This window comes from Cyprinus carpio, chromosome A13 (genome assembly GCF_018340385.1).
Source record: "Cyprinus carpio isolate SPL01 chromosome A13, ASM1834038v1, whole genome shotgun sequence".
Lineage (NCBI taxonomy): Eukaryota > Metazoa > Chordata > Actinopteri > Cypriniformes > Cyprinidae > Cyprinus > Cyprinus carpio.
Window position 1 is genome coordinate 20,339,368 of NC_056584.1, and position 62,911 is coordinate 20,402,278.

Genomic DNA, 62,911 nt, shown 5'->3' on the forward strand with positions numbered 1-62,911 from the left:
GTACTGTTCTGGGAAGATACCGCTGAAACTTTTATCAATTCTGTACTTTATGTCCTCAAATTTGATTGGTCCAGAGGCGCGCAAGAGCGCTGGTAACAGCACTGGGACCAGCGCCGATAAGAGAGTATCATTCGGCTTGTTTGGTTTCATGGCGTGTCGTGAGTGGCGCTGAGTGGAAATGGAGTGGGGAGCGGATTTGCTGTTGCGCTATTAGTGTTTTCTCTTGTAGTAGCAAGCAGTGTTATGTGATTTTACCAGTATCTATTAACGGTTTTCTCAAAGGCATGGCGTTGCTATTTTTTCTCGCTCCCTGGTCGCTCGATTGGGGTTTCTTTTACAGGCAGTGTGAAATAGAAAACCCGGAGTGGATCAGTACCCGCGCTGTTACAGAACACTTGGACCGGGGGCGGGGAATCCCTGTGGCTCCGCTCCACTCGTACATGGTGTTCCAGAACACCTTTTAGTCTGTGAGTTTCGTGGTTACAAATTAAATGTTTTTTTTTTTTTTTATCTTCATCTTTTCGAGCTGTTTTTGGTTACAAACTAAATGTTTGTCGTCTTTTCAAACAGTTTCGCTGGCGAAAAGAACAATTTCATAAGATCAATTTCACAGACCAAGTCATGTTTACAATCAAAATATTGGACAAGTGAACAATATAACCATACTCTGTAAACAATTCCAAGCCGCTAAAAGTTTTATTTCACTGTGTGAAACGAAATGCTACATGTGGTTGGTTGCTGAATCTCCGAAAATTCATAAATATTGTAAATATTGTTCAATAGATGTAAACAAACATGTATCTGTAACATAATGTAGACTGTATTTGACAGTAAGTGGCTGTATCCTCAAGACTCTAAAGCATCTCTTGCATCTTGCGCGAGCATGTTTCTCTCCACATCTCTCAGTGTTCCTCCTCCCAGTAACTCTGGCTCAGAATTTGGACTCGAAGACGTCACAGCAGGGAGGACAGGAGGTTTCACTGCATTGGTAGGCTACCGGCATGACATTATAGGATGGGAACCATATAATTCAGCCCCCTCAGCAGGTTAAGTTTTATATCTGAACTTGACTGACATGGTTCGGACTGAACTGTATAAATGCATCAGTCCAGTAGTTCTCAGGCCACTGAACTAAAACCGGGAGCCGGGTGGATGTTATAGGCACTGTGGATTTTAGTCCTTGCGTATCGCATAATTGTCTAGAAGACCTTTTTCTCAACATTTGTGTCGTAGAGGAGGACATATAGCCTAGACTTTGTGTTGTAACAGCTGGATTGCACATTACAGCAGGTGAGTCTTGTTTATGTGGGAGCATTTTTATACGTTTTGGCACCCTTGACTTGACTTAGACTTTATATATTTATTATATATATTTACTTTCTTTGCGTTTAAAACTATGCCTGAAAGACTTTAACAGTTGTCTCAGATGTCTTCATTTTGTAAGACTGCTGCAGTTGAACGCTTTTAAAGAACTGTTATGCACTCACTAAAAGTGTTTGGCATGTCAATCTAATAATAATGTGTCATGAATTTTAGCTTTAACATTTTTTGAATGCCAAATTGCACATAAATGTCAGTTCGAAGCATTGTGTATGAGTTAATTGATATTAACTTATTTCATGGTGTACATCTACTTTGGCTAATTTAGAAATGTGAATTGTAAATGAATGTTCTGACTGTTTTGATTTTATCTGAACTTTTACATGGCTGGCTTAAATAGTCACACAACCACAGCTGTTGAATTAGCCTACACTTTGCTTCTTTTAAAGATTATGCCAAATCTCCTTAAAATGTTATAATTGAGATACATAAAGCGTCTGTTATTAATCTCTTACTAAGATTGGTCTGTCATGTAATACCAGTGAATGTGGAAACTGGAAAACCCAAAACCCCCATTTGTTGAAGTATTGTTACATTAAATAATATATTTGTATTATTATCCCCTTTTCCACACAATTGCCTGATAATAAACTGTCATTTTATTTTAATATATTTATTCATTATTATTTTTATTTATTTATTATTATTATTATTATTTAATTCTGTCTTATTGCCCAACTGAGCATTTTTTTCACTCTACTGTATATAAAAAAAAATTTTATTGGACTGTCTAAAGAATATTTCAGAATAAATGGGTTCCTAAGATTTATTTTTTTTTAAATAATTGTATGTGTATTTTAAAGGAGTTATGATACTCAGGAGAAATTTCTACTTGCTGCCTTTGCTGTTACAGTGCATCAGAGCACTACCTCAAGGTAAATCCATGATCCACCTGTTACTAATTAGAAATAATTAGGATTTCACTTAATTCTTCTATTGCCATTGATGTTTACATGTACATATCTAATTCTGAATTTGAGATGTCTGTATTACGAAATTTGCCCATTATTCTCTGTGCCTCCAAACACATCTGTGTTTGATTCATTAACAGAGTCTCTATGTGGAATTCAATGCAAAACAGCTTTCAAATAGTTTTGATCTGAGATTATGTAATATTTCCTGAAAGTTTTTAATGGGCTTACCTAATCATCTCATAACATCTATCTTGTATTCTCACATAATCATCTGTACTGTGCTGAAATGCTTATGTTGACTCATTCAAAGATGGCCATGTGGAAGATGAATCCATCTTCGACCTTTTCAAAATCAGCAGCATCAGCAGAAAGACGATTGGTGCCAAGCTCTTCAAGGGCCACGACTGGGACTCACCTGCATACCGCTTTATCCGCTTTGATCACATCCCTGCTGTGAGCCCCCCGGCCCTCCATCAGATCCTAAAGCAGGTCCAGAACAATGAGGGGTTTGTGTTTGTGGCCACCATACGACAAGACAAGGGCTCCAGGGGAACCCTGTTTGGTCTGGAGGGTCCCAGTGGGAGCCGTCAGTTTGAGATTGTGTCCAACGGGCGGGCCAACACACTGGATCTGGTCTACATGGTTGAGGGATCTCAGAATGTGGTGTCCTTTGAGGATGTGGACTTGTCTGATTCACAGTGGAAGAACATTACGCTGTACGTTCATGGAGAGAACGCTAACCTTTATGTAGGATGTAGCCTCATTGACAGTGTGATCCTGGATGAGCCTTTCTATGAGCATCTGCAGCCAGAGGGCAGTCAGATGTTTGTGGCCAAGGGATCTATCCGGGAAAACCACTTCAGGGTAAGACCAGTTCTTCTCCATGAACATCATCTGTACTTCATTCAATGCTTGTTATGGAATTCCTGCATAATGATTTTCTGTGCTGTGAAATAGGAAAAAAAAAAACATTTTTCAAGTATCTGAAAGAGAAATTCTATACCGTTTTACAAACAGAATGGGAAAATTATATATCTATCTAAAATATAATATATATATTATATGTATTATTTTATTTTATTTCTTAGGAATCATGTCCTTGATTAATATGGACTATTGCTTAGATATGCTACATGTGGTAATTTAAATCTGATTGAAGAAAATGATCATAAATTTCCTAAATTTGACATTGTAATTGACTCGATATAATCTCTGTCATTTTACAGGGCTTACTACAGAATGTACAGTTCCTTTTTGACACACCTATAGAGAACATCCTGAGAAACAAAGGTTGTGAGATCGCCAAACCTGGTAAGAATTCATTCAGAACTAGAATTATTTTCTGTGTTAGACTGGTGCTCCAGGGGTCAGATTATGGACTTCTGAATGTTCTAGGTTTCAGGAGCTCTATTGGATTCATTCTGTGCAGTTCATGATCAAATTTGTTTTAAGAGGGTTGGAATGTTTTCTGTTGGATTCAGTTTTCATTTTAAGCTTTTCTGGCGTTGACTTAAGTGGGTCAGAAAATCTGCAGATCAGAGCTGTGGAAATTTCTGAACGTATTACATCATGTTTATGGGAAACGCTCATGTTAGTGTGGTGGTATAAGGGTCGACCAGTTTGCACATGCCATAAAGAGGATAAAGATTGTCACATTAATATACATTGGCCGGGTGTTCATACTTTAAGAGAAGTTGGAAAAATGGAATAAGTACATACTCATAATTTTATACACACACTTGGTAAGATCATAGACTGGCTGGTTTGACTGACTGTTCCCTAAAGCTTTGGTTTCCAGGGCTCAAAATTAAGGATGGCCCACTGGTCCAAAGAGAGTTTAGGCCAGTTTATGAAATAGTCACTTGCCCTTTGTGAGTGAGTGCTGCATTGCCATTGACATTCTTACTTTTTTGTTCCTGTACATCTGTTTTTATACCTTGCAAACTGCTCCAGAAACATCCCCCCCCACCACCACCAAAAAAAAGTAAAGTAAAATTTAATGAACAATATAAATACATTTTTTCTACCAAATACAAAAACAAAATTTATTTTTAAATGTATATTATAATGAAAACTATTTATTAAATATAAAATTTGATATTTGATAAAAACCATTGCAGTTTAATGCAGAGAAGAGTGTTGAGTCTATTTGACGAGTAAATAAACTCATCACTAGAGCTGACTGACTTTGTGCTGAAATAAGTAGCTTTAGAATATGACAAAATGAAGCTTTGTGTGAGATGTGCAGGTGTGACCATTTCTCTAGCGCTGCTGCCTCAGTTCCTTTAATTATAATTGAATAAGTATGCATAGGATATGTTCCATTTCCATTGCCAGCACAGATACATGCCAGCTGCTGAACATTAGGATGCCAGTGCAGAGGTCTCTATAAACTCTCTAGTGCCCCAGTTTAGGAGTGCCACGTATTGCTAAATAAAAGCTAAAATGAACTGCCCAAAAGCCTACATAGAAAGTTGCTGAAACAGACACGCGTACACGCACTCATTTTCCCAGCACTGACTGAAACCACCAAGAGATTTGAACGAGTTCAACAGTCTCTAAAAAGCTGCTAACCCTGCATGAGTCTCAAAGGAACTTCTGGAGGTAACAACATGGCTCTTGATTTAGTGTCTCCTGTCCTCCATTAATCTGGAGAAAATTTACGCAAATGACCCCAAAATGGCTGCGGATATCTAATGGGAGTTTTGGCAAAATGGACAGCATTCCTCTGCTGTTGCGTATCCTCAACCCCACCACCATCCTCCATTTCCAAGACTTGCTTTCTTTAAATTTTTTTTCTTTCTTTAGATCTTTCTTTAAATGCTACTTCTGGGTAGCTTCAGCCCATTTATTATACTTATGTCAGTAATGTAGTGAGAGAATGATATATTCAAATGTGTGGGGTGTGGAATATCCTACAAATCTGTTAAGTGTTTTGTAATCCATGCACCACTATAAAATCTCAAACATAGCTGCTGTATTTTGACTATTCATTGTAAGTGCTCATGGGAACAACTTAATATTGTATTAATTCACATATACTATTTCAAATTAAAGTTAATTTACATCCTCTTTATCTTTAGGGTCATTTCTTAAATTTGAAGTTACTCTTAGTTACTCTTAAGTAATAATTACTATTTAATAAATTAAATTTTTTGACACCCATGTTCTGCATTCTCTTCTCTCTTAGAGAAGTTAACGTGGTTAATGAGAGTACAGAGACTGTGTCTGTCGGTACGGCCATCTCCACCAACTTCATTGAACAGAAGGAGAAAATAGCATCAGACGTGTGCGAACGTTCCTGTGAGGAACTCACCAACATGGTCCAGGAGCTCAAAGGTCTCCGTATTGTTGTGGGCAATCTCATCGATGGCTTGCAGAAAGTGGTAAATGTGTTTTACTTAATTAATGTGTTTCATTTGAAAGCAGTTGCAGTGAATAGGGGCTGAGGCTTTCAAGCAGTAAGAAAGTCACAACAGCACCTTAAAAGTCTCATAAAAGTAATCCATATGACTTGTATGCCATAAGTCTTCTGAAGTCATATGATAGCTTTGTGTGAAAAAAACACCTTGAAAGCCTCAATTCTCATTTATTGTATTTATATATTGTATTATTGTATTGTATTTATATAATTGCTTTGAAATTTGCATTGCATGTTTTCAACTGAAAACAGATAATGAAGCGATTCGAGCATACATTAGCATCTAAAAACACTATATAAATGCATCAGTCATTCATTCAAAGTAATATGGAAAAACATGCGGGTGAATAAAGATGTTTGATTTTTTTGATCTGAAATGTACATGTTATTTCATAAAGCCCCATTGTTCAGGTTGGAGTCCAACCTGTGATTTGGTGAATTTATTACAGATTAAATATCTGACTGTGCAAGCAAAAATTCTTTTAGTCTAAACAGAACCATTAAAGGAAAACAGGGCTAAAAGAGGCAGTGGAAAACGTGAAGATGTGGGCTGATATTTTATGGTTTGTTTTAGAGGGAGATAGGAAGTGTGAATTGGAACCGAGTCATGTCTGGCAGTGTTTAAACAGCCCCTTTATCCTCCACTGGGAGCTTCCCAGCGATGAGGGAGTCTGGGCATAATCTCTGGGAAATCCAGCCACTGGATGCTGCGGGTCCCAGAGGCTCTTCCAGATCATGTGGTGTTCTGTTGCACAGCCTAACACTCATGACTTCTACCTATGCATCTTGATCGCACTCACACATGCACAAATTAATTCATCAGCACACACTGAATGTGGTTGTATTTTGTGTGTGTGTGTTATTGTATGTTCTTAGTGTGCATCAGAAGTTAATAACCTTTTCCCCTCTTTTGCATTCCTCTTAGATTTTTTTCCCTTCCCTCAACCTCTTGTTCTGTCTCTTTCCTCTTTCTCAGCTCTTTACTTGTGGCCACAAATGCATGATAGTTTGTGCTAATGCATCTCAAGACTGCAAAGTTCTAGTTTGGGTGTTCTTGTTTTTCATTTCTTTTTTTAAAAAGAAAGAAAAACAATATAGAAACAACTGGCAAAGATGAACAAAGTAGCAAAAATCTGAAAAGAGAATTTTTGTATTCAAACATTACAAGGTGAAAAATAAGATGATTTGATGTTGCAATTGTCAACATTTCATGCACAGATCATAAGTAAATTACATGTAGATCAAAAGTTACCTGAAGACGCTTTATTTCTGCATGGTGGTCAACCAGCAATGGCAATTGGGTTGTATAGAAATAATCTAAATTTTAAAATATATTGAAATAGAAAACAGTTTTATAAATTGTAGTATAATATTTGACAGTGTTACTGTTTTTAGTCTATTTTTGACCAAATAAATGCAGACTTTCAAAAACTTGCTTTTAAAATCTTACTGAACCCAAACTTTTGAACGGTAGTGTACATGGAAATACTTAACAAGCGCAAAGTTCATCATCATTTCTCACAGGTTAACATTAGAGATCAACCAGAGCATGTCAATTTGACAGCAGAAAAAGTCATTTTCAAGTCAAAAGGTCACAATGAGAAAATCATCCCAGATTTCCTGGGGCAGAGCTTCCTGTAGGGTCAAGGATGTGTTCATTCCATTTCAGTTTTACTCACCTCTATTTATCTACATGTGGAAGACACTGACAGAAGTAGTTGACCGTTTGTCCATCTGTCTTTCTATGTGTCTGTCGGTTAGACTGAGGAGAACACTGTGATGAAGGAGGTGCTGGGGAACATGAAGAACATCAAAGACAAGCGCATGTGCTGGCAAGACGGCCGTCTCTTTGAGGATAAGGAGGACTGGGTTGTGGACAGCTGCACTAAATGTACCTGTCAGGTAGGAAGAACTGTGACATATGATGAATGGAAGAGAAAGAGCGAATGACAGTCTGCTTTTGTTCTTACTCTTTATGCTGTATGGCTTTATGTTGCAGGAATCAAAGATTGTATGCCATCAGATCACATGTCCTCCAGTATCCTGTGCCAGCCCAACTTTCCTGGATGGTGAATGCTGTCCATTGTGTCTGCGTGAGTAACGATTCTGACACATTGCTGATATTCACACTCTCATTTTCAATTCATGTCTACAGGTTACGTACATTCATTTCAGAGATGTTGTGCTGTTTGAAATAAAGTTATTTTCTTCACTAATATCATTTGTGTGAACTGTATTTAAATGTCTGAATTTTATATCAAAGTCAACTTGGGATGTTTCTCATGCTAACCTTGTGTGGAAATGTTTTTAATATAGCCCATTATAGTTTTATATGAATGGATTTCCCTAAAAATATTGTAGGATACAAAGTTTTTCATGTCATTGGGTGCATACACACATACACTTCTGTTCAAATGTGAGGTCAGAAATTGTTCATTTTAATCAGCAAGGATGCATAAAATTGAACAAACATGAAAGTAAAGACATTTATTAGGTTAAAAGTATGTCAGTTTCAAATAAATGCTGTTCTTTAAACTTTCTGTTCATCAAATGATCATGAAAAAACACTTCCAAATCTTTTGTAGAAAAAGCACAGCCATTGTTAACTAATAATAATTATAAATCATTCTTGAGCAGCTAATAAGCATATTAGAATGTTTTCTGAGAGATCATGTGATGCTGAAGACTGGTGCTTTGTTGTCACAGGAATAAATAACATTTTAAAATATAAAAAAAAAATAGAAAACCAATATTTTTAATTAAATTAATGCTTCATAATATTGCTGTTTTATTGTATTTTGATCAAATAAATGTAGCCTTGGTGAGCATAAAATGCTTCTTTCAAAAACATTTTAAAAAATCTTACTAACCAAACTTTTGAATGGAAGCTTATACAGGCCAGCTTTGCAGAGGAACTTTTCTCCAAATTTTCTTTTCTTTAATGGTACAGAACTGTTATTGTTTTAAAATTGCATATGTTTGCCAACCACACATTTTTATTATCCCTGAGTAAAAAGCATTACTGTATGTTCCCATGCTCTGAAGTGGGTTAAGAAAGATGATGTCATGTATAACTAAAGCTCCAAAACATCAGAGGCAAAGAACAATGCTGCCTTTGCTCTTCAAATATTCTAGCAACAAGGAGCACCATGATTTGTGTGTTGGGGTTAGAATAAGGTGAATTGTGCCTGACGTTACAAGTGCTAAATGTGCTTGTGCATTTATGTGTGTACAGCTAAAGATAGCGAGGATGGCTGGTCTCCTTGGTCTGAATGGACGGAGTGTACCGTCACATGTGGAACAGGCACCCAGCAAAGAGGCAGGTCATGTGATGCCACAAGTAACCCCTGCAGTGGCCCCTCCATCCAAACCCGCAGATGCAACTTGGGAAAATGCGACAGTCGTGGTGAGACAGCCAGTCTTTGTTTGCACACTTTCTTTGAACACCTGTACTTTGGTCATGTAAAGACATTTTGGACACAATTTTACTGTCTGTTTTGTCCATAAAGTCTAAAACCTTGGAGGAAAACCACATAACAGTGGTTTGAGTGGTATTGGATTAAATCCTGTTGCTTGTGGCTTTAAGAAATGTGGTAGGTCACCCTATAACTGCAAGTGCACAATTTGTTCTCTCACTAATTTGTTTCAGGAGGATCAGTGCATCAGATAATTGCAAGAGTAAAAGTATTGCACTCATCTGTAACGTCTCCACAGACCAGAGTGAAAGGGTTTGTGTTCTAAACCAAGTAAAAAGAGAGATCTGAAATGCAGCTGTCACAATATGTAAACAGCTGTTAAAAATAATGGAAATGGAAGAAAAAGAATCAGTTCATCAAGACTCCGGCTCTTGGTTTTGTTTCAGCCAATATCACTAAATCTTTATGGGAAAAAAAATACTTATTTTGGCTGTTGTTTTTGTTGTTTTGAATTGGTTATGAGCTTTTGAAGCAACAGTTCATCCAAAAATGAAAATTCGTTGATTTACTCATTTCATTCCATACTTGTATGACTTTTTCATGAAAAATAAATTGAGAATGTACTGGTTGCTCTTAATGCAATTACAGTGAGTGAGGTCTGATGCTTTTAAGCTTCAAAATGATGCAAAAGCACAATAAAAGTGTCACAAACAATCCTGAGTGGTGCAAAAAGCACATTTAATTTTATCCGAAACAGTTGAGTGTGAATCTGGAAATGTAATATGTTGGTTGTTGAACATATCATGGCAGTTTGGAATTGAAATGAAATTCTGGAAAGGAACCACATTAAGCTTTATACATCGATAATCCTCACCTGTAATCAAAATAATGTATAGGTACGTTTTTGGTGTTAGCAAAAATGTAGGTTGAGGCTCGTTTGTGTTATTTGACTTTTTATGAAACCATACAGTATCTTTGTATGAGGACTTCAAAGCACATTGATTATAGTGCATAAATCATATGGATCACTTTTATTATTCTTGTTTTATGGTGCTTTTGTGTCCTTTATGACGGTTGAAAGGTTCAATCTCTACTTATTGTAATGAAATGAAAAAGAGCAACTGGTACAATTTGTCAAATTTTCTCCTTACATGTTCTTCAAAAGACATAAACTAATGAGTTTGGAACAACATAAGAAAATACTGAGTGAAGTTTCAATTTTGGGTCAACCTTTAAAGTGGGTCATATCAACCAAAAATCATCAACTATAATAACTGCAGAAATCCCTGCCAACCATTTGCATTGGCAGTAGGCTGAATGACACTCAAGCGGTAAGCAGTAATCCTTCTATGGCTAGCACCCACTTACCTAGATTTCATAAAATCAGTTATTACTACTGATTCAATGTTACATCGCTCAATTGATGTTCATTAGCCAAACTGTGATTTCAAGCCATTCCATTCCCTTGCAGAATGTGACATGATACTGACCTAATTTTGTGGAATTTGGATAAATCTGTAACAACATCAGTGTTTTCTTTCATCATCTGCTGTAAATATTTATGAAGCTTGTGCTAATAGATAAAGATAAAGCGAGGGAACGAGTTGGTATTCATCACTTATGCTCAGTGAGGTTTTAATGAGCGGCATATGGCTCTTTGTGGTGTACCAGTGCTAACTCTGGCTTATGGCGGACTCAGATGTTTTTTTATAACTGACAAATGTTACCAGCTGGTATCTTGGACAGCGATGGGCAAACTGGCCTTTGTTACAATTACCGCTCAACAATATCTATAAGTATTCAGACAGAATCAGTCTCTCTCCTCCTCATGTTGTCGGTTAGTATATTCAGACCCATGTGGTTGTGGGAAAAGAATATAGCTGACAGTGTGTGAGGAGGCACACACACTTAATGCTCATTGAGTCACCACTGGCCTGAATACACTATCAAGTCTTTCCCATGCTGAATCCCAAAGAGAGGATGAGGTGATGGGTCCAGAATTGTGACCTACATGGTCATCGCTTCATCAAGTTTATTGGCCGTCCCGCCTTGTGTCATTCCTGGACTTCATACCTCTGGACTTACTAATATAAATGAAAGATGTCATTGTTTGTGTGGGATTGTTTGCTGCTTTAACTTTGTCTTCAAGTCATGTCAGAATGATCGCTTTTATGAAATGAGTGCACGTAATCACCTCCACAATTTTGTTTTAGCCCAAAATTTCCATTGGCAGTTGGTTTTCAATCATAGTGAAGTTTTATTTGCCGGAAAACACAAAAAATAAACTAATTTTAATATTATATATTCAAGCAAAACTTTATGCATATCTATTATTTGTTCTTTGCTTTCCATTTAGTTGAATTAGGGGTAAACAAATGCCTTAACTTTGCCATTAAAGTGTAAGAAAGAAGAGCTCATTATATACATTACCTTTAAAAAGTACATTGTACTGTAGTTACAACTTCCAAATACAAGAGCAGGATCTTCCACAAGGACTAAAAAGCCGGCATATGCAATTGTTTTTGATGACCATGCCAGGTCTCTGCCTTTCATTATAGTCCGTCAAGATGGTGGTTGGAGTTTGTGGTCCCCCTGGTCATCATGCTCTGTGACGTGTGGAGAGGGACAGATCACGCGAATACGCCACTGTAACTCCCCCGTCCCTCAGCTGGGAGGAAAGGACTGTGAGGGCAGCGGGAGAGAGACGAAAAAATGTGAAGCCAAACCCTGTCCAAGTGAGTGCTGGTAGCCTTGCACTTCTTATTTGTTTATTAAACTTAGTCTTGAGAAATGAAGACTATATTAGACTATATTAGACCGATTTGCATAGTGTGATCTTGGAATACAACAGTTTACATGGATAATTTGTCTCTGTAAACTCTGTTTTATCTTCAGATTTTTACTGTACTCTCTTCTTCTTATAGTTGATGGAGCCTGGGGCCCATGGTCTCCTTGGGCAATCTGCTCTGCTACCTGTGGGGGAGGAACAAGGACACGAACACATGTGTGTAACAGCCCTCATCCACAGTATGGCGGCAAGAAATGCCCAGGAGAGTCCAAGGACACTGCTTCCTGCAACAAACAGGACTGCCCTGTTGGTATGTTACCTTCCAATATTTGAATTTATTTCTCACTCCACACATATTCTCTCTCATTGACTGTGTTCGGCTATATATCTATGGGACCATATTGTAGATTGTCCCCATTGCTGAGCCATTACAATAAAGCAGAAAGGTGAATTAGCGTTTGATTGGGTGTTGCAGGGGAAATAAAAAGGCAAGGCGATACACTACAGTTCAAAAGTCTGGGATCAGTAAGTTTTTTAAAGAATCAAATATAAAGAAATACTTTTATTCAGCAAGGAAGTATTCAGTTAAGCAAATGTAATAAAAAAGACATAATGTTACAAAAGGTTTCTATTTCAAATCAGTTTAGATCTTTCTATTCATCAATTCAATTCAAGTTTATTTTTTTTAGCGCTTATTACGATACAAATCACTGCAAAGCAACTTTACAGAAAATTAAGTTTCTACAATATTTAGTAGTAGCTTATCAGTGGTGACTGTTAGTTTGTGTGCATATGGCAGAAATTTTCGGAAAAATCAATAAAAGACATAAACAAACAGATGATTAACACTATTAACAGCAATTATGCAATCAAACTTATAGCAAAATGTGGGAGTTCTGTATGTTGTCTCTGGGTTAGCATCATCTGAGGTCCTCTGAGGGGTTGGCATCATCTCTTCTCATCAAAAACAAAATTCTGAAAAAAACGGTATCACAAAAATATTAAGCAGCACAACAACACAGATAGTAATAATAAATGTTTCTTGAGCAACAAATCAGCATATTAGAATGATTTCTGAAAGATCATGTGACACTGAAGACTAGAGTAATGGCTATTTTGCCATCTCAGAAATAAATTAAATTTTAAAACATTAAAATAGAAAATATTTATTTTCAGGTGTAATAATATTTCACAATATTACAGTTTTTACTGCATTTTTGATCAAATAAATGCAGCCTTTGTTAGCATAAGAGACTTCTTTCAAAAACCTTTGAACAGCTGCATAAATGTGAAATTCATCTTATCAGTGGGTTCTATTATTTGAAGACCTCTTAAGACTGACACGTCATGCATAATGTCTCTAGTTTCATCTTGAGATTTATGAAATGCAAATCAATTTCATGAGTAAGCTTAAAGCCTCTCCCTTTTTTATTCCCTGCTTCTTTAGATGGTTGCCTATCTAACCCGTGCTTCGGGGGTGTTGACTGCACCAGTTCCCCTGATGGCTCGTGGGAGTGCGGGCCCTGCCCTGTCGGTTTCCGTGGCAATGGAACATTCTGTGAGGATGTGAATGAGGTACAAAGGGAAAAGAGCTGGAGCTGGGAAAAGTAAAATTGTAGTTAGGGCTGTGTGACAAGCAATTGTTTTACTGCATTACTCACAATTCAACACAGAAAGCATAGCCAAACAAAAATGTTCCTCCAGCCCTTGTTCTATAGATACACTGATTTGAACCCAACAAATCCCAATAAATGGGAACATTATTGAAAAAATGCTTTTTAAAACATGTTTCCTAACATTCCTGTTTGCTTCTTCTGTCCTATAGTGTGACATGGTGCCTGATCTTTGTTTTAAAAACGGTGGATCCCAGCGCTGTGTCAACACAGACCCAGGATTCCACTGCTTGCCTTGCCCTCCTCGATACAAAGGCAATCAGCCCTTTGGAATGGGAGTGGAGGCTGCCAAGCTTAATAAACAGGTTAGTTATGCAGTCTATGGACAGATTGGATCAATTATTGCACAAGTATCTGTGAACCCTGGACCACAAACCAGTCTTAAGTGTCAATTTTTCGAAATTGAGATTTATACATCATCTGAAAGCTGAATAAATAAGCTTTCCATTGATGTATGGTTTAGTAGGATCGGACAATATTTGGTCGAGATACAACTATTTGAAAATCTGGAATCTAAGGGTGCAAAAAAATCAAAATACTGAGAAAGTCGCCTTTAAATTTTTCCAAATGAATTCTTAGCAATGCATATTACTAATCAAAAATTCAGTTTTGATATATTTACAGTAGGATATCTTCATGGAACATGATCTTTACTTAATATCCTAATGATTTTTGGCATAAAAGAAAAATCGATAATTTTTACCTATACAAAGTTTTTTTGGCTATTGCTACAAATATACCCCACAACTTAAGACTGGTTTTGTGGTACAGGGTCACATATAAATGTGTCATTAGTCTGGATGAAACCTGGAAAGCGCAAGTTCAAACGTGAGTATTTTATGTTAAATAATCCATACTTTACTATTATTTTGGAATTTACTATTTTATGTACAACTGCCACTTCATTCCTAAATAAATTCTAAATAAAATTAACTGGTTGCTTGCTTAGCTTGTCAGTCAGGTGGTCTCTTCTGGTCTAATTGTACAATTCTTTCTCATGTTGTTTGTATGTATGCTAAAGATTAGATGTCAAACTTTTGCATAAGTTTCTCTAGAATGGTAGTCCGAGTAGAAAGTGTGTTCTGAGAAATTTTAGACAAAGCATGTCTTCTAAATGAAAAAAATCTTTCGGGCCCACAATGGCGGCCAAGCATATGGATCTTGCTCTAATTCTTCCATTCCTCACGGATGAATAAATTTAGCAGATTTCTTGGAAAGCTGACTCATTTGCTTTTTTTTGTCCAAAAGTTTCATAACGTCCACAACTAATAGGTTTGTCACCAACCTCCAGCTTGCACTGCTTTGATCCAACACCCAAGAGCAATAAATTGACAGAGGGCTGAAAGGAATTGTCTCAGATTTTATAGCTGCGATCAAATAGCTTTTTAAATAAGGTGCCCGGTTGTGCACAGCTGAAACCAACAAAACTGTAGGAAATTATCAATAGGAAGTATTTTAAGAGCCTCACAACATAATTCCCAGTTGTCTCTCTAGGCTATGAACCAGTTTTTTCGCCATAATTGGACTGCTATTGAGCGTTGCTGAAGTCAGTTTATTTTTCAGGAGTGTGAGCAAGAAAACCCCTGCAAAGACAAGACTCACAACTGCCACAGGTCCGCTGAGTGCATATTCTTTGACCACTTCAGTGACCCCATGTTTAAATGCGAGTGTAAGATCGGCTATGCTGGGGACGGCCTCATCTGCGGCGAGGACTCTGACCTTGATGGTTGGCCCAATCAGAACCTGGTGTGTGGAGCCAACCAGTCCTATCACTGTAAAAAGGTAATAGAGTTATTGTCTTTTTTTGTGGCTACAAGACGTAATTTGTTATAACTGTGACTTTTAATTGACTAAAAATCTAACAAATTAATCGCAACGGTTACTGAAAATAATTGCTCTTATGCCCACCAATGCTGCATTTATTTGATGAAAAATACAGTAAAAACAGTAATATGCTGGAAATATTATTACACTTTAGATTATTACACTTTAAATTTTAAATTATGTGTTAATTTTCCCAACTAAGGAGAATTATATTTTTTCCTATTCCTGTGCAGGACAATTGTCCCAACCTTCCAAACTCAGGCCAAGAGGACTTTGATAAAGATGGTCAAGGAGACGCCTGTGACAAAGACGACGATAATGATGGAATAATGGATGAGGCGGTAGGCAGACTTCTTAACAATATTGTTAAAAATCAGCCATGTTTTGTTTTGATTTAAACTAAGCTTGTTTTTTTTTCTTCTGTGCCCCAGGACAACTGTCCCCTACTGTACAATCCCAGGCAGTTTGACTACGATAAAGATCTTGTCGGTGATCGTTGTGATAACTGTCCATATGAACACAACCCCGCTCAGATCGACACAGACGGTAATGGCGAGGGAGATGCCTGCTCTGTGGACATTGATGGAGATGGTGAGAAACTACCACATGCATTCCCACAATTACTAAGTTAACAGAACTCACAATTTGTTTATACACTCAACAAGCTTGGGATTCTGTCATGGTTAGACCCAGGCTGGGTTTAAACCCAAGTGCTTTTTTAATGTAAACTAAAAGCATTTTTGTATTACTGAAACAGATAGTTTTACAGGTCCATTCAGCTGAGTGTAATGCTATTGCTTGCTTGTGTTGCAGAGGTTCTGAATGAGCATGATAACTGCCCTTACATTTACAATACTGACCAGAAGGACACAGACATGGATGGAGTGGGTGACCAGTGTGATAACTGTCCTCTGCTGCACAACCCTAACCAGGTACAACAGGCTCTAGCTCAACTCTTTCCACTAAACATACACTCAAAAACACAAATGTTCACTAGGAGGAATGTTTTGCAGCAGTTTAACAAAGTCATTTGTATGCTTTAACAGACTGACTCAGATAATGACCGAGTTGGTGACGAGTGCGACAACAATCAGGACATTGATGAGGACGGCCACCAGAACAGCCTGGATAATTGTCCCTACATTCCTAATGCCAACCAGGCCGACCATGACAAAGATGGGAAAGGAGATGCTTGCGATTTTGATGACGATAATGACGGAATCCCTGATGACAAGGACAACTGCAGACTGGTGCCCAACAAAGATCAACTGGACTCTGACGGTGAGTGAATCTATTGCTTAAAACAGCCAGTGTTTGTCTGTATTTCTACTGACTGTGAAAAGAAAAGTTAACACATGTATGCACATAGAATAACAGTTATAGAAATGCTGAGACTTCATTTCTGTGTAGAAATGCAACACTGGCAGTAATTTGTCATTTTTTGCTCAAAGAAGGCCAGCTTTACAACACTTTAAAGGAGCCAGAGTCAGTCATCTTTAATCTGTTCATTTTTATCCAAGTTATTTATTTATTTATTTTTTGGGCCACATTTTTCCCCTTTGCATCCGTTGAGATTTAGACATATTTACAACTGGAAAATTTCCTTTAGTGTAGCCAGGGTCAAGGAAAATGATGTCACACTCTCACAGCTTGCATGTGGTTTCTGAAGGGTGCGTGTGGTTTACCCCACTGTGCTGCATTTTGTTAAGGCTACCTTATTGTGTTGGTGGGAAAATGGAAACAGGTTACAGTCGGAGGTCGAAGTTGTCAGGTGCTAGCATATTTCTCACACCTCATTATATTTTGTTTATTTGATAGTGTCAACATGGTTCCAAAGCGAGAAAGTCAACTACTGTACTGTAAAAACAGACACATTAGCAAAGAGCTGGCAGCCTACTTGACTTCCCTCTTATTTGAGTGCTAAAGTCTGGATTTAATAGATTTCACATTTGAAGCCAGTCATATGTTAATGCATATGACATGAAAAGACAGCTGAGATTGCTTTGTGCTTAAAGAAGAGAGCTGGAATACCAGATGAAACTTTCTACTTCTTTTTGTTACAATATTTCTCCTTTTGTTGTAGTGCTGGCAATTATATTACCCACAATCCCCCAAAATATAGTACAATATAATACATTTAAGCTCATTTATTTAAAAAATAAATATTAAAATAATAAATGTAATAATAATAAATATTGTAAAAAATAATTATTAAAATAAAAAAAGCAATAATTATTAACAAAGAAATAAATAATAAATTATATTACATATAATATTATACTATAGTATAATATAAAATAATATAAAACATTTTAGTTCATTTATTTTATTATTATTAAAAAAAATAAATGAATAAATATTCTAATAAATTATTGAAAAAAACGGTAATAATTAATAACCAATAAATAAATATAATATATTATAATATAATATAATATAATATAATATAATATATATAATATAATATAATATATATAATATAATATAATATAATATAATATAATCACACTCTAAATTGTGGGCAGGGCTATAATAATAATAATAATAATAATAATAATACTATTTACATTTTTGATGACTTGCATCACATTTTTTTAGAATATTTATTATTAATTTAGTTTTTTATAAATCTAAATATTAATATAAATAAAGCATTATTATATCATATAAATGTTGATATTATTATTATATTGTATTATATTGTCTTTTACGTCATTTATATTATTTATTATTTAAAAAGTGAATTTATAATAATATTAATGATTATTAACTACTATTAATGACTAATAATATTTATGTGCATGTTTTTGGCTGTTAAAAATGGCAGATTTAACAATTTAAACAGATCTACTGAGATTAATGATGAGCTAATCTAACTTTATCCACAGGGGATGGAAGAGGCGATGTCTGCAAAGATGATTTTGACAATGACAACATTCCAGACATTTTGGATGTGTGCCCTGAGAACGACGCCATCGGTAACACTGACTTCCGGAAGTTTCAGATGGTGCATTTGGACCCCAAAGGAACTACACAAATTGATCCCAACTGGGTGGTCAGACATCAGGGCAAAGAGTTGGTTCAGACTGCCAATTCTGACCCTGGTATTGCTGTGGGTGAGTATGTGAGCTGCCGGGGTAGCCCGTCTGGTCATGATTTTTACGTAGAGTTTGATGTCATTGAGTAAATAAGACCTCAACATTTGAATCACTCTTCAGGTTTCGATGAGTTCAACGCTGTGGATTTCAGTGGCACTTTCTACGTCAACACTGACAGAGATGACGATTATGCTGGGTTTGTGTTTGGCTATCAGTCCAGCAGTCGATTTTATGTGGTAATGTGGAAGCAGATAACTCAGACGTACTGGGAAGTTAATCCTTCAAAAGCCCTTGGTATCTCTGGAGTTTCTCTGAAAGTGGTCAACTCTACCACGGGCACAGGGGAGCACCTGCGTAATGCCCTGTGGCACACCGGTGACACTCCTGGACAGGTGAGGCTGACTGCTCATCAAATACGACATCTGTTAGCGTTCAAGAGAAGCTTGGCTCAAACTAATTGCTGATGTGGTCTGGCAGGTCCGCACTCTGTGGCACGACCCTAAGAATATCGGCTGGAAGGATTACACTGCGTACAGGTGGCATCTCATCCACAGACCCAAGACAGGATTCATCAGGTGAGCTAACAGGAAGGCCTTTAACTGCCAGGGGAATCTTATAAAGTGTGTAGAGTTAACAGGTCTATATTCCTTTTCTCCAGAGTGGTGGTTTATGAGGGGAAACAGATCATGGCAGACTCGGGGCCGGTTTATGATAAAACCTTTGCAGGAGGGAGATTAGGACTGTTCGTGTTTTCCCAAGAACTGGTTTACTTCTCTGATCTCAAGTACGAGTGTCGAGGTGAGTAGTTTGTCATAACAGAATGTGGCCATTTCTTTAATTACACACTTTTCTCAGTGTAAATTTACATTAATATTCAAATTAATTAAAAAGTTAAATGTTAAAATAAAATAATTGTATTATAATATATATTATAATGTATAAAATAATAAATATTAATAAAATAATTATTAAAATAAAAAAACAGTAATAGTTATAAGAATAATGTTTTAATAAATATTCTTAAATCTGTGTTATTCATTTAAATTTTTAATACATTTAAATATTAATATAATTGAAGTAAAAATGTTATATTATATTGTATGCATACAGCTGACTGTTAGTGAACATTTTGAGATTACATATTTAGTAGCAAAGAGATGGGAAGTGATTTTATTTTTATTATTTATTTATTTTGAAACATTTTGAATGTTTTATGTTATGTGTTAAAATATTGTATAGCTTAACAGAAGTGAAAAACAAAGCCACACCTTTCACGTTTTACAAGAAACTTTTTTCTGCTTTTCAGATAAATGAGAAAGAGAAGAAATGACTCCCTTAAAGGACTTTAGCACAACAACAGATTTTCACACTCTCTGACAAAACACAAAAAGACTTTGGTGGACTACAAACATAAAACAGGCTCCAAACCTCCTCCTGAGGTGAAAGACTTAACTTAAATTGCAAGCACATTTAATCACAATGTTTTTGTGTCCTTGAGTCAATATTTGTTAGCCAAAGTTTGGGTAATGTTAATTGAACATTACATATGTGGTATTTCTTTACAAACACAATCTAGAGGAAAAACAATCACAAAACTTCATCCTCTGGCATTTTTATCACCAACTGCTTTACTTGCACAAGATTTTTTTACTTCCTGTGTATTGTTACAATGTGTAGTATTACCTTTGAATTTGTTGTTGTAATGGAGACATCTTTTTCTACAACCCTCAATTCTAACAGGGGCTTTGATCAGCATATATGTTTTAGAGACCTTTGAGATGAAGATGTTTATATTAAGACTGTATCATAATTACTTGTGTAAAGTATTTATATGACTCTTGCAATTCAGTATCAAATCATATCTTTTTTTTTTCTTTTTTTATAATGCTTTCAGAACCTACACGTTGTAAATACTAATTTATTTGTTTACACTGACCAAATATAACTATTGCAGAAATAAAGATTTTAAAAAGTACATTTTTATTGGTGCACTTCCAGACATCCATAATGCAATTTCATGCCTATGTAATTGTTTAGGTGTTTTTCAAATGTGAGACTGAGTGTACTATTGTTTCGTTTTGTGTTTGTCCTGTAATGCCACACTGCATGTGTTACATTTAACACAAATTTGCTGGTTTTGAACCACTTTTTCCTTTAGTTTCTTATGTTTTGTCTGTTAACTAAAGAAACTTTCATGGAGAACACAATACGTAACAGGACAAACAGTTCTGTTTGTATCAGAGAAACAGAGACTCTCATACATAAGAGATTGTCATTCATCGTCCAGATCTTTTGAGCCTGAACATTCATCTGTTTTGTCTTTCTTTTGCTTGTTAAATGATTTTATTTTCATAACCATCTTTTATATTTTGTAAAAAGTGCAATGCCTTTGATTTTTTTTATGCCACATCCCCAGAAAACCTTGTAAAGTTTTCTAATATTGTTATTCTCACAGGTTTTTTCTTTAATAAAAGGTTTAGACACAGTTTTTCATTTGGACTGGTGTTTTGGAGTAGTTCCAAATGCTATAATGGGATGTATGATTGCTTTTAAAGATGTCTATCAGATAATTTATGTGGCTGCAATAAACCCTGCATCATGTCTTTCCTTAATTGCTAAACAACTATTTTAACTGTGCATGCACAAAGAGGCCTTAAAAGTACTGGAACATGGGCCTATATTCACTTCTCCAAAGCTCACTTGAATATAGATTAGTACATGCGATTTTATGCCGTGGTAAAGCATGTACAGTCATTAGTTCAATGATGACATGAATAGTTTTGGTGAGCTATCTCTTTAAAAAGTATTTTGTATAAAAATAGTGCCACATGGATGACATATTTTTGTAGGCCAAAACCCAGAAACGACTTCCGGTTTCATCATCCTGAAGTCAGTGGGGTTTTGATTGAAATAAGGTCTGTGGTTAACACAACTCAGTCTTCACATTTTATTCAGCAATAGGTTGCCAAGTGGCTAAATGGGTTTGTTGGGGACATTATTAACAATAAAAAGTTGTGTTTCATGCAACAGTGGTGTAGTTCATTTATAGCCTGCATTTCCCTTTTTACGTGAATGACTTCAGACTTTAAAACTAATAAAAAGTTGTGTTCACAACTCAGTCTTCACATTTTTTTTACGTGATTTCAGCAAAACATAAAATACATCAATAAAGATAAGAATACCCCATTGTGAGAAGCTCATCTTACAAGTCAACTCTTACATTTTTAAAAGCTTTTAACTCTTGAAAAAGGTGGTTGTTGCCAAGTGGCTAAATGGGCTGTATCTTGACATCAAAAACCATCAAAAAAAAAATTAAATAAAATATCACACAGAAAACAATTAAAGGTGACGTTCAAGTCATGCAACAGTGGTGTAGTTCATTTATAGCCTGCATTTCCGATTGGGATACAAAAGAGCGACGACAGTGAAGCTAAGAGGACCAGGCCTGACTTTATTTTGTGTTTGTGCGAGTCGCCCGTGAGGGGCAAAAATCCTTTTAGTGCAATTTCCCTTTTTACGCAAATCACTTCATACGTGAATGACACCATAAAACTAATAAAAAGTTGTACTAATAAAAAAATGTGTTCAATATCAAAAATACAAAAAACCAATAATACAAACAACTCAAGTAATAAAAGTTGTGTTCATTTCAGTGACATTTTTGGGCAAGATTGCAAGAATACAAAATCCTTTTAGAGCTGCACATCGTTATCGGGAAAATCCCGAAATGGCCTAAACAAACAGAGACAGAAAATAATAATATAAATAGGCCCACAGGATAGTTTGAAAGACAAAGTTTTTTCGTTGTGTCTGCTATGATGGCAGAAAAAGCGCCAGCTCGGCTCTCATAGACCGTTGGGTACTGGTTTGATTAAGTCTACTGATGGCCTGGAGGGAAAAAGAAATATGAAAAAATAAACGGAAATCCAACTTGAGCATGCTGCAAATGTTTTACTACATTTCTAACTTACATTTTTGTTTTATTTTTTGCACTGAAAAAAAAACAACAACAAAATTGAATTTAAATGAATATAATATATAATAACATAAAACATAATTTATGAATTTGACTGGGGGAAAAATGCAATTACAAAATGGTTATTTCATGTTTTTTTTATTTACTATATTTTAATATAATATATTTTGACATAAACCAACATTTGCTTTCGGTTCACGGCCCTCAATCGAGTTTGAGCTTTGGCTCTTCATATTAGTAGTACTGTACATTTAAATACTATGTGTATTTACACACAATAATACACAATTAAACACTGACTGTTGCATCAACAATATGATGATATTCTAGCAATGATTTCCCACATTCGCTATTTTTTTAAAAACCAACAAGGTTTTAAGTGGCAGTAGGGGGTAACAAACGGAGAGCATTTGAAATCACATTTAATGCCAAAATATTCCAGTAATACCCAAAGACTACAAATAAAGAGCACTGTTGTGCAAACATCCCACAATAGCATATGAGAACCGTGTTGAATAAGTTTAATTTGCAATGAAATGACAAAAGCCAGGCATTATCCAGCTACATCCTTTCCCATGGATTACGCTGTAGTTGCATGTGCTAGGCATTTGTAAACTTCATCACAAATTTGGATCTCTTCTGCTTACATTTTAAAGGTTCCAAGTCTTTTGTGATCTCCAGCAGACACACTTTTAAAGTCGGCTTCAAAACACAAACTGACATTTGGAACTTGCAGCTGCTTAAGTGTCGAAGCCAAGATACCATTGATATGCTGTAAATGCGGTTAGGCCGAAGAGACATAAATATGCACATTTTAACAAGCCAGCAACTGGCTTTAAGAGATAAACAAGTTAAAAGACTACTGTCATTTCCAACTACTGCTGTTAAAACCAAATGAACAGGCATCAGGCCAGGATCTTTAATTACACCAGTCCTCAAAAGTTAAAGTCTTTAACAGTACCTGGGTTCCCTCATGGACTTTAAGTGAGACATTACCAGGTTCTTTTCCAGAAACAACTTTTCTTTTAACATATGGTAGAAATTAAGTGTTGCATTTTAAATCTTCCTCTTGCACTCATTTCACACATTCAGTTTTATAATCCTAATTCTCATTCAGTTTGCAGCCTTGTTAATGTGTTTAGCACTACAGTAAAATGCAGTGGATAGAAGACCTGCACCATAATCCACATGCGGGCCTCATTTGGTTAACATTAAGGTAAATTCTTCTTTAACTAGACCTGCCTGTGAATTTTTATATAGATACTTACATGTTTCGGAGAAGACCAAAGTACAGTTTATCACAATAATTATCGCAACTATTGCAAAATAAACCCCAGCAGGATGAGCTGGACATCGGCACAGAGCTGAATTGTCCCTTACATGCTTTATATAGTGTTTGCATACAAAGATTAGATGGATGTTTGTGTCTGACAGCCAATTATAGTGATTAATTTTCTGTTTTGATCTGTTTTGTATGCCTCACTCTCTCTAGTATGTCTAGTACGGTGGATATCTGCATTGTGATGTAGTCCTGAAAAGTTAAGTTATAGGTCTGTGCTGATTTGCAGAAAAAAAAAAAACACAACATTGTGTTTCTATAGCTTTTCCTTAAGCCATAGAAACCATCTTGATATGATGTCAGCCAAGTTCTTCTGTATGTCTTTACAGAAAAAGGCTATTTTAATGGTTGAAAGGGCATTTCATTATGACTCACAACAGGATGGGTAAATATTGTGTCTATGCTTGACATTGCTGGTTGAGTTTCAGTTTACCGTCAGAAATATTTGCTTGTCTGGTTGCAGGGTTCAGAGAGCTGCTCAAACAGCACAGGTCGGAGTGGCAAATGTGTTTCTTAGTGTTCTGGAGAATCACATGTCAATGTGAAAACATAAAGTAGTTTCTATTAGAGCTGGTCGGAAGTTCGGCATCCTGGAAGGCAAGTGAAAAAAGGCTTTGAGCTCCTAGAACATAAACCAGCACCTTTATGATTCACTCATGACTGCTTGAGTTAACAGCTGAAAGCTCTGCCGTAGCTTCTTGGTTATATAAAGCTTATCTTTGACATTCAGGTTTGTACATGGACTCAGGGTGCTGAAATGTCTTGTACTGACTCCACTCAACCGTTGACCTTATCAGGTTCACAACGAGTGCAGCCCAGTTAAAGTTCTAATAAATAATCAATAAATAGCAAGTCATGCTCTGTGGAAAGAACAGAGCTCCAAAGATGTTCATAAATTAATAAATCCAAAGGTGTGGCATGCCAAATCCCTCATTTTTCCAGAACTTAATGATTCTCCAACTTCTGAGAGTGTGTGCCTTTACAGCACAGAAGCCAGACCTCCCACTATGCCTAAACCACAGCTTTATATATGGCCTGCTGCTAGACATAATTTTCTGAGTCCCCCACTGTCTGATGTTGCCATTTAAGCATTAAATATCTTTTATACTCTTATATCCAATAAAATACCAACCAATAAATAATAAAAAAAACTAATAATTCAAGCTGAATCTATCCACTGTCTGAAGAACAGACAGACAGACTAATAGATAGATAGATAGATAGATAGATAGATAGATAGATAGATAGATAGATAGATAGATAGATAGATAGATAGATAGATAGATAGATAGATAGATAGATAGATAGATAGATAGATAGATAGATAGATAGATAGATTATCAAAAAATATTTTATGTTCCACAGAAGAATTTCATACAGGTTTGGAATAACATGAGAGTGAGTAAATTATGACAGAATTTTAATTTAGGGGTGGACTGTCCCTTTAACTAGAGCACACTGGTTCAGAGAATTGGAGGAAACTGAATAAAGAACATCAGTGGTTGCAGATGGATGAATGAAACAAAACTGCACTCATGTACAACACACAAGGGAAATAACTAGTAAATTGCTTGAATATGTTACAGAAGCAAGCATATTGTCTATACAATGGCGACCTCTACTGGAAAATATTCCCGTTACTACTTACAATAGGTAAATGTTGTATATATAAAGGAGAAATACAATATATAGATTTTATTTAAATAGAATATATAGAATTTCTAGAATATAATGCAATAACAATAATAATGCCTACTTATATTAATAATGCTATTAATATGTTATTAATATGAGCACATTTTATTAGGTAATTAAGAAGTACACTTTATATATATATATATATATATATATATATATATATATATATATATATATATATATATATATATGTTAGCTTACATTCAATTACATAATGCAATTATAAAAATGGACATACTGTGTTTTTTGTCAACTCTTTTTGGAATAGGAGACTTTTCACAGCTACCAATATGTCATTCCTCTTCTGGGGTGTCTTTGTGATGAAACAAATCTGCAGAATTTGATAGCTACTGTAGATCTAAATGTACAGCCCAGTCACATGTGCACAGGCTCACATAGCCTAGCCTGTAATACATTTGCTGACCTTTTGAGGGGATTCTTGAGACCTTCTTGTTTACAGATCTCATGGACTGAGCTCTTGAGTAATCACACTTTGGCGGAGATGTCCCTAAATATATCTGATCATAATGGCTGCGCAATCGTGACAGAGTAATCTAGAGCCCCTGTTTACTAACAACATGGCTAACTGGCCGACCCAGAATCATAAATAAATTCCACTACAGATGTTTTCTTGTCTAGTATTAGAAGTGTCAACTGCGCGGTGTATTTAATTTAATAGAGAGGCTAATTTACGAATCCTACTATGGTAAAGGTTTGAGTTTTTAATATGAATGACCAACGCTTTTGGAGGGTCACTAAATCTCATCAGCATAACCTCATTAATATTCATGAGGTCGTTTCATACTTAAAAAAAAAAATCTTAGTTCATACTTAAATGTTTGGAAATAAGTTAAATTAAAACTACATTTAAATTACTTCTAACAATACAAAAAATTCCACTGATTACAAAAAACTCTTCAGTAGGCTATTTAAATTTCTCGGACAAACATAACGCAGTAACAAATGATACAAACATTTACTTGATTTGCGGTTCAGGAAATTTGTCAGATAATTCAGTAACTGATTTGAGTGCTTTTGATTCACTAAAAAACCGGACTACACCATACCGCACGAATATCACGTTCTTTGTTGTTTTTATGCAAAACAGGGTGAATTCTGTGTAATAATATTTTTTATTATATGTAAGCTTTGTTTACAAAAATGTAGATTTATTCGTGTAAAAAATCATTTTTATTTATTTTATTTATTTTTTTCTTCAGATGGTTCTGAAGAGTCATGGATTAATCCTTTGTCATAGTAAAATGTATCCTTTCCTCGTCGGTGTCAAGTCTCGATAAGCTGTTCCTGGATCGGTTATTTAGGTGGAAGTGACGCAGGGTGAGGAGGGTGGAGTTGCGGCTTGTGTGTTTGCCTGGTTACAGCTGAATGGAAACGGATTTATGGATACATGGCGCCCTCGGATAGAAATACAACGCATGACAGCGAGCGGGTCTGCTTAAAAGAAGTCATCATTATCCTGAAGAGTTCAGAAACGACACGAGCGATGACAGTGCGCGTCTTCCAACAAGAACACGCCACGATTCTGTTGTGGTTTTGACATTTATAGTAGTTTTATAATTTGTAATTTATTTATTTTACAGTCTCTGAAGCTCATCACTGTTTGGACTATTTTTGTTCATGACTATCTCTAATATAATCGAAGTGGAGGAGCCGCAATTGGGGGACTGTGATATGAAAAAAGAAGGAACCGAATTATTAGGGTTTGTTCCGCAAAAAGAAATTGTTTACAACGAACTTCTGCCTTACAAGGACAAACTAGACGAAGAGTCCAATGAAATTTTGGCAGAGATCAAAGGAAACCTCGGCAGAGCCGTCCAGCTCAGAGAGATATGGCCAGGTGTCTTGTTTTGGACGAGGAAACTTTCCACGTAAGTATTTAAGAGGCACTAACTCATCAAACATTATATAGGACTCATCCGGATAGTTTTTTCTGCCAACGAAATTTAATTATGGGGTTGTTCTATGAGCATATACTCCCTTAATCATAATATCATTAACAGAAAATGTGATGCTACGTAGGCAGCTCTATTTAGAGTCAGAGGAACACCAAATGACCCTTTTGTATTTAGGTGGATAAAGCAGACGATGGTAAAAATATCTCCAATGCGATTTAAATAGAGCGCTAATCTGGAGTGTGCGCTGGTTGCTGTTGCGCATGCGTAGTCACTAACTTTGTTTCACTGTCTTTGCTCAAACAAACTTTACTTGGTATTGTATAAAATCCCTATTACCTCGAGCTGTTTGGTTGCTTACTTTTTTTTATTAACCAGTGTTGTCAAATACAAGCTTTGGCACCATATGTTTTAGTGTTTGGTGAGTTGTGTCATCAAAGATGGAGTTATTGGTTTGAATCTTCATTGCGGTGGAAGTAAGAAATTGACTGGTGTTTAACAAGCCAAATATTTTGTCATTGATTGCAAAATGACTTGGTCATGGTTTCGCCACTCAGTGCTATTTTAAGAGCACAACAAGCACAAACAGTCACTGCGTGTGACTCTATAAGATGCAATACTCATCTGTGTAAACAGTAAACACACACTGAAATATTGTCCTCAATGTCATCCAAGACTTTTGTGTAATAACATATTTCTTCACTGAATGTATTAATAAATCCACTTGTGTTGTATCTCTCCAGGTTGCCTTCCTTTTTAGTAAGCACAGAATGCAAGCTATGTCTATGTTTGGAGATGACCCAGTGTTTGTGTCTGTGTGCCCTTGGGTGTTTAGGACATGGCTTTCTTTATCTCTGCCATTCCAGAGAATATCCCAACAAAGCCCTCTTGGCAAGCCATTGGCATTTCAAGCTCAAGCACAGAAGCTGTGGTATCCTGGTCTGACCTAAATTATTTGATTGTGTCTGGTCAGCCATCAGACAACTTCCTTTTCATTGGAAAGCAGGCTTTGACAGCTTGACCTAAATCTTCTAATTAAAGTGATTTACATGGGTATCACCTGTTGCTTTTGTGTCTTCACCTTTCAACATGAAGCAACTAAAAACACATCCAAATGGAAATCCTTTGTAGGGCAATTTAAATTTGTTGTTCTTGTTCTCTTTTTTTTTTATTCGTAAATTCACATTATTGATGCCATGATGTATCATAACTACACTAATCAACCAGAATTTCATGAATTGGTAGCTCAGGGTCAGAACAATAACACTGTCAGTTATAGAATAGACAACTGCTGATCTGTTTCATACCATACAGCTCTCCATCCTAACTGTTAATATCAGAGGGAGATGCAATATAGTTTGAATAAAGTGTTACATTTTAATACTAAAAACCCACAGTCCGTTCTTGTCCCTCAGGTATATGCGACTTTATGGAAGAAAGTTCAGCAAAGAGGACCATGTGCTCTTTGTCAAGCTCTTGTACGAGCTGGTCACCATCCCCAAACTGGAGATCAGTATGATGCAGAGCTTCGCCCGTCTCCTCATCACCCTGCTGAAGTAAGATGGACTTCTTACATGCTTCCTCCTTTTTTTTTTTTAATGATTGTATTCTACATTGAAATTAACTGGCTTTCTTAGCAGAAACTAACTAACCCTACAGTTAAGATGCAATAATTAAAATAAAAATCTACATTTTATGTTTATTTGTGTAGCCATGTAATAATCTTCACATCACATCAATGCAATTATGACTGTACATTATCGCTTACAAATGTTTAATTTATTATAATCGTGGAGTGACAGACAGCAGCTCATGAGATTTGAATATCCACTCAAACCATGTGAAGATAATAATCTCTTTTAAATGGTTTTGACTTCCAGGAAGAAGGAGCTGCTTTCAAGAGAGGACTTAGAATTGCCATGGCGACCCCTTTATGAGTTGCTGGACAGGATCCTGTACTCGAAGACAGAGCACCTAGGCCTGAACTGGTTTCCCAGGTACATGCATATCCCATCAGAGACATTATAAGAAAATTTTTCGATTAAAGCAAAATAGTTTTTTTTCTCAACAATATTTAAAAAATACATTTAAAAACATCTGTTTCTAAAGGGATCTGTTTTGCTTTATCACTTTTGCATATCTACTTAATAAAATGATCCTAATAACTTCCATCTCAGCTTCCTATTTTGAAGATTGTCACAGGAAGCATGCTCAGCCCTCTTAATTCTGAGAATCTGCACACATCATAAAACTGGTGCTGATGTTGAGCGTCAAATAAAAATGTTGTTTTAGTAGATGAGAAGTGTTGAGTGAGCCTGTCTTTTTTTTTTTTTTTCTCCTCTCATGTTCAGTTCTCTACGGCCACGCTCTTCCTCTAAACACATAATCATTAAACTTGCTCAGAGGTGGTAAGGACCATGTTACCATGTTACTGTTAATATTTAAAAGTGCACTCAATAGTTTGTTTTAACTTTTCACTGGTTTTCATTTGTCCCAGTGGTGTTTGACTTAATTTGATTTTAAAACTGTTGCTGTGGATGTATGACATTGTTGTTCTTTAGTCACGGCCGGTGAACAACAGCAATGTCTGTTTGCCTTTTTGTTCCTTGTTAATCATCAATGTATTTTTTCAATCTTATACTATACAGGGCTCTAGACTGTGACCATTTTTTGAGAATGTGCGAGTTAAAATTTGACATGGTTGCATTTATGTGAGTACATGGTCTGCTCTGCAGAGCCACGGCACAGTGCAGCATCTGTTATGCCAACAACCTGGCCTGTGCCCAATTTAAAGAAGTGATAGCAGACAACCTCCAAAATCTCAAAAAAAGACGGCTGACAAAAATTCCTTAGCCCACTATCTGTCGTTTATTATTGATGGTGATACGGACATCTCCACCAAAGAATGTGAGATTGTCTATGCCCATATCATTAATAGCAGAAGACCTAACAATATCCTAATGGGTCATATAGACATTCAACACACCCATGCAGAAGGTAAAGTGAGATTTCTTTTTTTGTTACCATAGAACCATAAACAATGATAACTGAAAAACTATTCATCAGCATGCATTGATCAATCTCATGTTGTAGAAAAATGTATTGTATTAAAAAAAAAAAAGGTGCGATCAAATCATGTGCTGGTGCAACCAACTGAGAAAGTCGCACCGGTGCGACCAGTGGGAAGAATGAGTCTAGAGCCCTGCTGTATACATCAATTAAATGTATGTTATCTGGTTTAATAAAAGCTTTTGGCATCTTTGACTTTTTGGATATTTTAGTTTCTGTTAAAAATACAAAATTATTTTTAAATATTAATATTATATAAAATTTACTGAGTGCACTTTTAACCAAGAAGATGCATGTCACATTGCACAAAAAAAGTACTGAGACTCGGACAGGCTGTTGGACTCCCACTGTGCTGCTTTCACACCATTCAATAACACTCTGTTGCTCTCGATTGCAACACCCTGTATTGTTTGTTGTTTCTGAGTGCTGAGCATGTTTGTAGCGTCTGGTTTCCACCATGCTCTTTAATGCAGACATCTGATACTCCAGTATCCTTGTTGGCTCCTGCTACATGGGCTGCAACAGTGAATCTCTACTGAGAGATTCTTTACTCTTTATGTGTTCAGAGGTAAAAGATAACTTTGGCCCGTTTCAAAACAAAGGTCATCAGGTTCAGATGCCCTGTCTGGGTGTCACATGTCTGCAGTTTTTTTGGTGACACTCACTGGCTTGTTTACATTTGTTTAGCTGTGTGGTTTTTATGGTGCATGTGTTTGATGGATTTCATGCAACTGATCAATGTGATTTGATGTTTTGGTGTTGAAGATCAGAATTTCATGAAGTAACCCCTCTACTTTAGATGCACAGAGTATGGGGGTTGATACAACTTTAAAAGGACTGCACTTACCAGCTTTTCAGCAGCATATAGGTCACAGATGGACCATTAGCCCCCAATATGCCCATCATTTCACATAAAATGACCCCAATAAAAACTGTTCAACAAAGGTTCCTCTACCCCTGGCTTCTTCACTACCTTTTTGGGTGCATAACATGAAAGATTTGTGATGCATGAGTGTGTCTAACAACACTAGTATGTTGGTCTTGTTCATGGTAGAATTGTTTGCATGGAATAACAATGTGCTGTTGTATCCGGTGTTGGTCACTTTCAAGTTTCTCTTCCATTTGCAGCTCAGTGGAAGCAGTTCTGAAGGCTTTAATCAAGAACTGCAGGCCGTAAGTACTTGCATATTTTCTTAACAGAATGCTCATGGACAGATTTGTTAGTAGATGAATGACAGGAAGTCCTGCATGGTGTATTGTCAGGATTCCTGATGTGGCTTAGAACAGCAGACTGTAATCCTTTAACTAAAGCACATCAACCATTTATCCAGTTACTTTTACTGCATACAGTTTACCATGACATTTAAATGGCACATCACAAAGTTTTAGTATTGTCATATCTGTGCATAACACTTAAGGTCAGATATCAGCAAAACCTTAAAAAATAAATTTAAAAAAAAGATAATTCTATATGTGTCTGTGTGTGTATCCGTGCAGATATTTCCCTGAATCAGCCACACAGGAGATGCTGGATGAGTGGAGACCTCTGATGTGCCCGTTTAACTTGACCATGCAGAAGGCGATGGGATATTTCGAGCTCTTCCTGCCCACCACTCTTCCCCCAGAGCTGCATGATAAGGGTTTTAAGTAAGCACTGCCTGAAGATTATGACACTCTTTCAGTCTGCTTTAACTTTTATTTCTGTTATGGGCAAAGCTGAATTTCAAACCATTTTCAGCATTAATTTCTTAAAAAATGATCATACTGACCCCATGCTTCTAATGGTGTTGTATTTATCATGAAATGCAGAATGCATCATGACAGATGTATGGAACAACCATGATATATGTTATTTTTTATAAGAAATATAATTTATTACATTTCTTACAAACTAGAATAAAAAGTTAACGCAAAGTTGTTGTCATAGAAATGAACTTGCATTGGAAAATTAGCGTATGTTATGTAACTGTTACACATCTGATGCAAATGATATTTTTTTCCTAAGTTCATGGACTTCATTAGTAAATACTTTTTTTGTGATGGCAAATTCCATGAAGTGCATATTTTGGTTTGTGTGTTTCTGCAGACTTTGGTTTGATGAGTTGATAAGCCTGTGGGTGTCAGTGCAGAATCTTCCAAGCTGGGAAGTCGTAAGTATAGTTGCCTCACTATTGAATTTTAACAGATTTCTTCTAACTTTGGTAATTCATTACATTAGTATTAACCCGATTTTGTCTGTTCCAGAGTCTTGTCAGTCTTTTTGCACGACTGGCCAATGACAACATTGGTTACATAGATTGGGACCCTTATATTCCAAAGGTAATATAAGTCATTCAGATTAGCCATTCAGTCCAGAGCTGCTTCAGTATTTCTGGTTATGCAGTTTATATTCTGCCTCTGTTTTCAGATCTTCACTAGGATCTTAAGGAGTCTTAATCTTCCTGTAGGATCCAGTCAGATGCTGGTTTCCAGATATCTGACAAATGCCTATGACATCAGTCATGTGGTCATCTGGATTTCTGCTTTGCTGGTAAAATTAAGCACATATGCTTTTAATTGATATTGAAATGCCATCAAGTTATCAAAACCGTCAGGATGTTATGTAATACTTTTACTTTATATTTAATCATGTATTTTAGGGAGGGCCCAGTAAGCAGACCCAGACCCAGCTCAGTGGCCTTTTCAACAGTATCACCTCGTTTTTCCATCCATCTAACCACGGCCGCTGGCTGGTGAGTTACTGATGGAGAATTCTGATTCTGAAATCTATTAGAAATAAATACTCTATCAAATGCTGAATAATAGATGAAGTATAAATCTTATATTAGAATATTTGTAAGTATAAACAAATAATTATTAACACAAACCATTTCATTAACAAAAAAATGAAAAGCAAAGGCTGATAATCTGTCACCCAGAGTGCTTTTTAAAAGCTTGCACCTTTGTCAGTTTGAAACACACTGCTGCTATCAACAATGCATGCCATTCTTTTTCTAGAAACATCTCCTCATAGACCACAGGACAGTTTATCTTTCCAGGGATGCATGTTTGCTGACTGAGGGAAGCATCTAGTTCTCAGTTTCAAATGTCACAGTAAACCCTGTGAAAGCTTTGTCCTTCTACTGTCGCCACATTGTTGCAATACTACTTTGTCTTCCTCTTTAAGCTGTTGATGAGATGTGTGCAGTCTGTGGAACATCTGATTTGTTTTCACAAGCTCACAGAAAGTGTTCTTCCTTTGATGCAATTGAACTGTTGTTTGTGGAGGGCATCACAATGTACAAAACGTTTTATTGCAGGAAAGAATATGTCAAAGGCCAACATGCTCACTGAGATGGGTATCAGAAGTCGAAGTTAATAATATTCATCCCTTTGATCAAATGGCAGTTGCAGTGCCATTTTTTGACAGTAAAAGCTCAGTAGAACTAACATTTCATTTAATCCATATTTGCTTTATTTATTTAGGCTTCAATGACGCATTTGTCTAAATAAATATCATAATTACAGACCTAATAATAATGGATAAAAATCAAATAATATAAAAAATGTTAAATTTATTTATAAATTACTGTTTTATTTTCTTTTGCTCCATCCGTCCATCCCTAGATGAAACTCATGAAGCTCCTTCAGCGTTTACCTGCCAGCGTTGTGAAGCGACTGCATCGAGAACGTTACCGGACGCCAACGTGGCTGACTCCTGTTCCCGAGAGCCACCTTCTCAGTGAGCAAGACATCACAGACTTTGTGGAGAGTATGAAGCAGCCTGTCCTGTTGGCGATGTTTAGCAAAACTGGCAGCCTGGATGCTGCCCAGGCCTTGCAAAACCTTGCCCTGCTCAGACCTGAGCTAGTCATTCCTCCACTGCTGGAGAAGTAAGTATTTGTTTGTTGTTCTTTGCTAATGGACATGGTAATATATTTTAAATAAACAATTTTAAGAGTACAATAATTTTATAGATGTTTTGTACAATTTGACTTGTTAACAACCCCTTGGTAGTTAAGAATTGAGAGAATAAATGGATGATGGGCTTGACATTATCACATAAAAGCATTTTCGAGAGACATTTCTCCTGTTATCTGTCTCATTTAAACATATCCTGCCATGGAGACCCTCACTGAGCCTCACCAGCTGACCGCCACCCTAAGCTGTATGATCAGTGTGGCACAGAGCCTGTTGGCTGGGGGCCAGAGGTTTCCAGAGGGCCCCACACACATGCTGCCTCTCCTCATGAGGGCTCTGCCTGGGGTCGACCCCAACGACTTCAGCAAGTGCATGGTGAGGGTCTGTTCAAGGCAGTTATTGGTTACTGGTAGTGAAAATTGGTAAACTAATGAAAAATGTTTTCAGAATAAAAAATAAATACAATAGAAACATAGAAAATAGAAATGTTGTCTTTTCAACTAACTGAAATAAGCTGAAGTACTAGAATTTAAATGTGTATATATAAATTAGTTAAATAAAAAAATATATAAAAATGACAAAAGCACATAACAAAATTACCAAAATTGAAACTTTAAATTATATAAAATATAAATAATAATAAATAAAAATATTAATAATTACTATATTAAAATGAATACTGATTATATATTTTCCTGTCCTAGCTAAGAATATCATAGTGTAATTTAAAGTGTAACACTGTGTAGTAACCAGACACTATTCCAGTTTCAGGCAGGGTTAGGATACAAGGTAATATCTGGATATTTTCGTTCATTCGTCCAAGACTAGCAAATGGTCTTATAGAAGTCTGTATGTTTTCAATTTATCTTTCAGATAACATTCCAGTTTTTAGCAACTTTTGTTACTTTTGTGCCATTGGTGGACTGTTCAGCTGCTGTTCAGACAAGAAATGACCTCACACAGGTGAGATATCCTCCTGTCCTTAGAGTCTTTTTACATGTCATAATTAATGTGCAACTTAATCTTTTCATCGATTGTCTTTGTGCAGGTGGAAAAACAGTTGTGTTCAGCATCGGCAGAGTTTGAGTATTTTGTTCTTCAATTTATTGATAGGTACAGAACTCAGAGAACCGTTGTTGTTGTCTGTAAATACTGTGCATGTGTGTTTCTTTTTGTGTCTTCGTTCTCCCTCACGTGTTTGTGTCTTTAGATGTTTTGCACTGATTGAAATGAGTACACTGGAACAGACTCGGGAGGAGATGGAGACAGAGAAGATGACTAATCTGGAGAGTCTGGTGGAGCTGGGCCTGTCCTCCACATTCTGCACTATCCTCATACAATGTTCTATGGAAATATTCCAGGTTATTATAAACACACACATGGAGTCAATCCTAGTCATAACATATGTTACCGCTCAAAAGTTGTTGGTGGTAAGAATTTTTTTTTTTTAATGTTTTACTTACCAGGGCTATTTTTTATGATAAAAAAAATACAGTAAAAACAGTAACATTTTGAAATATTACTACAATTTAAAATAACTGTTTTGTATTTGAATGAAATTTAAAATGTAATTTAATCCTTTGATGGCAATTCCTGAATTTTCAGTAGCCGTTGCTCCAGTCTCCAGTGTCACATGATGCATATTTTTCAGGATGCTTTGATAATTAGAAAGTTTAAAAAATATATTTTAAATAGAAATCATTTGTTACATTATAAATGTCTTTACTGTCAAAAAAAAAAAAATCTTACATACCCCAAACGCACAGAAGTATATTTCCATAGTACTGTGTAAAGATATCTGAACATATTTCCTTCATTGTCATAGGTGGCTCTGGAAAAAGTCTTTAACTTTGCCACTACAAACATTTTTGAGACTCACGTGGCTGGACGGATGGTGGCGGACATGTGTCGAGCTGCAACCAAGGTCAGTGTCCTGAGCTCAACTCACAGACATCCACAGCTGACAGTGTTACTCAAAATGTTTGACTGACCAAATTAAATGCTTATTCTCCTTTCAGTGTCACCCGGCAGAGGCTCTGAAACTCTTTTTGCCTCACTGCTGTAATGTCATATTACAAATCTCAGACAGTAAGCTCCCCCTCATGTAATGGGTTACTGGCAATATACTTATTGCTTACATGTGCTGTGAGTTTCCTGTTAACATACCATGTGTTCTCAGATGAAGAGGTATTAAATGAAGAGGAGCTGGATAAAGAGCTGATGTGGAATCTCCAGCTGTTCTCTGAGGTCAGCACTAGATTCTACAACTCTTAGATATTTAGCTAGCTAGCTCTAGAAATGCTGAAAATCAATAACTTTTGAAATGCTAAAATCTTAATCTAGAGATCTAGAAGTTAGCAAAAAATATCTATATATAGAAATAGACATTTTGAAATGTATATCTAAAGAGACATAAATCTAAATTTCTAATTTCAACTTTATAATATATATTTGGAGATCTACACTAAAACTTTGCGGGTGGTAAGAATTTGTTTTTAAAAGAGTTCTCCTTTGCTTATCAAGCCTGCATTTATTTGATCAAAAATACAGTAAAACAGAAATACTGTAAAATGATAAAATATATCAAAATACAAAGTTATTTTATATTGAAAAGGTGATTTATTTCTGTGACGGCAAAGCTATGTTTTCAGCATCATTACTCCAGTCTTCAGTTTTAAATGATTCTTCAGAAATGATTTAAATGATTCTTTGTGCTGCTTAATATTTTTGTTATTTTTTCAGGATTGCCATAAAAAACCTTGCTGATCCCAAACTTTTGAATAGTAGTGTATATTTATAATTGAAAAAAAAAAAAAACCTTTATAAATCTAAATCTAAAAAATCTAATTCTGAATAGATATTTAGAACTCTTGAAATTGGGAGCTTGAGTCTAGAATCTAGCTAAAAATCTATTTCTAACTAGAAGTCTATAACTAAACATATCTAGAGATGTATAAAATGACAGTCCTTGTCTCTGTCTGTAGGTGACCCGTGTGGGTGGTGATCAACTGTTAGTCTACAGGTCTCAGCTGGTGCAGATTCTTCAGTTAACTCTGCACCTGAAATGTAAGCAGGGCTACAATCTGGCCTGTAAGCTGCTCTATCACATCCTGCGTTCCATGTCCATCATCTATCCCAGAGAATACTGCAGTGTGCCCGGCGGCGTCCAGCAGCACAGTGACACATACCTACCAATTAAGGTCAGTCTCAAGTGGAAAATGCTCTCTCATAGTGACATGAGCCTCAGCTCTCCTTAGAATGAATCTGAAATATGACACCATAATCCTGAAGAATCTGCAGACTATCCAAGAGTCCATTTGAAAAAAATAGTTTTATTGTGATATTAGTGTGCATTAATATTATATAAATTAGTAAATATTAATATTATATAAATATTATAATATAATATGACTATTAAGTATAGTAATAAAAAAAATTACAATACAAGTAAAGGGGACTAAATAACATCTCAAGGACGTTTTCTTTCACCGTATGCTGTTGGTGGAATCTAACTGCCTCAATTAATAATAATTTAAAAAAATGCAATGCCTTCACTTTTTCTGTTCTCTTATTATCCTCATGTCCTAGCTTTTTACTATTTTTAAACGATGACTGAAACCTTATATAACGAGCACTTCTCGTGTTTATTGCCATCTTATGATAAATCGCTTGTTGTATATAATATAATGAAAAAAAATTCCAGAGTGAATGGGAATGTCTGCTTGGATATATCTGCTTTACTTTTATCCTATTAAATGTCTCTAAATAGAAAGAAATTAGGTGATTGAGTAAATAGATGGATTGGTGGAGCTCCGTCACCGTCTCAAGCATTGGTTAACCTGAGTACCTTTTCTTAGATGGACGGCCGTCACTCTTCCTCACTGTCTGACGTATTATTACATGGTTCATTTGAACTTGACTCCACCTCAGCATTCTCAGAAAATCATAACCACTCCTCTCATTTTCTGAGTTTATGAAAACAAATCCATGAAACTTCTTTGTAACTTTTTTCTTGAGGTCTTAACGAAAAGTGTATCAAGAAAAGATAGCAAGGATGATTTTAAACATTACGCCAATTATCATCAGTATACATAATTACATGAAACATTGGTCACTGTTGTTTTTAAAAAAAAAAAAAAGTTTTTGTGAAAGAAAAAAATAATAATGTGGTGGAGGCTGATGTTCCACTAGTTGTCTCTGTCTCTGAATCAGGACTGGGGGCAGCCTGGAGACCTGTTTAACCTGGACATCCAATGGCACGTGCCCAGCACAGAAGAGAAAGAGTTTGTTTTCTACCTGCTGGATCTGCTGTTAAAGCCTGAACTCCAGCGTCTGCAGGAATACACACAGGGAGAACAAGACATCAGCAGGTCAGCCACAGGATACAGTAACATCTTATCTGTGTTTGAACTCATCCATACCCCCATAACTAGAAATGTGTTGATATTATATTGGATTTTCTTTAAAAAGGGACTGAATGTGTTTATAACAAGGGATTAATTGTGATTTATTTAATCCTTGAATTTTTGTTTTTTTTTCATGTTTTTTTTTTGTAGAGGCAAAAATCAGAGTGTTTTTAAATACCCCCGGCTCCTGTGGTTCACGTTCACATATCAATGATTTACAACCCATTTCCAGAATAGTTGGGATGTTTTGTAAAATGCAATAAAATCGAGAATCTGTGATTTGTTAATTGACAAAAGTACAAAGAAAAGATTTTCACTGACCAACTTAAATGTATTTTGTAAATATAAACAAATTTTGATTTTGATGGCTGCAACACACTTCAAAACAGTTGGGACAGAGGCAAATTTTGCTTGCCAATTTCATTGGTCTTTTCTCAATTATGTCAGAGGTGTCCGGGCTCCCAAGTGCGACCCCCTAGTGTTAGAACTTCCACACATAATCGAAGTGACCAACTGAAAGGGAACATTGGACATTTTTTCTCTGTACTTTAGTCAATTAAATAAAGGTTAAAGAGAATGAACAAATAACTTATTCTTGATTATATGGCATTTCACAAAACGCCCCAACTTTTCTGAAATTGGGGTTGTAGAGACAAGTCAGAGACTATGACTTAAGATTGATTTAAGCTCTTTAGATATATTTTTGTTTCTTTCATAGATGGACAGATTTTTAATTTGATGCATTAATTCACAAAAGAAAAAGATTCAAGAAAAAAGATCAGAGAAAGGCTCATTTGCTAATGTGTTTGGTCTCTTTAGGGATGAGGTTCTGCAGAGTCTGTCCATTGTTCAAAACTGCCTTCTGGGAGCAGGCAGCCTTCTGCCTCCACTGCAAGGAGAACCAGTGCCAGAGATGTGAGTGACACACAATGTACTACAGTTAAAAAAACAACAAAAATCTTTCATTTTAACATTGCATGGATTGTGAAACTATACAGTATGTGATGCTCTGGGACACTTATTTTTAAATTTTAACTTTGCAATGTTTCTTACTTCAGGGCAATCAGTATGGTTCAGCTGTGCGAGACAAAAGTGTATGCAGGAGTAGACTATGGTAAGTGAGCATTTCCTCCTTGTGTTTAGAATCAGTGCAAGAGCTATACTTATTAATGAATTAGTTGCTTTGGTATTGATTATTATTGATTATGTGGCAGACCTGTCTAGAGAGAACTACAGAGAGGACATCTGTAAGGTGATTAGACCTCTACTACGTAAGTTACTCCAACATTAGTCCTGTTCTAATTTTAAACTTTAAAGTTTATTACGGCAGATCAATTTTCTAACTTTTTTAACATCTATAGATGTGATCAATTATTTTAATTAAATAAATGATAATTGTTATATATTGACTGAACTGAAAGCTGTAGTATGTATATTTCAAGACACTAAGTCTGACTCTGATGTTTATCTGTACAGACCATATTCTAGAGCACTCGGAGGACGACATCAAATCCCTCTTCTCCATTATAAAGGTGAACTAAAACACTAACATTTGTGTGTATGTGCACATTACCTTTACAGTATTGTATTGGTGATAAGCAGTGGTTTGACTGACGAATGGTGTTTTCACTCTATAGATCATCAATGACCTGCTTCACTTCAAAGGCTCACACAAACATGAGTTTGACTCCCGCTGGAGAAGTTTCAGTCTCGTTAAGAACTCAATGGAGAACAAGGTTAGATGCACACCTACTGTCTGTTACTAATCTCTATATTTGATGTGTAGTTGACTGACACTCCTTCTTCTTCTCTCCAGCTTCACGGCAGTAAACAGCACATCAGAGCTCTACTCATAGACAGAGTCGTGTTGCAACATGAGGTAACCCCGAATAATTAACATTTTATGAATCCCACAAAACCTGACAGACATTTATTTTAATTTTTTATTTAATTACATTTATTTTATTGGTTTTTATTTTTATTTTTTATTAACGTGTTCTATATAATATTGTGTATAAAGAAAATGAAGTCTATGTGGAATGTGTCATGAAAGCTATATTAAAATATTTCTGAATATTTCTATTCAATTCTTTTGATTTTAGTGTAAAATAATTAGTGTAAAATAACTTCATGAGATTCACCCCTTTATATGTATAATATTTTGGGGTACCATAAAATAAAAGAATGCATATTTTATATCTGTTTCAGTTAAGAAATCTGACCAAGGAGGGATGTTGCTATAGGAGTGTTCATCAGGACCTGATAAATGACCTGCTCAGACTGTCCACCAGCCATTACAGTCAGGTATGTCAGGGCCATACACACACAGATACATATGTATTCACACACAAAAGCAATGAATACACCATTAACAGTCTCTATTTTACCTCAGGTGAGGAGTAAAGCTCAGAATGTGCTGTTCACCGCATTGGGAACCTACAGCTTATGCTGCAGAGATGTCTACCCTGCAGTGCTGGAGTATCTGGACCCAGACCGCACTGATGTTACCCAGCAGCAATTCAAAGTAGGTCTTACACCATTCAAGATGAATAACTGCATTAAAAGAAACTAAAAATCTTTTTTGTTCCCATTGATCGTTCTGACATATGACAGCTTTGGAAAATTGAATAGAATCGTATTTTATCTACTGTGTGTCTTTTTTTACTCTTCTCCAGGGTGCCTTGTACTGTCTGTTAGGGAACCGCTCTGGGATCTGTCTTGCTAACCTGCAGTACTGGGACTGCATTACTCTCACATGGCCTGCCATCATACGCTCTGGTATGAGCCCCTGCATGTCTCTAGAGAAGCCTTCAGTCGTCCGGCTCTTCGATGATCTGGCTGACAAAATCCACCGCCAGTACGAGACCATTGGAGTTGACTTTTCTGTGAGTTCAGCAAATAGTAGCCTAAATGGGGGAGAGAGAGACATTAACTAAACAGCAGGAAAAAAATTATACACTTTAGCTTTAAGTGAATGGAAAGCCTTCGTTCATAATTTAAAGTATTAACATAATATAAAGTGAAAATAATTATTGCTACTATGTTTGTCATTGCACACCAGCTTCAACTTTTACTTTCTATATAACTGCAGTTATAACACAAGTAAAAGTATTTTTATTTTATAAGATATTTGTCTTTACACTGTTCTTTTTTGTTTCATATTCAGATCCCGGAGAGTTGTGTGGACGTTGCTTTAAAAATGATGAAATCTAGTAACCCAGAACCGACTCCATGTGCCGCCTCTGAACAGGAGGAACTGGAGGGAAGAAAGAGACAGGAACAGAAAAACAAAGACTCAGTCCAGTAAGTAAATACATAAAAAAAAACTACATAGAAATATGCTTTCCAATTTATATCCGGTTAAGCAGTGGATTTTTTTTTTTTCTGTTTTATCAATCCTAACAGGAAGTATGAGAAGCTAGTGGCGGATCTTTTGGACTGCCTTCACGACCGAAACCTGTATGTCTACTCATTGTGTCTACAGCAAATGTCTGGATGGTAAAGTAATGGAAATTCACTGGTCGTATGCTTTTTTTTTTTTATTTGGCAGGCCCTGGAAGTTTAAGCAGATAGCCGTCGGCTTCCTCTCTCTGATGCTGAGAGATGACCATCCCTTGCCTTCCTCTGCAGTCTTCTTTTTCATTGAGAGCCTGAACCACGACTCGCTCTTAGTTCGCAATGTGTGTGAATTGTGTCACAATTATACTTATGAACGTGTTTAAGGAAAGCTACACAAAAACACACTTCATTCTGTTGTGTGCTATTTATTGTTCAGAGTGCGATATCAGCAGTGAGTGGAATTCTAAAGCAGCTTAAGAGACCTCACAAGAAAGTGGCAGTGAATCCTTACGACTTACCTGAGCTAAAAACGTCTCTACAGTCATGTGAGTACACTAACCATACAGTAAGAATTGACTCATATCAAAGAATATCTGAGATTTGAGTTATATTTCTTGCTGTTCGTGTAGGTGGTGGTAAAGCTCTAGACTCTCTGCTGACGGGAGACAGGCCTGATAACCAGTGGCTGCAGTATGACAGCAGCAGGTTGCCACGTTCCCAGCAGGACTGGGATGAATGCTGCTTCATTGAGAAAACCCACTGGGGCTATTCCACATGGCCACGGTACACATGCCTACAGTGCTTAAATACAAGAGTCATGCACTATATTTCATGTCTTCCGAAGCCATACAATAGCTTTGTGTGAGGAATATAAAGAAAACTGATGTACACACAAAAGTGACAAAAAGACCTTTTCAGTATTACAGAAGATTTCTGTTAAAAAATAAATAAATAAGCGGCACAACTGTTGTCATCTCAACAGTTCTCAACAGTGATAAGAAATGGTTCTTGAGTGTCAAATCAGCATATTAGAATGATTGTTATATTTTTTATTTTTAGGACGCTGATGCTCTATGCCCCTCCTGACGAACAGCCTAAACAGGGCAAAACAAGACAAGAAATGAATGAGGTACACAAATATTAAAATTAAATGACATCCAAACCCACCCACTGTCTGAAAATCTCAACAGATACTCATACCACCTCATTTTTTTGGTTGCCTGTTTTCTGTGTTGTAGAGTGAACAGATCATATACGATCATTTCTCAGACCAGCAGTTCATAGATCAGTTCATCCACTATTTGTCTCTGGAGGACAGGAAGGGGAGAGATCTATTCAGCCCACGAAGATTTTGCCTTTTTAAGGTGAGAGTCTTTAGAAGTGCATCTACAGTCCAATGTTTAAACCAGAGGTTCCCAAACCTGGTCCTGGAGAACCCCCAACACTGCACATTTTAGATGTCTCCCTATTCAAACACACCTGATTCAACTCATCAGCTCATTAGCGAAGACTAAGACCTCAAATGTGTGTGTCAGATAAGAGAGACACCAAAAGTGTGCAGTGTTGGGGGTTCTCCAGGACCAGGATTGGGAACCACTGGTTTAAACCAATCTGGTTCTGCATCTGACCTCCAGCCAATTAAAAAAAATCAGCAAAATTGTAACAGCAAAAACATAAACATTGTCTTGTGTTGCAAAGGTCTTTTTCGGAACTTTGATGATGCCTTCCTGCCTCTGCTGAAGCCTCATATGGAGCGTCTGGTTGCAGATTCCCATGAGAGCACCCAGTGCTGTGTGGCAGAGATCATCTCTGGACTCATCAGGGGCTCCAAACACTGGAGCTACAGCAAGGTATTAGCACACACACATTTAATTGCAATTCAACAAAGTTCAGAGAATTTGAGTCTTCAACTTCACTGGTTTGGTGCAGAATGATGTAAACGTGTTTGAGTTTGTATGTGATTGTGGTGTTTGTTACAGGTGGAAAAACTGTGGGCTCTGCTGTGTCCACTCCTCCGTAAAGCTCTCTCCAATATCACCATTGAGACGTATGCAGACTGGGGCACCTGCATTGCCACTGCCTGCGTAAGGACACCTTTGTCACTCTCTTTTTAGAGCATGAACTCCTCTTTTAGTAGGATGTAGACTTCTTTCAAAAACATTTCAAAAATCTTACCGACCCAAAACTTTTAAACAGTAGTATATGCTTACATATTTTCCATAAAATGTATTCCTTGTGTATGTGTGTACTGTACAGGAGAGCCGAGACCCACGAAAGCTGCACTGGCTGTTTGAGATGCTGATGGAATCACTGGTCACAGGAGAAGGAGGCTCATTTATGGATGCCTGGTATGACATCACTACCAAACCCACTTCCTCTTTTGAAAGCTGAATGTAATGGATTAAAAGCAGGAAATTTATGAATGTGACTTGCATATATTTCATATCTAAGTTTGTCATGTAATTGGACACAACGTCATGTCTCTTTTTCAGCCGCCTGTATGTGCTGCAGGGGGGTCTTGCTCAGCAGGAGTGGAGGGTCCCAGAGCTGCTTCACAGGTTACTACAATACCTAGAACCCAAACTCACTCAAGTCTACAAGAATGTACGCGAACGCATGGGCAGGTATGTGCTTAAATACAAAAATCAACATTATATGTGTTTTTTGGCCAGGGGAGTCGTGGCCTAATGGTTAGAGAGTCGGACTCCCAATCGAAGGGTTGTGAACTTCTTTCTCTCTTCTTGTCCTGTCTCTCAGTGTGCTCACCTACATCTTCATGATTGACGTCAACCTACCACACACTCAGCCCACCATGTCTCCGCGCATCGCAGAGTTCACAGAGCGTGTGCTGGCCAGACTCAAGCCTTTAACGGAGGGTGAGGAGGAGATCCAGAACCATGTGCTAGAGGAGAACACAGTGGGAGATCAAGACGAGAGGACACAAGCCATCAAATTACTCAAAACTGGTGTGTGCTTTGTGTGTCTCGCTGTTTGTGTGTGAACACGATTGTTTGAGAAAATGAAAATGAGTGTGCAGAAGTGTTTCAGGGATATCTTGGGTTTTTCTTTTTAAAGACAGCAGTGTTTTGTCTTTGTGACAGTGTTGAAGTGGTTGATGACCAGTGCTGGACGCTCCTTCTCTTCTGCGGTCCCTGAACAGCTTCGTCTCCTCCCTCTACTCTTTAAAGTGAGTTCAGACTTTGTCTGTAATTTAGTACACTCTCTACAAATCTTGTGTTTTTAAGCCTATCTCTCTCTCTCTCTCTCTCTCTCTCTCTCTCTCTGTTTCTAGATTGCACCTGTGGAGAATGACGACAGCTATGATGAGATGAAGAGAGACGCTAAGACGTGTCTGTCTCTCATGTCCCAGGGGCTTCTGTACTCAGAGCAGATCCCACAGGTCCTCAGTGCACTTGAGGAGGTGACTTTCCAGTGTCCATAACACATGCATACACACACTAAAAGCTGAAAACAGTATATTTAATAGGAGTTATGTGTGAATATGATTGTTTGATGCGTGATTTGACCAGCAGATGGCGTTATGTGTTACAGATTTCAAGGATCAGCTCATGGCACGCACGTTACAACGTTCTCACCTACCTGCAGGTCATGGTTTTCTACAATCTTTTCACCTTCCTCAGTGATGCCAAGGCCGTCAGTGACGTGAGAGCGCTGGTACTACGCCTGCTGGAGGATGAACAACTTGAGGTGTGTGTGAATAAACTTGCACATGCAGTAAGGTTTGTTTCGCAGTTTCTGAGGACTAGGGTTGTCTCTGGCTCTTTATTTTCTGTGGGGGAAAAAAACAATCATCTGCCAAGCCTAATAAAAGAGTACATAATAGTAATTTCATACTGAATATTATCAATCAACATCATAAAATTCAAAAATTAAATGGATGAGCTTTATTAACAGCACTTTAACTATGACAGTCAATCAGCAAAGCATTAGAATAAAATCACTGACTCCGCAATGAAGAATTGCACAACAGTCTCTCATTCAACAAACTTGCCAGACTTTCTGGCTGCTGATGAATGAATTAATTGAATTAATCATTTTAATACCATAGTGAGAGGCATTTTTTGCCAGTTTTTAATACTAATAAAAGTTTCTGTCATATGAAGCAATGCATTTTAAACTAGTTTTATATGTACACAAATGATATGACAAACAATAAATTTGCATTGCACATTTGTATTTATTTAAAATTGTTTATATATTAATTTCATTAGAATTTAATAATTTAATTACATTATTTGTCATTTTAATTTATTGTGTTTTCTATAGCCTAGCTTTACATTTACTTCTAAAACTGCCTTTTTTTTTTTTTAACCAAATCAGCGTATTTGAATTCTGAAGGATCATGTGACACTGAAGACTGGAGTAATGGAAAATTCAGCTTTGTGATCACATTACTTTACATTTTAAATATATTAAAATAGAAAACAGGTTTAATGTACATTTTGAAGGACATTTTCCAAATATTTGGCCCTCATAATACATACCTTAAAGCAACACTATAAAAATTTTGCCGTTAATAAACAGAACTGCACGCATCCCGCGGGAGAACATTCTAACCGGAGCTACTTCTCTAAGTTTATGTCTATGGCGATTCACGCAGGTATGTGTTACTCCACAGCGGTGACGACCCGAACAAGCTACAATAGTCCAAAACTAATCACTTATTATAAATGTACCGTAGTGATTTGGGATAAGACAAAAAGGCAGTTTGGTAGATGAATTTATGATGTACTCGCTCATTATATGCCATAGTTGCAGTGCTCAAGTCTGGACAGACGGACACAAGTTTCCTCTGAGCTCTGTCTTTTTATTCTGATTTCACGATGTCTGCAGATATCTGCATGTTTAAGAAATGTTGCACTCAACTCCACTGAATAATCTCTATCTGTATTTGAAGTCTTTTAGAGGAAAAGTCTAAACGGAAGCAACTAAGAATAAGCGCGACCTTCTGTTCATGCATGTGTTTGAGTATAATCTCTAAGGTTAACGGTGTCGAAAGCCAATTACGTAGGCCGCTGTGGTGAAAGTGTCTCTTTCTCCGTTCTCTCTTTTCAGTGATGTAGCACTCTCTTGTTTTCCTTTATTCTTTCTCTCTCTAACGCGCTCTATCCTTCTCTTACTGTTACCATGGCAACACCCTGCTGCAGCAGTATTCTGTTTCCATGGTGATAGATGTTCAAATTTCCAGAGAGGAGAGGACTGCAAACAGAGAGAAGAGGCTAAAGGGGGAAAAGAATAGGGTTATGAGTGGAAGAAAACTGCACCCTTTAATTGAGGCTATTAAATCAAAGCACCATGGTGCATACGACCCTCTGTCTGCTGATGTAATACAGCTATTCAGTTGATTGGTACCAGCCAATGAGAACGTGACTGTTTCAAGGTCAAATATCGGAGCACACGGGCCAAGGTCACTAGATTTTGAAGCTTCAAAACAATAGCCGTTGTTTCTCTGTCACCACAGATGCGTGTCGTAAACTCTCATTGAAATGCACAGAGAATTGCTATTGCTGAGTCAGCTTTCATGGCTGTCTGTGTGTTTTTAATAACTAAGGATTTTTGCCTAATTACACAGTTCTTCCTTGAGATCAGTAAAATTACTAGTTGTTCACACTATTTGTTTAGCACATCACTGGTAATAAACTCTAAATTTGTTTATTTCCCCATTTCAGCCTGACTGGAGTTCTGCTCTGGAACATCGTGTTTTGTTCTGTGATGCAGATGGCACCGTTCTGCTGTTATACACTTCTTTTCTTCAGACCATGTGTATTTTTCTTCTTTAAAGAAAAGTTCTGACACAAAAGACCCTGTCTCTCCCTGCTCTGCACTTCCCACGCTACTTTCAGATAACTGTAAAGAGAAACTGTTTGAACCTTTGGCCACAAGATATTAGCCTGAACTGTAACAATGTAATGATCTTTATTTTTTTCTCTCTCTTTGTCTTTCTCTCTTCGTGTTTTTAGGTGAGGGAGATGGCCGCCACCACTCTAAGTGGATTCCTGCAGTGTAATTTTCTCAGCATTGATGAACCCCTGCAGGCCCATTTTGAGGCCCTGAGCAAGACCCGTCTGGCCAAGCGCAAGAGGAGAGAGCTGGGCTCAGTGGTGGACATGATCTCTTCTGCTGGTAATGATCACACAGACATATATACAGTACATACACTACTGTTAAAGTATGGGGTCAGGTTAAGACCCTCCCCAGAAGTGGTCAGCTTACTAAGATCACTCCAAAAGCAAGACGTGTAATAGTCTGTGAAGCTGCAAAGGACCCCAGGGTAACTTCTAAGTAATTAAACACATTGGCTAATGTTAAGTTCATGAGTCCACCATCAGGAGAACACTGAACAAACATGGTGTACATGGCAGAGTTGCAAGGAGAAAGCCACTGCTCTCGCAAAAACCGCTGCTGTACGTCTACAGTTCAATAAAGATCATGCGGACAAGCCAGAGGGTGTTGCAGAAATGTTTTGTGGATGGAAGGTTTTTTTTTTTATGTTTATTTAACATCATGACTGGTCAAGAAAAATGATTTCAAATGTTGCTATGACTTTGTTTCTTTTTTCCCTAAAATGAATTTACCTGAGTTCACCCTAGGTATATTTATATACCTTAAATAACTTTCATTTTTCATGTGTGTGTAGATCTGGTGCGGCGGCATGCAGGTGTATTGGGTCTGAGTGCCTGCATCCTGTCCAGCCCGTATGATGTGCCCACCTGGATGCCCCAGATCCTCATAGACCTGAGTGCCCACCTCAATGACACACAGCCTATAGAGGTACAGCTCTCGCTCTCCTTTACTGCTGTGTGTTAGCTGTGGAGAGAAGGGGGGTGATTGGGAATGATCAGCTAAATGCAGTCTGCAGGGGGGCCAGGGATTGACTGAGCAAAGATGAAATGTTTAAGCATTAATACTGATCAATACTGAGAATTATAGCTAAACCAGAGCCAGTTGCTTTAAATAAGTGACTCACAAGATAAATATATTTGCTGTTTCTCTAGATGACTGTGAAGAAAACCCTGTCGGATTTCCGTCGCACTCATCATGATAACTGGCAGGAACACAAGCAGAAGTTCACAGATGACCAGCTGCTGGTGCTCACAGATCTGCTGGTCTCCCCCTGTTACTACGCTTAGGTCTGTTATAAACACACACACCGGCTCTTTTCCAAAACGTAGTGAGCTGCCTACATAGATTGTGCCTTTTAAGGCAGCATCCTAATTCAAATGAAACTGCACAAATGAGCGATTTGGAACAATCTGCACACTGTAGGCAGCAGCTCTTCATCATACAAAGTGAAAATTTTTGAAAGTAATTTCATTTCTGGAACTTTGAAACCATATGATATGATATAATAAAATGCCGCCTACAGCATCTAACTAGATTTTGGAACATACTGTTCACATACATGTTCAGACATGTTTTATCCTCAGACTCTTCTTATGATCATTTCTTTTCTGTTTTTCAGAATGATGTCACTGCCTGGTGAAGAGGAAAGGCAAAGCTAAATGAAACCTGAATTTTTTTTTGCTCTGAATGTCTGGAATTGTTTTTAGAGGAAAATTAATTCAATGTATGTAGCAATAGATGCAATCATCTAGTTATAAGATAACTAGAATATTTTACTAAACTCTTTATTTATTATTATTTTTGAGTACACTTAATATTTAAGGGGAACTTTATTGCAGGCATCGCTGACCTGCATCTATAATGTTCTTGTACAAATTAAAATTTTTGCTTGTGTGAGTGCAGTATGGATTGTTATAGCCCAATGTAAAGCATTTTTCTGCATTGCATATTTATTGTAATAATAGCATTTTACAATTTTGGCAGTAATCCGTTTCAAATTTCTAAAAAATCTAATATTGGTAAATGTTACATATGTGTATGAGGTAAAAGTACCAATTTAATTTTGTGGTAGCACTGTACTTTTAGACTGTGCATTTTGAACAGTTATGTAAGCCTACATAAAGAGTGTAAGACTATATGCTTTGGTGATGCTGTTCTCCAGTTGTCATGCCAATACAGCTGAACTAAACTGAAAATTGAATATAATCACAATGGCAATAACATTACAAAATAGTAGTCCTTTTTAAGCTGTTTGATTTTAAACTCCTGCACTTCATGCATCTTTTTCTCTATTCATATTTTTGCAGTCATAAATTATGTTTATTATTTATTAATTTATTCAGTTGAAACTTTTGCTCTGTCTTTTCAGTTGACCTTTGCATTTAGTTTAGTGTTTGCAGTTTTTGCGTCAAGTCAGGTGTTCTTGCATCCCGATATCAGAAGCTTTTTAAAGGTAGTGTCAGCAAAAGCGGAGACAGTGTCACTGAGATTTGCAGTTAGCAAGCGTTCCTGAGCCTGTCAATAGCAACAATTGTAGACTGTACATTAATGCAATGCTTTGTTGGCAAGCTTGCATTTTAAATATAATTAACACTGTCAAAATCATGTCATAAGCCAGTGTGCAGTTTAACTTTGGTTGCTGAGCTATAAGACAAAGTAATGCTATACTAATGCCTGACTAATTGATTACTTTTGTTGTTTTTTCCTGATATTCTTTTTACAAATGTTTGACAAAAGTCAAGTGATGTTTGTAATAAAGTGACAAAATATGCTGGTAAAGTCTTTTTTTGTGCCTCTCACATGTTGCTGCTGACAAATAACAGTTTGTTTGATATATTATTTAAATGCTTTAAATATATAATCTTATTTAAATTTGTGTGTCTTGGTATGTATGTATGTACGTGTGTGTAATCAAAAATATGATTAATAATATGGAATCGGCAGAATTGCTCATCTCTGCTCTTATATATTTATATATATATATATTTATATATATATTTATATACATAAATCTCAAACAAAATTAGACTCGTGCTTCCTGCGTGAGCATCCTGTTCTCACGGGCACGCGCTTGCAGTCCAATCGCAGGCTTCAATATGATTCTAGTGTGGCGCGCCCACTCTCTTTCTGCGCATTAAATTCACTCTGTTTTCATTCTCATCTTATGCTGTGATACACTTTCTCTAAATAGGATGCTTGTAACGTTCATGTACTTTGGAGTTCCGTACGAATGTGGAAAACGCGGTGTCTTTATGGCACACATAGGGAATCCATGGTAAGAAAATCATTTTTCGGCAAGTGTAGAAAGAAAGCCGCAGGGTTATTATAAGCGACTGTGTGTATGGACTGGACGATGTATTAGATATTTATTGGACATTTGTTTTAATGATGCATGTTATCTGTTGTATGTGTTCTTTCAAAGATGGGGGATGAATGCATTTTATGACACGATTTTATAGTCGGCGCACATTCACCTGCAGTAACATCATTCTTAACAGAGGTGGTTAACGGATAAGAAAAGCCTTCAGATACTATGCAGATTGTTGCAGGCATGTACTCATCTTAATCTATAGATTTGTGGATGACGGGAACGCGCACGGATGAGATAAGGTACAATAGTCTTCGTGATGTTCTGTGTTTTTAAAGAAATTTTAAATAATTTGTGCATCAAGTGATTTTAAAGATATCACAGATTAAAATGAATCCCTCAAATGGTAAAAAAAAAAAAAAGCCATTAGGCCGTTGTCATAATTATGTTATGTTCATTTATTGTGTTACATATTGTCTGTTACTAGTCAGTATTTATTTATCTGTGTCCTTGCAGCAATCCAGAGGGTCTACCATGATCCATGTGCACAATGGGAGTATTAGCTCGCTCTTGGGTGACCTAAAGGCAAGATGGGCAACACTCTGAGGCTGTGACCACTTTGCATCCCCATGTGTACCATGAACAGTACCGCCTGGCCTTTGGACCTGGCTGAGTTTACGAAACCTCGGGGCTTCAACAGCTCCCAAAACCAGTCTGCTTCTGTGAGCGGCTGGGCATTAATCCACACCGCTACCCTTGCCTCCTGTTCCCTCCTGTTGGTCCTCATCTTTTGCCTTGGTTCTTATGGAAACTTGGTGGTCTTCTTGTCCTTCTTCGACCCGGCACTCCGCAAATTCCGCACCAACTTCGACTTCATGATCCTCAACTTATCCTTCTGTGACCTGTTCATTTGCTGCGTCACTGCGCCCATGTTTGCACTGGTTCTCTTTCTGGATGCTGGAGATGCTAGTAGTGGCGTGTCCAAGGGCTTCTGCTTTGCCTTCCACCTCACCAGCTCGGGCTTCATCATTATGTCCCTCGAAACGGTGGCTGTGATTGCCCTGCATCGGCTCCGCATGGTCCTGGGTCAGCAGCCTAACCGTACAGCCTCGTTTCCCTGTACTCTGGCCCTCACTGCATTGTTATGGACCACCAGTTTCACACTGGCGGCACTGGTCACCTTACGAGCATATCCCAGGAGATCCGGACCTTGCCTGCCCCACTTTGGTCTTACTGGCAACAAGGCCAAGGTAGTATTGTACGTATACATTGCAGACTTTGCTTTCTGTGTAGGTGTGGTGTCTATCTCATACCTCATGATCGCTCAGGCGTTGAGGAAGAACGCTCAGGTTCGGAAGTGTCCCATCATTACGGTGGATGCAACACGTCCACCTACTCATCCGTCACTCATTGCCACTGGTTTCGAGGGCATGCAGTGTACAGTGCAGGTGCCCTCACTGTACCGCAACCAGACCTACAACAAGCTCCAACATGTCCAGACGCACTCCTTTACCAGGAGAACCAACCAGCCCCTCGTGCCCGGGGCTGCCACCGGAGCAACTTGCTGCCAGTTGGTCTCCACAGTTAACCTGGCGACAGCCAAGGATTCAAAGGCTGTGGTCACATGCATAGTGATCGTCATCTCGGTGTTGTTGTGCTGTCTACCACTAGGTATATCTTTGGCGCAGGATATGGTGTCACCGGAGAGCAGTTTTGTCCACTATCAGTTCGAGCTCTGTGGATTCGCCCTCATCTTCCTGAAGTCTGGAATCAACCCGTTTGTGTACTCACGCAACAGCGCAGGTCTGCGTCGCCGTGTGCTCTGCTGCCTCCAGTGGGTGACCTTGAGCTTCCTGTGCTGCAAGCACAAGACACGCCTACACGCTATGGGTAAAGGAAGTCTGGAAGTCAACCGTAACAAGTCCTCGCACCACGAGACCAACTCGGCGTACATGCTGTCGCCGAAGCCTCAGAGGAGGCTGGTGGACCAGGCTTGTGGACCCAGTCACTCCCGGGACAGCATGCCTAGCCCCTGTGCCACCGCTGGACGCAAGCCCCGACCACCAAGCACATCTACACCCATCAATACGCGCATAGAGCCCTACTACAGCATCTATAACAGCAGTCCGTCAGCAGGCCCGAATTCCCCCAACAGCCTGCAGCCGGTCAACTCTCAAACCACAGCCTTCGCCAAAAACTACGTGGCTATGCATTACCACACCCACCAGGAGGCGCTGCAGGACTTTGACAGCACCTCAGCTCATCACATTCCCATCCCATCAGTCTGAGCTCTAGAACCTATTTACCCAGCATCCAAAGGGGAGCATTTATAGTTTTTGCTTGTGGTTTGCTAGTGGTGTTTTGCTCAAGAGACAATGTGCGTCATTGAGTATCCAATAAAAGAAAATGGGACTAGCTAATTGTCGCTTTCCCCAAAAGTGTTACAATATTTTCTGGACTGAAGGATATTCTATTTTTACTTTTACATGGCATTTTCATGTAATAGTTTTGACGCAGATTATGTATTTGTGAAACATCCTACATTTTATATATTAACTTATTAAATGTTTTGCAAGTGTTTCCTGACATCTTTCATTTGAGACCAAATGTTTAATAATGTACTGCTGTAGTTTGCTTTGTCGATCATCTCTTTTAAGGCATTCACACGCCTTAAACATTAATAAGCTAAGAATGTATGTTTTTATGTAAGAGCATTAGTTCTCTGTGAACAAAACCTATAAACATAAAGGGACGCTAGCACCACCTAGTGTAGGTAAATGGACCCTTCTGGCCAATTCATGTTTAGCACAGGCATGTTTACTTCTCCATGAGAAATCTTTTCTTTGTTATAATGAATAGCGCTGTGTGAAAGATTGTCTAAAATATATTGATTTAATTTTCATTGTAAATGTAAACAATCTTATTCTGAAATTTTGCTTTGTTTTCCAGTACAATGAGCTTGTTTTTCAAAAAATATCAGAATTCAGTGATTTTATGCTTAAATCAAGAAAAATATCTGCCAATGGGGTACGAAATTTTTTTATTTCTTATTTAATTTTGATTTTTTTCCACAAATAAGACTTTCTTGGGTCATTTTGCATATCAAGTAAATGTATCTTGAGTTAAGAACATTTAAATATTTGTACTGGAAACCAGGCAAAAATATTAAGAACAATTTTTGCAGTGTATTCATTAAGGATTAAGGTGGTGTATGAATCTTCTGAAATGACTTGAAACATGAAGCTCATTTTATTCAGCTAACGTGTACAGGCTGAGAAAGAACAAGCAATGCAAGGAAATAATCTTTGTCTTGATAAATTTGTTCTTAAGAGTTAAGAAGAGCCCTTCACCAAACACATTATCATACAGTAGTGGAAGTGGTTACATTGACGTGAGGGTAATCACAGATTGTGAACATAAATTGATGACCCATGTTTTCCAAAAAAAAAAAAAAAAAAAAAACCTGGTTTAATTGCATTCACTTTCCTTTGCATACAAGACAGTGTATTTTCCCCTGCAGTCCGCATTGCACAATCACTACTTCTATCACTTTTAAAAACAATATAACTGCCTCCATATGCACAGTGATGATGGCAAGCACTGAACTACCAGAAGTTATCAAATAAATAATGTATATTTAAAAACAGCTGACCAACTTGTATAATCAATTGATTAACAGAAACAATTAATCATTTGATTAGATTTTAAAGTGACTTTCCCAAAGCCAACCATCTAAATGTGCCAAAGCATGAAAAAGCTGAACAAAAATATTCTTCAACAGGTTTGAGATTTCTAAATAAATCATTGAGAATTCAGTCCTAGCAGTATCTCCAGGTTTAAAAGTTTCATCAAATCTCCATGTTTAGCCTTCAAACAAGAGAAAGTGCTGTCAGTGAGGGACTTTCTCAAAGGGTGGAAGCCTGAAGTTCAGCAAGTCCATGTTATCGCCATGATCTAGACTTTATCAGACCTTTATCTCTCCCTCTGACAATCATACGGCCTTCCTCTTCTGTATTGTTCGTTCTCCAAACTAAAATCCATTCCTCCATCTAGGCTAGCTAGGGATTGAAAGAAATCCATTTTCATCTGCAGTGTCCAAGATCTTGCATATTACAGGCGACTCAACCTGTGGCAGAATGACAACCAGGATAGAGATTATCCACATGAAATGATCACACTGTAGCTTTTCATGTAAGCCATCACATAGAAAACACAATGTGCTCATCACTGGAACCATCTAAGGCTGTACAATTACTAAAATCAAAATTGCATACAAATCTCAAAGTCATTTTGTTTTCCACTCACCCCGAGAACATATTGACAGGTCTGAGGTTCCAGCATGTAAACTGTAACAGCATGAGGAGACTCTGACTCCTTACACCTGAGACAGAACAGGTAAGTGTTAGTGGCAGCATTCAAGAAACACAAAAACCTCAAAAAATAGCATCAAGAAGTTTGGGTAACTCACTTGAGCTTGACTATAACCTGTCTCGGTTTCCCTGTTAGATCACAAACATCTCCATGGCCATAAAAGTGAGATACAACCCTGATGAGGCATCACCAAAACAACAAACATGACATTATTAAAATCTGACTCAGATATATAGAGATCAAAATTAGAGAACCTAAAATTTCCTAAATTTCAAGGTCACTGCTTAGTCTTATTTGAGGTTATCGTAGAAGTGCAATTTTTAAGCATATTTTATAAATTAATTGTATTCTGAAGCACAGTACAAAAAACTTAAATGAGATATTTGAAAAAACAAACTGATCAAAATTTGAGAACACTTACAGATCTCCAAGTTATTAGTGTTAATCTGGCACCTGGTGCTAATTTCCTTAATTATATGACAAACCCAATTTAACTGGCAGCATTCCTCCAATTTTCACTGAGATTGTAAGATGGCAGGCCACTCTGAGGTGACTGAAACTCTGCGACAGGAGGTCGCCCAGATGAAAGCCAAAGGGATGACCCTTTCATCCATTGCAAGAGAAGCTAGTCCTTCCAAATCGGTGATTTCTCAAATATTGCAGCTTTACAATTACAATAACCATGTCCCCCAAAAAGGCTGGTCGTCCATATAAGACAAATGCACAAGAGGACAGTGAGAAACTAGTGATGTCCTGCTAATCCTTCCTCCTTCCTATCCTTCCTATTAATTTCTGACTGCTGTAACCCTCCAAAATTTTGGAGTGTTTTCCACAACAACAAATAAGGTTTTTGTTGAAATGCCTTGGTTATTTTGTCAAACATGTTAATGGAACAGTGGTATACTTAAAGCTGATATTCCTTCAAGTTTTGAGTGATGAAGATTAACAATATTTCAGATTTTTAAAAAAAAAAGTTTTTATAGATTGTTTTCTCCACTATGTATGTGCATATACATATATACACACACAAACATACACACATTTACATTATGCATTTTTTTTTTTAAAGCACCCTGTATGTGAGGGAAATATAATCATACTTGACTTTCTGCGCTCCATCATCTTTCAAATGATAAGATCGTGCCACATTTTTCTTGGCCCAGTTAATATGATCCTCAGTGTTCCAGCTGCCCACCACCACAATGTTCTTCCCTTGTTCTTTGTCCTTCAACCAAATGCACAAAATGTAATTCAGCGTCTCTCATAATCCAGACCTTTACACTATACTGGGAACTTTTATATAAGAATTCAGCGACTTCACAACTCTTACCTCATGATACTGGTGGACGTGCTTTCCATAACAGAATTCATACTTCCACCATCCAACACCCTAGACAGGAACAAATATGTTAAACTGGGAATATGTCCAACTTTAAGATCTGCAGATATAGAAAATAAACCCATCCATCCATCCTCACCCCGTGCAGACAGTACGAGCCACTCAGAAACTCTTTGATCAGCTGTTCATCAGTCAGACGAGAGATGTGGGTGGTGCCAACGGTGACCTGGGCTTGCCCGCCCACTGTCAGGGGCTTATGGGTAGAAGTATACGCCTCTTCCTTCACTGGAGGTGTGTCCTCTTAGCAGGGGAGACAGAGTGATTACATTTTATAAATTAAATAAGTTTTACATACTTTTCAGAACAATTTTTTGTTCATTTTGCAAATATAATTTGTTATTGTCCTTTAATAGAAAGCAACTTTAAGAGTCCTTTCGAAAATACTTATAGCAGGAGTTATTCATTACCACTCAATTATTAGGTTAGTGTAAATGCAGAAGATACTCACCCTGGATCCTCTCTGATCTCTTTCGCTGCTTGAGCTGAACGATGGTTTGAGCAGCTCTTCCTGCTCACGATCCAGCTGGGACAGACTCTGAGGTCTGAGAGGGGAGCCACCCAGAGCCTGGCAAAAGATGTCATTCACCGGGGAAGACTTGAACCTGAGGAAAGATGGGCTGGATTATGTCACAAAGGATTCAAATTTATTATATTTTATTATTTACTTTTTATTAAAGCACACTGTATGTGAGGGATAGGTGTTTCTATTTCTTGACATTCATATTCACAAGAAAAAAATAGTGAACAGATAAAATCAATAACTAATATTTATTCACTTATTTAATATTATAAACTATGGAAACTGAATGTGTTTGTGTATGTACCTGTATTTGGGGTGAGGACAGAGGAGGGGTGTGAGCACCACTACCTCATACTGACAGGTGATGACCTCAGCGATTGTGAGGATCTCATGTTTTGCCTCTGGGTGGCAGACGTACAGCACTGTGGTAAAGCGAGGTTTATTCTGTCTCAGAGAGCATTGAGTCCCATGTCCCATCTCTACGGGATAGTATGGTGTCAGCTGACCCTCTATATTCTTTGTTGGCACCTGGGAACACACAGAGAGTTTTAAAAAATCCTCAGGTGACATACATTTCCTAACTTTATATTTAACAGCAACATACCTCTGTGTTGGTGTTTGATCCTTCGGTTTCAGAGTCGCTGGATGTTTCTGATTCTGATGAGCAGATAATATATTGATTAAAAAATGTAATACTTTCCTAGAATATTTAAAGCAAGAATTAAACTTCAGCTTAAAAAAAATTGCCAACCTGCACTATCTTTTTTCTTCATGGTACCCAGATAGTATTCCTGAATGTTGATCCTGAGGGAGCAGAGACAAATAAGACCAAGGAAATGTTTATATTACTTACAAATATCTAAATATAATCCATCCACATACACTTAAATTTGATATCAATAAGATATTAAATTTATTTAAAAATAAAATAAAACAATTATATAGCAAGAAAATATTAAAATTATCATGTGACACTGAAGACTGGAGTAATGTCTGCTGAAAATTCAGCTTTGCCATCACAGAAATAAATATTAAAATAGAAATCAGTTATTTTAAATTGTAATGATATTTTATAATATTATACTGTATTTTTAAACAAATAAACACAGCATTGGTGAGCATAAGAGACTTCTTTCAAAAACATTACCAAATCTTACCAATCCCAAACTTTTGAGTGGTACTGTAGGCATTTCCAATTTGATAAAAGGATAAATAATGATCTGGCAGCACACAGCATATATCATAAACAGTGATTTTACCTGCCCCGTCTCCTTGTCTTCATGGTACTGCCGTACATGCTTCCCGTGGCACACTTCATACGTCCAGTATGACTCGATCTGTCATAATTGTAATCAATGCAAAACATATGATCATCACAACATCTAAATTCAATCATTCATTCAAACATTTGACTTTTTGTAAAAAACAGCCTTATTCTCTTTTAGCAAAATGTAACTTTTTTTTTTCTTCGTTTTGGGGTGAAATGTGACCTAGACATATTTTGTGAGATATAACCATGTTTATAAACTACATACAGAAACTGAGACATGAAACTCACTCTGTAGGAGCAGCTGCTCTGTTTGAATAACGGCTCCAGCAGCTCAGCTGGACTCGGCCCACTATACTCCTTCATATCATCCTTTAAAAAAAGAGACCGACAATAAACTGATAAAATAAAACTGAAGTAAACGATACACAGAATGCCTCAAAATAATAATAACTAAAAAACTGGCCATGCATAACCACACCTCCTGGTTGCTGGACAAAGATGGCAATAAACATTTGTACTTTTCTTTTTCCGCAGTTGTCATGATAACATAGTCATCTTCTTTGTACAGGCCTCCTGAAGTTGCCTGCAGAGAAAGGGACATTATTACATATTAGTGCATATATAACTTCTGCAGAAGTAAATAACAGCTGACAAATCCATGCCCACAGTAACCAGACAGCTCTACTTGCCATTTGTGTACTTTAATACTTCATTAGGCTGTTAGAGAGAATATTAACACGCTGCAAGACAGCTCAAAACAAAACAGGACACATCCAGCTGTTATAAAGCGAGCTCAGACAACAAGCTGACAACTACACAAACACGTTTGTATTTCCAGCTGGCATGCAGAACGTCAGGGTTTATTAGATGTCAAGACTCACCAGGGTGAAGTCTGCCCCGGGCCATCTGATTTTGAAGGGGATCTCATCAGAAAACACAGGAGATCCTGCACGAGTTGCAGACACTCCGACCCAAATCAGCCCCAAAAACCAGCGCCAAGACACCCGCATCACCCCTGCTGAGCCTCCGCGAGCGCTATCGGGACATCAGAAAGAGACCGAGGGAGGAGAAGAGTCAGAAACACGGTTACTACAGGTAATCAGTGAGATCTAATAGCCAACTGACTGCTGATAGCTTGACCGGAGTTAAAACAGGAAGCGCATCAGGACTTTGTCATCTTGCCACGTCCATTTCCGGCATCAGACGGAAATTCCCCTCAGCCAATAGCGCGTGGAGGCGCATCACGAGCCTCTGTCAGTACATGATACAGACCCTGCGTCTCAACAAAGAGTATACACAAATCCGCCGCAAACTCTATGGGCGCCGCCATCTTGCCTGCCGCCATTACTGCGTGCCTGTGAAGTGTGACGGTGTGTCACTTGCCGGTGCCCTCTAATGACATTTCAATGAAAGCGGATCCTGCTCATTAAAGAAAATGTCTGGTGAAAGGGAAAATTGGGTAGATGATGTCAGGCAGTGGCCAAAACTTACTGATAAAGGTAATTTATTAACAACATAATGTAATAATGTATAAATATGTAATGTATTGTAATTAAGAAGTGTATTAATTGATGACAACAATAAAACCGAAAGCTGTCATTACTAGCTGTGTTGTTAATATGTTCACAAGCTTCAAATAACTATTAGGCCATCCTTAAAAATATTCTTGTTTGCCATAACTTACCGACCCTGTCAATTTAGGACTGACCCAATTAATTATTTTCCCTTTTCCCTTTGAGTCCGACTGACTTGCCGATTGTAATTGCATTAAGACCCACAGATTTTTTTTTACTCGTCAAACAACTAATACAAATGCAATAAAATGTGAGACACACACAATTGACGCTTTTCACACACTCTCACGCCACACATCCATTTTCTCACGCACAGAAAAATCGCGACGCAATTGGACACGGAGACCGACAGACTAGACAGAGCAGGTTACCTATGATAGAAAAAAAATCTCAGCTCTCAGATTCTGTCAATTTTATTACGAAATTCAAACAATAAATACCGTTTTTGGTGCTTGTAAATGTGACGCGACAGATCCCTAGTGGCACGTGAACTGATCATCTCTAGCTAATAGTAAAGAACTCTGTGTAATCCGTATGGCCGTAAACATGGGCAGTCAATGTGCAACAAAGGTTTTATTTTTAACGGTTTTATTCCAGGCCTGTAGTTTTGTGCTGTTGTTAAAACAGCCAACCACACAACACGCTCTTCCCGGCATCACTGGACAGCATACGTACTAAAAAAAACTAAATAAAAATAACTTTTCATACAGCTAACATCTGCTACAGCCGCCTACGGGACTAACGCTACTTCAGCTACTTCCTAAAGCAGCAAGGCAAGAGCAGAGTGGAGAAATATGATGGTTAAATTGGCTAATTAGGCTAATAGTGGAAGCCAAGAGGCGAAACTCAATAGAACGCTCCATAGCAACAGTTGCCCCCATGACGTGACGGCGCGGCCGCCATTATGGACTGAAAACTGAAGCAAAAACGCCGAGAAATAATGGGAGTCAATGGCACTGAAAAACTTAACATAACAAAAACTTAACATAACTTAATTTTTTTCTGGCCGTCATATCTAAATATGAAAACAATTTAAAAATACATTAATGAGGATGACCGACGTCAAATGACAGAAAATATACGTCTATGTGTCGGTTATGCATGGCCTAATTACCCTTAGGAAAATAGTATTTTGGGACAAAATATTACTATAGAAGTACTATAAGACTACTATAGAAATACTATAGCGGCTCTAGGATATTATACAGGTATTACAGAACATAACATACTTCTATGATGTTCTGTAATACCTCTATAATATTTTTAAGCTGCTATAGTATTTCTATAGTAGTCTTATCGTACTTCTGAAGTATGTCCCAAATTACTATAGGCCTAGTATTCCTATAAGATTACTATAATATTTTGTCCCAAAATACTATAAGATTCCTATAGTACTTTTTCGTAAGGGTATGTCCCCCACCGAATCGGCTTCATTAGCCTTCCACTTACGGTTTGCAAAGATACAATTATAAAATTACTGCAAACCTTTAATCTATCAATATTTATGTTCTATTATGCATTTTCCTTGTTATATGAATAACAGAAATTCATGAAATAATATATATAGGCAGACACACAGTAATAAGATTTATTCAAATGTTGATTTTGACATTAGTGAACATCACCATATATATGATTTGGAAAAATAAATAAATAAATAAAATTATAAATTAGCATTTCTAAAGACAGTTCATCTTTTACATAGAATTTTACAAAAATATTAACAACTTGTTTTTCAACATCTTCAGTGAAAGTGCACACAGTGAACGTTTCAATGGCAAGAACAAAAACAATCTGTGAATGTCCTATTACAGACGGAAAGGTACAAAAAAAAGATGTGCAATCTAGCAAGTGCACACATGAACTATAAACAGTACTAAAATGGAAGTGGTGCCATAAGATCTCAGTAATTAATCAGACACCACCATCTATTGTGTGTGCATTTGTGTATTCAATTCAATTCAATTCAAGTTTATTTGTATAGCGCTTTTTACGATACAAATCATTGCAAAGCAACTTTACAGAAAATTAAGTTTCTACAATATTTAGTAGTAGCTTATCAGTGGTGACTGTCAGTTCATGTGCATATGGCAGAAATGTTCAGAAAAATCAATAAAAGATGAGAAGTTTGTTTTTTTTTTTTTTTCTTTTTGTGAGAGAAGAGGCATTGACATAGAATGGAAGCATTAGTCAAAAAGGTGTATAATCTAGCAAATGCACACATGAACAAAAAAGAACTCTGACCATCTTTCGGAAACTAGTGTACTACTAGCCAGCTACTAGCCAGTTCAAGTTTTGTATAGATTTCTAAAAACGAACAGCAAAACCTCTACACTGGTAGAGATTTGAACAAACAAACAATAAATATCAGTTCAAGTTTTGTATAGATTTCTAAAAATGAACAATAACTGATTGGAAGAACTGATCATTTGAACTGATTGAAAGAATGGC

At 37.1% G+C, this 62,911-nt stretch overlaps 4 protein-coding genes across 8 annotated transcripts; 3 read left to right on the forward strand and 1 right to left on the reverse strand.

Annotated features, from left to right (window-relative positions):
* The first annotated feature begins 773 nt into the window (after nt 1-773).
* LOC109052908 (thrombospondin-2-like) lies at nt 774-20,999 on the forward strand. Its single transcript, XM_042769260.1, has 22 exons — nt 774-1,290; nt 2,184-2,255; nt 2,605-3,158; nt 3,521-3,605; nt 5,487-5,680; nt 7,477-7,617; nt 7,715-7,808; nt 8,951-9,121; nt 11,690-11,866; nt 12,056-12,229; nt 13,367-13,494; nt 13,745-13,897; nt 15,156-15,374; nt 15,650-15,757; nt 15,848-16,007; nt 16,230-16,348; nt 16,463-16,697; nt 18,305-18,532; nt 18,635-18,906; nt 18,992-19,089; nt 19,173-19,312; nt 19,821-20,999. The coding sequence occupies exons 2-22, from the start codon at nt 2,189-2,191 to the stop codon at nt 19,826-19,828; spliced, it is 3,525 nt and encodes a 1,174-aa protein (XP_042625194.1). The 5' UTR covers nt 774-1,290; nt 2,184-2,188; the 3' UTR covers nt 19,829-20,999.
* Nucleotides 21,000-26,875: 5,876 nt separating this feature from the next.
* On the forward strand, nt 26,876-50,789 carry LOC109052891 (proteasome activator complex subunit 4A-like). 2 transcript variants are annotated; one of them, XM_042769261.1, is made up of 48 exons: nt 26,876-27,416; nt 28,856-28,996; nt 29,321-29,437; nt 29,792-29,848; nt 31,638-31,682; nt 32,007-32,156; nt 32,596-32,659; nt 32,754-32,828; nt 32,917-33,039; nt 33,149-33,241; nt 34,116-34,382; nt 34,599-34,784; nt 35,283-35,372; nt 35,458-35,522; nt 35,620-35,770; nt 36,235-36,333; nt 36,428-36,497; nt 36,589-36,656; nt 37,394-37,609; nt 38,622-38,779; nt 39,635-39,730; nt 39,874-39,929; nt 40,030-40,086; nt 40,292-40,347; nt 40,453-40,551; nt 40,632-40,694; nt 41,024-41,119; nt 41,208-41,339; nt 41,491-41,700; nt 41,982-42,118; nt 42,221-42,274; nt 42,366-42,495; nt 42,591-42,699; nt 42,784-42,937; nt 43,214-43,283; nt 43,393-43,518; nt 43,852-44,004; nt 44,134-44,238; nt 44,411-44,502; nt 44,647-44,778; nt 44,912-45,120; nt 45,256-45,341; nt 45,447-45,575; nt 45,707-45,862; nt 48,136-48,298; nt 48,813-48,946; nt 49,171-49,305; nt 49,638-50,789. In XM_042769261.1, exons 1-47 carry the CDS (start codon nt 27,166-27,168, stop codon nt 49,303-49,305), a joined length of 5,625 nt encoding a protein of 1,874 aa, XP_042625195.1. In that variant the 5' UTR covers nt 26,876-27,165; the 3' UTR covers nt 49,638-50,789. The 2 variants fall into 2 exon arrangements, with proteins under 2 accessions (XP_042625195.1, XP_042625196.1); XM_042769262.1 differs by lacking the exon at nt 29,792-29,848.
* Nucleotides 50,790-51,080: 291 nt separating this feature from the next.
* On the forward strand, nt 51,081-53,905 carry LOC109101180 (probable G-protein coupled receptor 75). Of its 4 annotated transcripts, none has more exons than XM_042769264.1 (3): nt 51,081-51,293; nt 51,441-51,628; nt 51,843-53,905. In XM_042769264.1, exon 3 carries the CDS (start codon nt 51,956-51,958, stop codon nt 53,612-53,614), a length of 1,659 nt encoding a protein of 552 aa, XP_042625198.1. In that variant the 5' UTR covers nt 51,081-51,293; nt 51,441-51,628; nt 51,843-51,955; the 3' UTR covers nt 53,615-53,905. The 4 variants fall into 4 exon arrangements, with proteins under 4 accessions (XP_042625198.1, XP_042625200.1, XP_042625197.1 ...); XM_042769266.1 differs by having other exon boundaries at nt 51,517-51,628; XM_042769263.1 differs by having other exon boundaries at nt 51,081-51,628.
* Nucleotides 53,906-54,552: 647 nt separating this feature from the next.
* LOC109052890 (endoplasmic reticulum lectin 1-like) lies at nt 54,553-60,103 on the reverse strand. Its single transcript, XM_042769268.1, has 15 exons — nt 59,768-60,103; nt 59,365-59,469; nt 59,175-59,255; nt 58,876-58,953; nt 58,746-58,747; nt 58,368-58,420; nt 58,221-58,273; nt 57,921-58,144; nt 57,545-57,698; nt 57,176-57,337; nt 57,028-57,087; nt 56,798-56,922; nt 55,795-55,872; nt 55,632-55,707; nt 54,553-55,452 (listed from the first exon to the last, which is right to left on the reverse strand). The coding sequence occupies exons 1-15, from the start codon at nt 59,894-59,896 to the stop codon at nt 55,381-55,383; spliced, it is 1,452 nt and encodes a 483-aa protein (XP_042625202.1). The 5' UTR covers nt 59,897-60,103; the 3' UTR covers nt 54,553-55,380.
* Nucleotides 60,104-62,911: the final 2,808 nt, after the last annotated feature.

Excerpts from the sequence above, each read along its gene's own strand:
- LOC109052890 (XM_042769268.1), bottom strand. The coding sequence starts at position 59,896 with ATGCGGGTGTCTTGGCGCTGGTTTTTGGGGCTGATTTGGGTCGGAGTG. Across the intron at positions 57,699-57,920 it reads TGTCCTCACCCCAAATACAG|GTTCAAGTCTTCCCCGGTGA; the intron begins GTACATACACAA and ends ATCTTTCCTCAG. Across the intron at positions 57,088-57,175 it reads GCTCGTACTGTCTGCACGGG|GGTGTTGGATGGTGGAAGTA; the intron begins GTGAGGATGGAT and ends GTTCCTGTCTAG.
- LOC109052908 (XM_042769260.1), top strand. The coding sequence starts at position 2,189 with ATGATACTCAGGAGAAATTTCTACTTGCTGCCTTTGCTGTTACAGTGC. Across the intron at positions 2,256-2,604 it reads CATCAGAGCACTACCTCAAG|ATGGCCATGTGGAAGATGAA; the intron begins GTAAATCCATGA and ends ACTCATTCAAAG. Across the intron at positions 3,159-3,520 it reads TCCGGGAAAACCACTTCAGG|GGCTTACTACAGAATGTACA; the intron begins GTAAGACCAGTT and ends GTCATTTTACAG.
- LOC109052891 (XM_042769261.1), top strand. The coding sequence starts at position 27,166 with ATGACTATCTCTAATATAATCGAAGTGGAGGAGCCGCAATTGGGGGAC. Across the intron at positions 32,660-32,753 it reads ATCTTCCAAGCTGGGAAGTC|AGTCTTGTCAGTCTTTTTGC; the intron begins GTAAGTATAGTT and ends TGTCTGTTCCAG. Across the intron at positions 40,087-40,291 it reads GGTGATTAGACCTCTACTAC|ACCATATTCTAGAGCACTCG; the intron begins GTAAGTTACTCC and ends TTATCTGTACAG.
- LOC109101180 (XM_042769263.1), top strand. The coding sequence starts at position 51,956 with ATGTGTACCATGAACAGTACCGCCTGGCCTTTGGACCTGGCTGAGTTT.